The sequence below is a fragment of the Mixophyes fleayi genome, chromosome 1 (genome assembly GCF_038048845.1).
Source record: "Mixophyes fleayi isolate aMixFle1 chromosome 1, aMixFle1.hap1, whole genome shotgun sequence".
NCBI classification, from domain to species: domain Eukaryota; kingdom Metazoa; phylum Chordata; class Amphibia; order Anura; family Limnodynastidae; genus Mixophyes; species Mixophyes fleayi.
Genome location: NC_134402.1, coordinates 6,740,112 through 6,812,200, shown reverse-complemented (window position 1 = coordinate 6,812,200; position 72,089 = coordinate 6,740,112). Strand labels below are relative to the sequence as shown.

Genomic DNA, 72,089 nt, shown 5'->3' with positions numbered 1-72,089 from the left:
CTAATCTGTGTGCATCTTATGGGAGCTTGCAAAAATGTGTCTAAACACTAAGGTGTTTTGTATTTGAAACGTGCCTTTTAAATTAGGGATGAGCGCACTCGGATTTATGAAATCCGAGCCCACCCGAACGTTGCGGATCCGAGTCGGATCCGAGACAGATCCGGGTATTGGCGCCAAATTCAAAAGTGAAACTGAGGCTCTGACTCATAATCCCGTTGTCGGATCTCGCGATACTCGGATCCTATAAATTCCCCGCTAGTCGCCGCCATCTTCACTCGGGCATTGATCAGGGTAGAGGGAGGGTGTGTTAGGTGGTCCTCTGTCCTGCTATATCTCGTGCAGTTCAGTTAAGTTCTGTGCTGTTTAGTTCTGTGCTGTGCTGTGCTGTTTAGTGCTGTGCTGTGCTGTGCTGTGCTGTGTTCTGCAGTATCAGTCCAGTGGTGCTGTGTGCTGTGCTCTGTCCTTCTGAGGTCAGTGGTGCTGCTGGGTCCTGTGCTGTGTCCTGTTCAGTCCAGTGGTGCTGTGTCCTGTGCTCTGTGCTTCTAAGGGCATAGTTATTTCCCCAATATTCCCCTGTGTTTAAAAAAATAAAAAAAAGTTTTTTTAAAAAATACCAAAAACTACTTTAATATTTTTTAATTACCACAAAATTTTCACAACCAATCCTGCAGTATAAGCCCATTGGTACTGCAATATTACCAAGTTCACACATTCAGCAGTAAAAGTCCAGTGGTACTGCAATATTACAAAGTTTACACATTCTGCAGTATCAGTCCAGTGGTGCTGTGTCCTGTGCTCTGTCCTGCTGAGTTCCGTAGTGCTGCTGGGTCCTGTGCCGTGTCCTGTTCAGTCCAGTGGTGCTGTGTCCTGTGCTCTGTGCTTCTAAGGGCATAGTTATTTCCCCATTATTCCCAAGTTTTTAAAAAATAAAAAAAAAGTAAAAAAAAATTAAAAATTAAAAAAAAAAAAAAATATATAATAATTATAACCAAATTTGCAAAACCAATCCAGCATTATAAGTCCATTGGTACTGCAATATTACCAAGTTCACACATTCTGCAGTATCTTGTGCTACATATAATGGAGACCAAAAATTTGGAGGATAAAGTAGGGAAAGATCAAGACCCACTTCCTCCTAATGCTGAAGCTGCTGCCACTAGTCATGACATAGACGATGAAATGCCATCAACGTCGTCTTCCAAGCCCGATGCCCAATCTCGTAGTACCGGGCATGTAAAATCCAAAAAGCCCAAGTTAAGAAAAAGTAGCAAAAAGAGAAACTTTAAATCATCTGAGGAGAAACGTAAAGTTGCCAATATGCCATTTACGACACGGAGTGGCAAGGAACGGCTTAGGCCCTATCCCGTGTTCATGACTAGTGGTTCAGCTTCACCCACGGATCTTAGCCCTCCTCCTCCTCCCCCCCCCTACAAAAAATTGAAGAGAGTTATGCTGTCAGCAACAAAACAGCAAACAACTCTGCCTTCTAAAGAGAAATTATCACAAATCCCCAAGGCGAGTCCAAGGGTGTTGGTGGTTGTCAAGCCTGACCTTCCCATCACTGTACGGGAAGAGGTGGCTCGGGAGGAGGCTATTGATGATGTAGCTGGCGCTGTGGAGGAACTTGATGATGAGGATGGTGATGTGGTTATTGTAAATGAGGCACCAGGGGGGGAAACAGCTGATGTCCATGGGATGAAAAAGCCCATCGTCATGCCTGGTCAGAAGACCAAAAAATGCACCTCTTCGGTCTGGAGTTATTTTTATCCAAATCCAGACAACCAATGTATGGCAATATGTAGCTTATGTAAAGCTCAAATAAGCAGGGGTAAGGATCTTGCCCACCTAGGAACATCCTCCCTTATACGTCACCTGAATAACCTTCATAGTTCAGTGGTTAGTTCAGGAACTGGGGCTAGGACCCTCATCGGTACAGGGACACCTAAATCCCGTGGTCCAGTTGGATACACACCAGCAACACCCTCCTCGTCAACTTCCTCCACAATCTCCATCAGATTCAGTCCTGCAGCCCAAGTCAGCAGCCAGACTGAGTCCTCCTCAATACGGGATTCATCCGAGGAATCCTGCAGCGGTACGCCTACTACTGCCACTGCTGCTGTTGCTGCTGTTAGTCGGTCATCTTCCCAGAGGGGAAGTCGTAAGACCGCTAAGTCTTTCACCAAACAATTGACCGTCCAACAGTCGTTTGCCATGACCACCAAATACGATAGTAGTCACCCTATTGCAAAGCGTATAACTGCGGCTGTAACTGCAATGTTGGTGTTAGACGTGCGCCCGGTGTCCGCCATCAGTGGAGTGGGATTTAGAGGGTTGATGGAGGTATTGTGTCCCCGGTACCAAATTGGGTACCGGGGCCACCCCACTATGCAGTCCAGATACTTGTTTGGTGGAATTCTGACACATGGAGGGTTTTTAAATTATATTGTGGCCTCGGTACCAAATTGTGTACCGGGGCCACCACACTACGCAGTCAAGATAGATAGATGCGTATTGCGTATCATAGATAAAGTACATTCAGTGGTGTGGGGCAAATTGAAAAATATTCCAAATGCACTGACATTATCAAAAACAAGAGGTTGTCACACGCTAAAACTCCAACATGTATATGATGGAGAGGATGGAGGAGCAGCCGTATGTGTAGTGTAATGCAGATCTGTTGAAGGTTTTTTATATATTTTATTGTGGTGCCCAGTGCCCACTCCTCTACGCAGTCCAGATACATTTATTGGTGCGAATCATAAAAGTTCAGGGTTTTTAATATATATTGTGGTGACCCACTCCTCTACGCAGTCCAGGTACATTTATTGGTGCGAATCATAAAAGTTCAGGGTTTTTAATATATATTGTGGTGACCCACTCCTCTACGCAGTCCAGGTACATTTATTGGTGCGAATCATAAAAGTTCAGGGTTTTTAATAGATATTGTGGTGACCCACTCCTCTACGTAGTCCAGGTACATTTATTGGTGCGAATCATAAAAGTTCAGGGTTTTTAATATATATTGTGGTGACCCACTCCTCTACGCAGTCCAGGTACATTTATTGGTGCGATTCATAAAAGTTCAGGGTTTTTAATATATATTGTGGTGACCCACTCCTCTACGCAGTCCAGGTACATTTATTGGTGCGAATCATAAAAGTTCAGGGTTTTTAATAGATATTGTGGTGACCCACTCCTCTACGCAGTCCAGGTACAATTATTGGTGCGAATCATAAAAGTTCAGGGTTTTTAAGATATTGTGGTGACCCACTCCTCTACGCAGTCCAGGTACAATTATTGGTGCGAATCATAAAAGTTCAGGGTTTTTAAGATATTGTGGTGACCCACTCCTCTACGCAGTCCAGGTACAATTATTGGTGCGAATCATAAAAGTTCAGGGTTTTTAAGATATTGTGGTGACCCACTCCTCTACGCAGTCCAGGTACAATTATTGGTGCGAATCATAAAAGTTCAGGGTTTTTAAGATATTGTGGTGACCCACTCCTCTACGCAGTCCAGGTACAATTATTGGTGCGAATCATAAAAGTTCAGGGTTTTTAATATATATTGTGGTGACCCACTCCTCTACGCAGTCCAGAAAGATACCTTGTTGCAACGTTTTGGACTAATAACTATATTGTGAGGTGTTCACAATACACTGTAAATTAGTGGAAATGCTTGTTATTGAATGTTATTGAGGTTAATAATAGCCTAGGAGTGAAAATAAGCCCAAAAACTTGATTTTTAAACTTTTTATGTTTTTTTCAAAAAAAATCCGAATCCAATACCTTAAATCCGAACCGAGACCTTTCGTCAAGTGTTTTGCGAGACAAATCCGAACCTCAAAAATAACGAAAATCCGGATCCAAAACACAAAACACGAGACCTCAAAAGTCGCCGGTGCACATCCCTAATTAGATGTATGTAACATGATTTAGATATAGAGTCAATGTGGGGAACAAAGGATAGTTGTAAGTCAAGGATTACACCTAGGCAGCGAGCTTGCGGGATGGGATTTATGGTCATGTTATTAACAGATACTGAAATGTCAGGCAGGAAGCTTCTGTATTTGGGTGGGAATACTATTAATTCAGTTTTTGAAAGACTGAGTTTGAGTTGGCGAGAAGACATCCAAGATGAAATAGCAGAAAAACAGTGAGTAACGCGAGACAACACAGATGGTGAGAGATCCGGAGAGGATAGATAGATTTGTGTATCTTCCGCATAGAGATGATATTGAAATCAGAAGGAGCTTATTAGTTTTCAAAGAGAAGTGGTATAGATAGAGAATAGCATAAGAACTAGGACTGAACCTTGTGATACTCCAACTGATAAAGGAAGTGGAGCAGAGGTGGATCCAGAGAAATTAACACTGAAAAGACGATTAGATAGGTAGGATGAGAACCAGGATTGACAGTGCCTTCAAGACCTAGGGATTGTAGAGTTTGTATGAGGAGAGAGTAGTCAACAGTGTCAAATGCAGTAGAGAGGTCCAGGAGCATTAGAAGAGAGTAATGGCCTTCAGTTTTTGTTGTGATCAAATCATTGACAACCTTGGTCACAGTCTCTGTGGAGTGGTTAGAGTGAAAGCCTGACTCAAGGGAATCCAGTAGGTTGTTTGCTGTAAGAAAGTATGTGAGGTGAGTGTAGGCTATTCTCTAGGGAAGCTTGGAGGTGAATCAGAGCTGAGAGATTGGGTGGTAACTTGAGAGAGAGTTTTGATCAGGATTTTGTTTTTTCAAAATAGAAGTAATCATTGCATGCTTGAATAGTGATGGAAAAATACCAGTAGATAGAGAGATTGCAGGTTTTAGTTAGAGGTGGAATGAGCACAAGGGACAGGAACCTACCAATTTGTGAGGGTATGGGATCAAGAGAATAGGAGGTGAAGTAGGAAGATGAGAAGAGAGTAGAAACTTCCTCTTCATTTGTGCTATCAACTGAAGAGATGGTGTCAGAGGGTGCTACAAAGGAAATAAGCTGAATGCTTGTTGAGGGAGATGATACCATTTTAAGTCTTATTTATTTTGTCCTTGAAATAGGAAGCAAGATCCTCGGGACTGATGGTAGTCAGAGGGTTTGGGGTGGGAGGGTTTAGAAGAGATTTAAATGTGTTAAAAGTGTGTTTGTTGAGAGATTGGAAATATGTTTGTCTAGCAGTGTCCAGAGCATTTCTATAGGAGTGGTAGATAGCAGTATATGTGATGAAATCATTAAAGGTACAAGATTTACGCCAGTGACGTTCTGCTCTACGAGAACATTTTTGTAGAGTTCTTGTTACTAGAATGTACCACGGTTGTCAACGAAGTCTACGGGGAGTATGTAGACTCACTGGAGCCACTTGATCAAGGACAGATGCTAGGGTTTGGTGAAAATGAGGTACCGGCCGTGGAAGAGAATGTAGAATAATATGTGGTCCTGGAGTAAATGAGAAATGAACAATAAAGTTTGAAATATACTGAAGTGTTAAGGATCATGGACCAACACGAAATATAGAGAGAAATCTTTGGTGAAGCTTTTGCCAAGCCTGCAGGCTCTTCACTCCCTACATGTAATACAAATTAATTACACCTGATACAGATACTTCTGTAGTAATCTCTTTTACATTTAACACCCAAGTCATGATTCAAATTTATATTTATATAAATTAACATGTCTTCATTTAGCTTACTTTGTGCACTCATTATTTGCAAGATGTTAGGACCATTTAACCCCACCACCTTTTTGATGCTTTTCTGCTACCACAATAGTGTCTTCCAACACATTTTTTTTGCTGGTTATTGCTTTAAAACATCTGTGTTTACTTCTATTGATTCATAAAAAAATGTAAGTAAAAGAAAAGACTGCAGAGGTTCTTACCTTGCATGGCTCCATGAACTTAAATATGGCTCTCTTGGTGTTTCACCTATATTAGTTCTTGATGCAATCTAAACATTCATAATGACTTACTCTGTATTGCAGGTTACAGCATATATATATATATATATATATATATATATATATATATATATATATTAATATAATACTTTCATATCAGATCATAACTTTTATGTTTAAAACCACTTATTTATCCTGACATCCTCTCTGATTTTTAAAGCTAAGAAAGTTTGTCAATAAAATTAACTACAGAGGTCCATATAATGAAGAACTATTTTTTAATGAAAAAGGAGAATTGCCTGAAACACTAGAGATTGTGAATTGGGTATGTACAAGAAATGGCGATACAAGGAGTAAATTACAGGTTTATGTGGGTAAATTTGATCCCTCACTTCCAGAAGATCAGCAGTTGAACATTTTACCTTGGAAAATAACATGGAAACATGGAAAGGTGAATTACACAATTATATAATAAATATGAAAATAAGTATAGTATAACTACTAAAATAGTAGTTATAAAAAAAGTAAAAACAATGAAAATAAATCTTTATATATATATATATATATATATATATATATATATATATATATATATGTGTAAAAGAGGAGGTGTCCTCGTTTGTTTCTTTTCTTGTTTGTTTGTAGGTGAATATCTTTGACTGTCCTGCACCACTTCAGATGCAATCAATGCAAAATGGTTCAATTGGATCCTGGGCAGATTTGAAGTGGTCTAGGGACCCGGTCGGACCTTCCATTGGAGTACATCTGCCAGAACTTTGACCCACAGAGCCTAATCTGAGCCTTACACTGGATGGACTTGAACAAAAAATTCAAAAGACTTTTAACATTGGATCCCAGAAGACATACTATTATTATTATTAATATTATTATTATTCATTTTTATTTATAGGGTGCCACGAAGTGTCCGTAGCGCTGTGCAAGAACAAACAATAGTACAGTACAATGTGAAACAGCACGGTATAAATAACAATAAGCAGTATAACTCAGGAAGCTAAAAGAAAGAAAGGCTGAAAGAGTGAGGGAGAGGAATATTCAGCACAAGCTGGTAATCTGAGCCCAAGAGGTTGGGCACGAATGACAGGGTAAGAGTCACTGGCATAGAGAAAAGTTAGAGGAGTCAGAGGGCAGGAGGTCCAAGAGAAGGTGGACAATGAGTTCGGTTTTAGCAAGATTGAGTTTAAGAAATCTGGAGGACATCCAGGAGGAGATGACAGAGAGGCAGGCGGACAACCCAGATAGGAGTTAGGGAGAGAGATCAGGAGATGATAGGTAGTGTTGAGTGTTGTAAGCATAAAGGTGGTACTTGAGGCCGAAGGAGATAATGAGTTCACTCCGGGACGAGGTTTATAGCGAAAAGAATAACAGTCCAAGAACATAGCCCTATGGGACCCAAACTGAAGGGTGAAAGAGGAGGAGAGAGACAGAGAGATTGAAACAGAGAAGAAACGGTCGGCAAGGTAAGAGGTGAAACAGGAAAGGATGGAGAGGCCACTGGACCGGAGGGTATGAAGCAGGAGGATCAGAAGGAAGAAATGGCTCCTGGCTATAGCCAAGAGGAGATCGTTGGTAACTTTAGCCAGGGCAGTTTCAGTGGAGTTGAGGGGGCAGAAACCAGACTAATGAGGATCAAGGAGAGAGTGTTCAGAAAGGTAAGTGGTGAGACAGTGAAGATGAGCCTCTCAAGTATTTTGGAGGCATAGGGGAGAAGAGGAATGAGGCAGTAGTTAGAGAGTGAAGTGGGGTCAAGATTAGGTTTCTTTAGAATGGGTGAGACGAGAGCATGTTTAAAGGAAGAGGGGAAGATGCCAATGAAGAGGGACATATTAAAGAGGTGAACAAGGTCGGGTCGGGTGGACAGATTGTTGGGAGGGGCTGGGAATGACCCAGCGGTTTTGGTGCATGTTGGCACCAATGACCGAGTTAGAGGAAGAAGGGGTGTCCTAAATAAAGATTTCAGGGACATAGGTCGCACAGAGGTCGCAAACTTAAGGCAAGGACATCCAAGGTAGTATTTTCGGAAATACTACCTGTGCCACGCGCTAGTCCAGGGAGGCAGCGGGAGATTAGGGAGGTTAATGCGTGGCTAAAAGATTGGTGTAAGAAGGAGGGTTTTGGATTCTTAGAGCACTGGGCTGATTTCTCGGTCAGTTGCCATCTTTATTGTCGTGATGGATTGCACCTGAATGAGGAGGGGGCTGCAGTGCTAGGGGAGAGGATGGTTAGAAGGTTGGAGGAGATTTTAAACTAGGCTCCGGGGGGGAGGGGCAAGCAAGTATTTATGGGATAGACATTGAGAGTAGTAAGGAGGAATTTAACAAGAGTAAAGGGGGTGGAGAGGGAGGAAAGGGAAGCATAGCCGATAAGGAGCGGCCCTTTTTAAAGCAAAAAGAAATACCTAAGGGAGGCAATAGACTTAAGTGTATGCTTGCAAATGCAAGAAGCCTGACAGGTAAAATGGGGGAGTTAGAACTAGTAGCAATGAATGAGCAGTATGATATTATAGGTATTACTGAGACCTGGTGGGATGATACACATGACTGGGCAGTCAACTTGGAAGGCTATTCTCTCTTCAGGAAGGATAGGGTAAATAAAAGGGGAGGAGGAGTATGTCTTTATATTAAGCCAGAATTAAAACCAAGTATTCATGAAGTTATATATGAGAATATTGGTGATAATATAGAGGCATTGTGGGTGGAAATATCCAGCAGGGGGAAAAAGTTCAGAGAAGTTTCTGATAGGGATATGCTATAAACCGCCAGATATTAGTACGATTGAGGAAGCCCAACTTCTACAGCAAATTGAAAAGGCTACACAACTAGGTCAAATTTTAATTATGGGGGATTTTAATTATCCGGACATTGATTGGAGTACTGAGACCTGTGGTACAGCTAGGGGAAATAGGTTTCTGAGCACGCTAAAAGACCATTACATGTCCCAATTAGTAGAGGAACCAACAGGAACCGGAATATACTGGACCTAGTAATAACAAACAATGTAGACGTAATATCAAATATTCAAGTAAAGGAGCATTTGGGAAACAGTGATCATAATATGGTCTCATTTGAAATTAGTTTCCAGAAACAACAGTATAAGGGATCAACTAGGACTTTAAACTTTAAAAAGGCAAATTTTAATATGCTAAAGGAGTCTATAAAGAGCATAGACTGGGACAAAGCCTTTGAAGGAAAAAATACGGAAGAAATGTGGGCTGTCTTTAAAATGTTGTTGGAAACATATACGTATAAGTTCATTCCTATGGGAAATAAATGTAAAAGAATTAAGTCTAAACCAATGTGGCTAAATAAAAAGGTAAGGGAAGAAATGCAAAGCAAAAAGCGTGCATTTAAATTGTTTAAGTCTCAAGGGTCAGAGGAGTCCTTCCATAGGAATGTAATAAAACATGCAAAAAGGAAATTAGATTGGCTAAATTAGAAAATGAAAGGCACGTTGCAAAAGAAAGTAAGACAAACCCCAAAAAGTTTTTTAAGTATATAAATGGCAAAAGGATTAAAAAAGATAATACAGGACCCCTAAGAAGTGAGATGGGTGAATTGATAAATGATACTAAGGAAAAGAGATATGGGGGGGGGGGGGAGGGAAAGGAGGGAGAGAGAGAGAGAGAGAGAGAGAAAAAGAGAGGGGGGGGGGGAGAGAGAGGGGGGGGGGAGAGAGGGAGGATATGTGGGGGTGGTAGGGATGTGTTGTGGAGAACACAGATTCCTAGTACCTTACAGTTTGCTTATAGGGCTTCTATAAGTTTATAGCTCTTTTGGTGTTGTGAGTTAATTAGCCCTGTATGGCGGCCCTATTGGCACTGTATATTTTGGGGGTAAGGTACCTCTTGTGAGGGGTGTGGTGGAACGATGAGGGGTATTAAAGAGCTCTTATATGGCTAGAGCTGAGATAAAGAGGCAGTGTGTGGTGTGCTGGCCTCTGTTAATGTGTTGTGTTGCTGTGTGTATGGGATAGGCGCTATATATTATGTGTGGTGGTGAGTGGGGATGAGTGGTGTAAAGAGAGCTGTTAGGCTTTTGCTGAGGAGCTCTTATAAGAGCATTTGGTATCTTACAGCTGGTTTTGTTGAACTGTGGATTGAGCGCTGTGGAAAAAACGGGTCTTCTTGTTGTTTCAAGCGGCGATGTTGTGGCTGTGGATTAAACTGGGCTGTTTTTTTCTCTCTTTTCTTTTTCTGTGGTTTCCTGTGCAGGACTTCCGGTTTTGGTGGAGCGCAGACTGCGTTCCACTGTGGTTCCTGCTTATTTTCTTGTGAGTTTGTTTGCCCCGTTGTTCCTGGAGCTGAGTGGGGAAGTGATTTCCAGGGTGGAGGTAGCTTTCCACTGGTCGTTTTCTGTAGTGTGTGGGGTCCAACGCGTTTCGTCCTTAGACTTCGTCAGGGATGTGTCCTCTTTGTATGTTACTGCTTTTATAATGAGAGGTGTTCTGGAAAAAAGAGCGGGAGTGCGGGCGGGAGGGCGGGCGGGGGGGAGGGGGGGGGGGATCGTTGTATACTTTTATTGTGAATTATTGTGAAAATAAGCAGGAACCACAGTGGAACGCAGTCTGCGCTCCACCAAAACCGGAAGTCCAGCACAGGAAACCACAGAAAAAGAAAAGAGAGAAAAAAACAGCCCAGTTTAATCCACAGCCACAACATCGCCGCTTGAAACAACAAGAAGACCCGTTTTTTCCACAGCGCTCAATCCACAGTTCAACAAAACCAGCTGTAAGATACCAAATGCTCTTATAAGAGCTCCTCAGCAAAAGCCTAACAGCTCTCTTTACACCACTCATCCCCACTCACCACCACACATAATATATAGCGCCTATCCCATACACACAGCAACACAACACATTAACAGAGGCCAGCACACCACACACTGCCTCTTTATCTCAGCTCTAGCCATATAAGAGCTCTTTAATACCCCTCATCGTTCCACCACACCCCTCACAAGAGGTACCTTACCCCCAAAATATACAGTGCCAATAGGGCCGCCATACAGAGCTAATTAACTCACAACACCAAAAGAGCTATAAACTTATAGAAGCCCTATAAGCAAACTGTAAGGTACTAGGAATCTGTGTTCTCCACAACACATCCCTACCACCCCCACATATCCTCCCTCTCTCCCCCCCCCTCTCTCTCTCCCCCCCCCCTCTCTTTTTCTCTCTCTCTCTCTCTCTCTCTCTCCCTCCTTTCCCTCCCCCCCCCCATATCTCTTCTCTATCCACAGGCTGCGCCACGGCAAAACCAAGAACAGAAACAAACAGATCGGCAATCGGAACACCCGAAGTATCCGTAACGGCGGCACCAATCCCTACCAAACCCCTGACAAGCGCAGACGTCCAAGGTAAGCTCTCGAACGAGAGACCCCCCCACCCTACAATGATACTAAGGAAAAAGCAGAGGTATTAAACACGTTCTTTTCTTCAGTATTTACCAGAGAGGAACAAATGGCAGGAGTAATACATAAAAATGGAAATGAAACCATGCCATTAATTAATACTTGGTTGTCAGAGGAAGAAGTCCAAAGGCGACTGAAGAATATTAAGATAAATAAAGCTCCAGGTCCAGATGGCATACACCCAAGGGTCCTTATGGAGTTAAACTCGGAAATAGCTAGACCGCTATTCTTAATTTTCAGAGATTCAATCTCATCAGGCTCAGTACCAAGGGATTGGCGAATAGCAGATGTGGTGCCGTTGTTTAAAAAGGGGACGAGATCACAACCTGAGAATTATAGACATGTAAGCCTGACATCAATAGTGGGGAAACTACTGGAAGGTATTTTAAGGGACAGTATTCAGGATTACTTGGTACGCAATAAAATTATTAGTGGAAATCAACATGGATTTGTGAGGGATAGGTCATGTCAAACTAATCTAATTCGTTTCTACGAGGAAGTTAGTGGGAACTTAGACCAGGGCAGGACAGTAGATGTGGTCTACTTAGACTTTGCAAAGGCCTTTGATACAGTGCCACACAAGAGGTTGGTTTACAAAATAAGGGAACTGGGTCTAGGAATCAAAATTTGTGCTTGGATCAAAAACTGGTTAGAGAATAGGGAACAGAGAGTTGTGATAAATGGAACATTTTCTAATTGGTCAAAAGTCTTAAGTGGAGTACCTCAAGGTTCCATGCTGGGACCACTCCTTTTTAATATATTTATTAATGACCTTGATGATGGTTTAGAGAGTAAAGTTTCTATTTTTGCAGATGACACTAAACTGTGTAAGGTAATAAAATCAGAGCAAGATGTAGCTTCTCTACAGAGGGACTTAAATAAACTGAAGGATTGGGCGGCTAAATGGAATATGAGGTTTAACACAGATAAATGTAAGGTTATGCATTCAGGGATAAAAAACAAGAACGCAATCTATAAATTAAATGGAATTAATTTAGGAGAATCTATAATGGAAAAGGATTTGGGAGTGCTCGTAGACAGTAGACTTAGCAATAGTGCTCAATGTCAAGCAGCAGCTGCAAGGGCAAACAAAGTATTGGCATGCATAAAAAGGGGCATAGATGCAAGGGAAGACAGTGTAATTTTGCCACTGTATAAATCGTTGGTAAGACCTCATCTTGAATATGCAGTACAGTTCTGGGCACCACTCTATAAAAAAGATAATTTGGAACTAGAAAGGGTTCAGAGAAGGGCGACAAAATTGATAAAGGGTATGGAGTCATTAAGTTATGAGGAAAGGTTAGCCAGTTTAGGCATGTTTACTTTAAAAAAAAGGGCGTCTAAGGGGAGATATGATTACTATGTACAAATACATTAGGGGTCAATACGGAGAGCTTTCATGGGAACTTTTTACCCCAAGGACCATACACAGGACACGTGGTCATCCTCTAAGGTTAGAGGAGAGGAATTTTCACAACCAGCAAAGAAAGGGGTTCTTTACAGTAAGGGCAGTCAAGATATGGAATTCATTGCCAGGGAAGGTTGTGATGGCAGATTCAATAGATATGTTTAAGAAAGGGTTAGACAAATTTTTAGCGGAAAGGTGTATCCAGGGATACGACCGTTAATTTAAAATAAAGGATAGTAGTGGATATAGGGTAAAAATTGGATTGCAATATTGAGTCTGGGGGGATTTTCAAAATTGAAACAGATTGGCGGTTGCTTACTCTGGATTAATTTCAAATATAAGTGCAGGATCGCAGGAGTTCCAAAATAGGTTGAACTTGATGGACTGGTGTCATTTTTCAACCTCATCAACTATGTTACTATGTTACTATGTTACTAAGGTGAGAGTAGGTCGTGGGGGAAAGGGAGCAAAGCAGGTGAGAAGGGATAGGATCCAGGGGACAGGTAGAAGGGGGTAGGATGAAATGAGAGGACGGACTTCCTCACCCGTGGCAGGGTGTATATGTATACTAGGGGGTGTATGTCTCAGAGGGACCTCCTCTTGGGGTACACTGGCCAGAACTTTGACCTGGGAAGCCTGTTCTGGGCCTTCCACTGGATGGATTTGGTTTTTTTGCATTCGGACACCCCTGCAATAATTGGAATGAAACCAATGTGAGATGGTGCAGTTGGATCCTGGGCAGGTATTAAGGGGGTTAGGGTCAAGGTTGGACCTCCCGTTGGTTTACACTTGCCAGAACTTTGACAAAAAGAGCCTATTCTGAGCATTTCACTGGATGGATTTGGATGAAAACTTCACAGACTGGTAACATTGGATCTCTGAAGAGGGGCTTAGGTCCGAAGTCAAACTTCCCGCTAGCCAGAACTTTGACCCAGCGAGCCTGTTCTGGGCCTTCTACTGGATGGAATTGGTTTTTTTGTCTGTCCAGTTATGCATTTGGACACTTCTGCACCAATTGGCACGAAACCAGCACAAGGTGGTCCAGTTATTATTATTATTATCATTTATTTGTTAGGCGCCACAAGGTATCCGCAGTGCTGCACACAGTACGAACAGTAGACTATACAGGACAATGAACAAAAAGTACCAATACTTCAGAAACTCCGGCCAGTCATATGCAGTAAAGACGGAGCGGAAGAACAGGTATGGAGACAGGAGGGGAGGGGGCCGTGCTCATACAAGCTTACATCCTAAGGGAGGGTAAACAGACCAGGCACAAGAGGAGCCAGTTGAGGCAAGAGGAGAGAAGGGAGGACGAGCAAAAGGGAGGAGATGGGGGTTAAGTAGATGGTTGGTAGGCTTTGAGGAATAGGTGAGTTTTGGGTGCACGTTTGAAGGTGCACAGAGTATGAGAGAGACGGATAGAACGAGGGAGGTCGGATCCTGACCAGGTTTTAGGAAGTTTCTGGTCCAGATCAGACCTTCTGTTGTTGTACACCTGCCAAAACTTTCACCTGTGGACCCTGGACTGAGCCTTCAACTCGATGGAATTGGAAAAAACTTCCCAGACTGGTAACATTTGATCCCAGAAGACATATTAGGCGGTTGAGGTCATGGTCTGACAGCCGTTGGTGTACGCTGGCCAGAACTTTGACCAAGGGGAGCTTGTTCCTGGCCTTCCACTGGATGGATTTGGTTTGTTTGTCTCTCCGGTTATGCATTCGGACACACCTACACCAGTCATTATGGTAGCCCAGTGGGATTCTGGCTAGGTTTTAGGGGGGATTTGGGTTCTGGTCAGACATCTCTTTAGTGTATGCTGGGCAGAACTTTTACCCAGGGAGCTTGTTCTGGGCCTTCCACTGGATGGATTTGAAAACATCTATATAAATAAAAAAAGAAGTTTGTTTCTTTGTTTGTTACAGAATATCTTCAACACCGCTGCACCGTTTGGGATGAAACCAATGCGAGTTGGTCCAATTGGATCCTGGACAGTTTTTAAATGGGGATTTGGAGTCCATGTCGAAACTCCCATCGTTTTTTTGCTGCAGGTATTGTGCACAGGAGTCTTGAAGAGTAGAAGGGAGAATAATAGTTGCTCAAACCAGTTGATGAATAACTGAATTTAAGTTAATTAGGAGCAACTCCCTGTTTTAACCTCTTTCATGCTTTTGTGACTTGGAGAGAGCTTCAAAGCCTTCCAACTTCTAATTTTCACAGTAGGAGGGACTTGTTGGTCAGGAAACAGGAAGGATTGTACTTCAAAAGGGACACTTGCATTTGACCTAGCATTTAAGTACAAGGTGGATAACCCAGACCATGTCTCTTAACCCAAGCCACACAGATAACTTCAAGACTGTCCATGAGGTTGTGTCTCTATAAGCAGAATAAACAAAGTTCATCCAAACAATTTAAATAAGCATCTTCCAAAGCAATGGATGGGGAGGAATGGTGGTTATCAGATCCATGCAGTGTCATAATCTTTGATTATTAATATAATAGTTGATGTCACAGGGGATGTTGTGTGAAGTCAGTGGCCTGTTATGTAATATTTTTTCATTTCATTTGGCATGTGATTTTCTGAATTTTTCCATAATTAAATCTTTGAGGTTGGATCAATTTTAGGTTGGTCACAACCTGTTCATCCAAAGTTTTGTGATCTTTTTCTTTGCCAGAATTCATACATAACTGTATTTTATTAAATATTTCCTTTAAAGCAGCAATCCAATGAAAGATTGCATTTTAACATAAATCACTGTGGCTGGCTATAGGATGCAGATTGGCAATTATACTTTTCCCTTGGTTTGTTTTGTCAGACTGCTATTAATGTAAATAATTCATCCTTATTTTCACACTGTTACATGATTACCATGACAACAACAGTCACATAGTACATGATCTCGAGAGCAGAGATTCTTTGGCACACTTCTCTGATTTCTGTTTTCACTTTGACATTGTTCCCTTCCTTCTGCCCCCTCTACCATCACATGACATGCTGAGAGCTGTAATTCTGGTGCAACATTGTATAGCTCTATAGAGGTATAGAAAGAAAGTTATGTTCTGCAGGGAGATAGCTAAGTACAATAACTATCAGATGCATGCTTTAAAGGTTTTTAATTTTAACTGGGACAGAATAGAGGCATAGGGGTATATTTACTAAACTGCGAGTTTGAAAAAGTGGAGATGTTGCCTATAGCAACCAGTCAGATTCTAGTTATTATTTATTTAGTACACACTACAAAATGACAGATAGAATCTGATTGGTTGCTATAGGCAACATCTACACTGTGCTCACAGTGTCTGTGAAAGGAAAAAAATGCCAAATGTCAGTAATCTCTGTGTCTACGTCTGTAAGGTGTTTTTTACACATATTCAAAGAACGAACAATAAAGCTGGATCCCAAGTCAGGTGAACGTATAATACTTCATATTGCCAGGAGAGTAAAGGATACAGCCTTTGTGACATTACAAATAAATATCTCATAAAATCCAGAGATGTGGTGTTTCATAAACAGCACCACCGTGCGGGATGATGGAAGAAGAACCACAGAAACAATTTGTAATGCTAGGTTATACAGGTAGCAGAAAGTGTGTCTGAAGCTGAGGGTGTTAATGTTGTAATGTCAGTTTCCATCATCACCAATAAAGATTGTCCGATGCGATTAGCATGGTACCACATCACAAAGAGATTTAATGCAAAAGAAAAATATCACAAAGTATAACCGATACATACGGGTGCGCACTGATTCCAGTAACAGCTCATCAATTCTGAAGTCTGTAGTCAAATAGGCTGTTACTGTACAAGTTTCTAGTTTATATAAATTTTGGTTTGGAAAGAACAGTGATGAATTCACAACGTACACAAAGATAATACTAAGAAAGTTCTTAATTGGTTCAGGGTTTATAATGTTCCAGTAGAACGCTGGTCATCGGTCAGTTCAGTCGATTCTTCTCTAAAGGTGCAGGTAACTCACTTCAACAGCTGCATAGGTGTCTTGCCTCAGGGAACCGCCAAAAATATAGTTTAAACTTACCCATTAACAGAGTACTTATGCGACTTCTGGTGGCAGTGGTGGGAAGAAATCTGTGACAGGATGGACCGCCTGTGCCAGCCTTTCTGTTGTTGCTGAGAACTGGCTGGGCTTACTTTGCCACCTTTCCCTTTCGTTATCTCAATTGCGCCATTTTGCCACAGTAGGAAGGGCTTACAAAGGCTGCCAACACTGGATTCTTATACTGGCATCCAGAACCGAGTTTCTTCTGGGTAACTGACGCTGCTAGCATATCTCTTTGCTGGTGTACCTAGGCTGGTACCCCTGACCTCTTACTATGGTTCAGGGAAGCTGTAGATGGTACCCCCCTGGCCTATCACACTGACCAGGGCTGCATGGGTAGCACGCAGAGTGGTGGTACCAGAATGCTTGGATCCAAACCTAAGAAACAGTCGGCGAACAGATTAAATTTTGGGTCTAATCTGCAGGACACAGGAATACAGCAATATGGAAGATGTTTTCAAGCAGATCTTTGAAGCAAGGTGTTTATTTGCTCTCACCTGGTTAAAAGTACCAGGCGAGCAGGTTAGATGAAATCTGAAGAAGTTTTCAATACAAGCCATTAACTTTAATACAGTTTTAGACACAGGCACTTTTTAGAATCAGGATGGAATGTGTTTACACAAACATAGATATACTTGTATTGCAATCCTAACAATATTTACACTTATCTGTGAAAATCTTAATTGAACATTCCTGCCTTCAATGTTGGACCCTCACACATCAAAAGATCCAACCAGCATGAGTCCCTTCTCAGACAGTTCCGAATACACACTTCCACAGAACATCACAAACCCCAAACAAGCCACTCCCCCACATCACAATAGACAAAAGGCTTCCACAAAGGCTCATTGTATCAGATATATACATCAGAACTAAAGCATTTGCTTTAGAAAGGTAAAAACAGAAAAAACTAATTTTCTACCCTGGTCTCAGAAATAACGATTTCCTTTACCAAAATATACACAATATCAAAAATAAGTGCATGTGCAATTATATAAATAAGCGCCCTGCCCTGCGCTATTTTCTTTAAATAAATTTATACCATAAGTTCTTTATCAGTGATCCAGTCACACTCCTCACCCCCTTATCCATGCGGCAACCAGCGTGCCATGTCCAAACGATTTGGCTACTGGTCCGCCGTCTCCTAGGATTACCCGGAGGTTCTGGCTCTTCCTGCCGACAGTCCATCCGTATTGCTGTGAGCCTTTCCTTGCTTGTGAATTATGTTAAATTCATAAATTTGAAGTGCAAAGCTCCAGCGCAACAAATGGATTTTTTCCCCTGAGGTGTGTTGCAGCCACTTTAAAGGATTATGATCAGTCACCACAGTAATATGTTGTCCATACAAATAAGGTTGAAGTTTTATCACTGCTCACACAATGGAAAAACATACCCCTGCTCCCATTTTTGCAGTTTTTTACTCAAATAGGCCACAGGGTGCTTCTGCCCATCTGGCCCCACCTGGCTAAGTACTGTGACCAGTCTATACTGTGATGCGTCAGTTTGCACAATAAAGTCCTTGTAATAATTAGTACAACAGTACAGGAGCACGGACCAAGGCTTCCTTTTATTACAGAAATGCCAGCTCACAAGCGGATGTCAACTACTTTGGGGAGTTTATTCTTAGTAAGATCTGTCAGGGGCTTCGCTACAGTACTAAAGTCTGGGACAGAACATCTGTACTCCCCTGCAATCATTAAGAATGCCAGTACATGTAACTGGGTTGTGGGCAGGGGCTAGTCTCGGATTGTCTCTACCTCAGCTGAATCTTACCTAACCCTTCCTCCCCCTTCAAAATCACCCAGGTACTGTACCTCTGACATCCCCATCTAGCACTTCTCTGCCCTAACAGTCAAACATGCCCACCCAATCTTCCCTAACACCAGTCCTATGTGCACCAAATTATCTTCCCAAATCTTACTGGAAATGAAAATGCCTTCTAGGTAACCCTGAACTCTGTCCAACTCATCTACAAAAGTGTTAATACAGGGCACAGGCAGGGGACCTACTTTGTCCACAGCCACTCGCTGAAAAGGTTCCCCACTTATTGGCAAGGACCTGAGGGGAGCATGAACAAAGACGCTGACACACATCACAGGACTTACAGTAGGCCAGGACGTCATCAGACATTCCAGGCAAGAAAAAGTTCTGTGTCAGGCGCTTCAGTGTTCAGTCTCTGCCCTGGTGTCCCGCCATAGGGATTTCATGGGAAACTGACATTAGTTGCGGGCAAAAGCCCCGTGGTACCACCAGTTGAACTTGTTCCCAGACTGGTCTATCCCCATTTAACTTCCTAGCTACATGGTACAAAAACCCTTTATGCCAGGTCACACTCCCCACCTCCCACGCTGGAAGGCTGCCTTCAGCCTGGTGCCTCATATCTTCCAGTGAGGGATCAGAGAGCTGCGCTGCCCTGAACTCCTCCCTGCGTCCCTCACTATTGTCTAAGTTAGGATACGCTGCAGGGGGGTCTATGTAGGGTTGACTAGGGTCAGTCAAAGTGGGGTCAGTGAAAGGGGGTTCACTGTGGTCAGCTATACTCACTGCTGGAACTGGCATACTGCTAGGGACAGTAGATTCACCGGGCACCCTCACAAGATCAGGTTGGCACGAGACAACATCCTTTGCGTTGCTAGGGGACGTAGTCTTTCCATAGGCAATGGGCTGGTTGTTTCCTGAAGAGATAGTAGATGTGGTCTTTTCCTCTGGGCTGGCTGAAGCTGCAGTACTGGTGATGGCTGTTTTCTACCAGCTGTGGTCTTTTTCTCTGGACTGGGCTATGCAGGTGTAGATCCTGAAGACTGTAGTTTTGCAGCTTGGCTCCGGGTAATCGAGTTGAGAAAAGTGGTCACAATTCCAACCCCAAAATCGTTGCCCAAAATCAAATCAGTTGGGAGGCCATCCATAACTATCACATCTCTCAACTCCTGGCCATCTATCCAGTCCAGAAACACTCTTGCGACAGGCATTTCCTTCTCCAGTCCATCTGCCATAGTAACTTTGGCAGTGCGATCCCGTAATACTGCAGCAGGATCAATAAGATGGGGACTCACTACAGTGATTGAGGCCCCTGAGTCTCTCAGTCCTTCACCCTCCAGGGGTGGAATCCTCCCACTTGGACAAGCTAAAGGTTTCTCCACATGTTTTTAGGGGTCTTTGGAACACACAGGTGACTCTCCGCGGAGTCACTTTCAGACACGCCACCCTCCATTGGGCTGGCAGGGGTGCAAACAGTCTCTAATGGCTCACCTCCACTAGTTAGGCAAGTCAGTCAGGGCCCAGGACTCGAATTAGGGGCACGAGTCTGGGGTGCTGAGGCAGTCCATTCGTAAATGACCGGTTTTCCCGCAGCTGTAGCACTTCCTCACCATCCTGGGCTCCGATGTTCTCTGATCATTTCCAGGGACAGGGTGGGCGGTGGCTGGTGAGTGGTACCCAAAGGGTAAGGTACTTGCTTTTGGGGGTGAGTAAAAGAGGGGTGTCCCCCTGATTGTACAGTTCTTTGGGGTTGGCTGTTAATCTGGCGCTTCTGCCAGTGTGGCCACACTGCCACATACTGATCCGCCAGATGGGCCACTTTTTCCAGGGTTGCTGGGTTACGGTCTAATACCCACTCCTTCACCTTCGACATGCAGCGGCGGTGAAATTGCTCTCTACAAATTAAGTCCAGTAATTTTTCCCAGGACTTGGTGTCAGATCCATTAATCTATCTTATTGCCAACTGCTGCAACTGGTTGGCAAATTCTTCAAAGCTGATATGGGTGCTTTTAGCCAAGTCCCGAAACTTCTGCCAGTAGGTCTCCGGGGTAATAACATAGCGCTTAAGGAGGGGCCATTTTACCATGTCATAGTCTGCACAGTCCTCTGGGGCCACTCTGCGATAAGCTTCCACTGCACGACCTTGTAGACACTTCACTCACTCCTGTTTGGGCAAGTCACGAAGGCTACAAGATATTTCAAACACATGCAAGTCTCCATCAATATCTCCAACAGTGTCATCAAATTTGGTAAAGTGAAGCGATCCCAATCTGGGCGCAGCAGATGACAGTTCACTGGCTGCTGCAGGAGGTGGTGCCCACCGATTGCCCCACAACTTGATGATAAGCAACCGCTCCGCCTCAGTTTTTTTGTCTCCCAGGGACTCCAGATCCTGCATTAGTACAGAAAAGTTACCCTCATCACGCTGTTGAACTTGCATCACTGGTTCACTCTGTGAGAGGGGAATGTTACTGAAAATAAGTGCTGTGTTCTGGGATGTTACTGCAGGTACTTCTAGGTGTGAAGGTAATGTCTCCTCCAGGTCACTGTCAGTTTCCTCATCTGCTGACCCGTACTGCGCATCCCAGGTTCTCAGTGCCTTTTTCATTTCGCTCCTTGTCGCTATGTAAGAAATTTCCAACTTCTTTGTTCGGCACAGTATCTCAAGGTCTGCCTTGGACATTACACTGTACTTCAACATCCTGTGCGTTCTCCTGGCTTCAGTTATTCCTCTCCTGAATAACTCGGCTCTCCTGACTGCTGCAGGAAAAGCTGCCTGGGGTTATATTGCCGCTTGCCACTAGAATTCTATGACAGGATGGACAGGATGGACCGCCTGTGTTACCCTGTCTGTTGCTGCTGGGAACCGGCTGGGCTTACTTTGCCACCATTCTCTTTTGTTATCTAAAATGCGCCCTCTTGCCACAGTAGGAGGGTCTTACAACACTGGACTCCTATACCGGCATCTAGAACCAGGTTTCTTCTGGGTAACTGGCTAACGTATCTTGTTGCTGGTGTACCTGGGCTGGTACTCCTGACCTCTTAATATAGATTAGGGAAGCTGTGGATGGATCCCCCCTGGCCTATCACACTGACCAGGGCTGCATGGGTAGAAGGCAGAGTGGTGGTACCGGAAAGCTTGGGTCCAAACCTCAGAAACAGCCGGCAAATGGATTTGATTTTGGGTCTAATCTACAGGTCACAGGAATACAGCAGAATTGAATATGTTTTTAAGCAGGTCTTTTATATTCCTGTTGAAATCTAGACTGGAACCTGCTTGATTGATTAATGTTGATATGTTTCACTGTTTGATTGTTTTGTTCATTAACCCCATGTTTTCTGGTTACAGGAAAAACTTTATTTTGATAAAGTGTTATGTTTTACACATGTAACCATGTGCTGTCTCCTCTCTTACATTCTCTCTGTTGGTCCTCTACTGAAATACTGGTGCAGGGGCGGTGATTACTGACATTAGCATCCTGCTGCTGTATTACCCTATGACCCTAATGTATGACCTTATGACCCAAACTGCATTCTACAACTGTTACAACTGCTGCAGCCTTTAACCCTGTGTGTACCTGCATCACAGCTGTTACTGTTCTCAAATAAACCAATAACTCAGTTAAGTTTAACGCTGTGCAGACTAATATTCCTATCTAGCACTGCTGATACCTTGCAGACACCAAAAGGTTCTGCCAATATCAGTTTGTAGCAGTCTGCATCTGGATTTTATTACGACATTGATTGGCGGACAAAAATCACACTAATGGGTCCTCAACATATAACTATAATCTCAAACTACAGTTTAGTACACTTGTGTTGAAGGATAATCATGTTTGTGGGTATACTTTTTGCAAGTCAGATTCTTTGCCTGGGTAAAATGTCTATTTTGTCCATTTATTAAAAATGCTCTCTATTATATTGTGACAGCACAGTTAAAAGTGCACTGCATTTTTCTGTTCTCTCTGTCAGACACAACTATCAGCGGAAAAAGTAAAAAATTCCTTGATATTTTTCAGCTAAATAGGTTTAAGTGACGCTTTTTAATGTACAGCTAGTCTAGATGTTGCTTTGCAATGTTTTTCTTTCACTAGGCAGGGATAGCATTTGTTGTATCTCTCATATTATTGTTACAGGAAGTAGCTATACTATTGTGTTTACTGCTTATAATGCACCCTTTATAATGTCACATTTACCAAATAATATCTACACAAAATGTCATCAAAATGTATCAGTGCTGTTATAAATTACCCTTTATATAACACCATGCTCAGTAATGCACCAGTTCTCTCCTGTGCTCTAATCTTTAATTATAAAGAAGGATCACGTTATGAAACTGCTACAATAACACGATAATTTGATTATAGTTAAAATAATTTATGTATAAGGCTCGAACAGAGTACACATTTAAATTACAAGTAAAACAATAACATACTTGGAAAGCAGGATTGCAATCACAATTTAATGTTTGTAATTCCTAGGCTCCACAAGGTTTGTGTTCTGCAATCTGTCTTCCGGGAACCAGACGAGCAATAAGGAAAGGATCTCCCATATGCTGCTATGACTGTATTCCGTGTTCAGAAGGAGAAATATCGAATACATCTGGTAAATATCTTATATTTTATTGGAAAATGTAAGTTACCTGCCTACTGTACTGTGTCCATTGTAGAGAGAAGTAGAGAAGATCGATTTATTTAATTTGGCAATTCACAGTTCTGTAATATTCTGTAATATTCAATGTTAAATACATGATCAATATGCCAAACATACTGAATCTGAATCTGACAATTAAATGACATTGAACTGAATGAAGTGAATCACCTAAGTGCACATTTCTGTTCAGCTTATGATATATCACTAGAATATTACAGTGTGATCTACTCAAGTGTAATGTTATGTTATGTTATGTGTATGATACATTTTCCATACCTCTTATATACTTACTGAGTACAGAGTTATCTATCAAAACTATATCCATGCTCTATAAATATTTATACATTTTTGCTATATTACATTTTTCCAAATAAGGTAACATATTACTGTGATACAGTGTCAGACATACATTAAAGGTTATTATAGCAAATAACAACAGTAAAATTATGGACAAAACAGGGGGAAACCCCCACATTGCCAGTTACATTATACAATAACAAGCAGTGATCGTGTCTGTGGTAACTTGGGAATGGAAATGGTCACTGATACTTCCTCAAGCAATTATTGTAAACTTCAAGAACAATCCAATTAGTTGCAAATATGCATCAGTTGTATACAGTACAAAGTAATGTGTGTTTTTATTGCTGACAATTCCTGACTAAATGAAATTGCATAAGATAATCAATTTTCAGAAAGTGCTTCTGAAATTGTTTCAAGTGGTGATGATGAGGACATGTATCTTGATGCAGCTCCCCTATAGCAGAGACGTAAATGTAAAATAACCTAACTCATAGATAAAAAGATACACACTAGAATAGATGTAAAATAAGCTAAGCTGCAACTGTTACAAACGTAACTAAAATAGTTCTGCAACCAACAACATCAAGGGAATGGATTGTAACTTACTGTCTATAATAGATAATAGAGCATGAATAAGATCTGAATCCTATAAATGCAGTTCAGTGTCCCAATCTAGCAGAGCAAACTCCGCCCATAGGAGACCATGGAGCCAGTCTTGAATTTTCCACCCAAAAAAGAAAGTTCTCCAAAGAAACAGAAGGCAGTGCAGTTCAGCCTGGTCTCCCATTATTATGTTTACTTCTTCCCGAGATTATGATCAGATACCTGGTCACAGCTGTAATGGATGTTATTGTCACAAACACGCTCCCAGCTGCCGTGACTTTGGGGTGTTCGCTGTATGAGGTCACACACGATTTCTGCCCGCAGTCTCTCTCACCTATCACACAGGTTCTAGACCTACGGAATCGCCCCAAACACAGTGCTCTCACACCCCCAGACACTTCAAGGTTCAGCCACCACCTATTGGGTACAGGCAATAGGACCCCAATATACTGTCCCACACTGGCACACAGGCTTCTCTTTCCACAAACTAGCAAGACCCATACCAGCACACACAGGGTTAACTCTTCACACCTCCAGACTGTTACACAAATGTAAATACAAGCACACACAGCTTGTTAATCAAATGTATCAACAAATCACACACAGGGTAACCTGGACAAGCAATCTCTTCTAAACAGGCTATGGATTCTTTAGAGTATCAAGGACGCAACTTATTAAATTATAGATTTAATATACAAAAAGTACAGGGCATACAGATAACAAAAATAATGAATAACAATTAATAAATTTGACATAACAAGCAAAAGCAGGTTAAAATAAAAAGGATTCCATTCAGATTTGCACTTACATGAATTGCATCTGGCCAAGGGGAATTTGGCTAAGAAGATGGACAGCTTATCAATGCAACTTGATTTCCCCAGAAGTCTGACACTTTGTCCCTCCAGACACAGGTTTTTAAGCAAACTCAAATGGGACGGCATTTCCCCTGGCAGTGTGAATGCTAACGTTGGGGGCGGAAATGTCCCCTGGGTGTCACCTCAGGTTTGTTCAAACTATTCCTAAGTTTTCACCTGCTTGTAATTCTTCACAGCTATATCACAGTGAAATAACACCCCTCTCAATAAATCGGTCATAATCTCCCGCACATTTAAATACTGTTATGAGCCGCGGCGGTGCCCAGCCGCCACGACTCACTCACTTGCGTTCCGGCCGTCGCTATGATGACCGGGACGTCACTTCCGGCCAGGGCAACGGTCGGACGCTTTCTGTCTGGCGCCGCGTCCCGGCAGTGAGGCAGTGTCTAGTGCGTGCGCACATCAGCGCTACCAGCCTGTGGGCTAATTAATACATTAATGTGATTATTCAAGGGGCTGTGTATTCTCAGAGCCAGTTTCTGATTGGCTGCTGACAGTATTTAAGGCCTGTTGCCTTATTGCCGGTTATAGCTTCTGTCTTCCAGTCTGCTGACCTGCTAGTTCCTGTTACTGTGTATTGTATTCTGCTATACTCTCATGTATGACCCTTGGCTTGGATTTCGACTTCGCTTGTGTATCCCGTGACCCTGACCTTTCGCCTGTGACCCTTGACCCCGGCTTGTTAATTGGAATTGTAACCTGCTGTTCAAAATGACCCAAGGGACGCTTTTACTCTCTCTCCGGTCCAGAGACCAAATCCATGCAAGAATATATTGACGAAAAGTCCCCAGTAGGAGCAGGGGGCTTCTTTGTATCCAAGAAGGACGGTGGACTCAGACCCTGTATCGATTCCCGAGGGCTGAATCTTATTACGGTTAAAAACACCTATCCCCTTCCTCTCATATCCGTACTTTTTGACCAATTAAGAGGGGCAACTATCTTCACAAAAATTGATCTTCGTGGTGGTTATAACCTCATACGTATTAGAGCAGGTGATGAGTGGAAGACGGCATTCAACACGCTCTCGGGCCACTACGAATATCTGGTCATGCCATTTGGCCTTAGTAATGCCCCTGCAGTATTCCAGGATTTGATTAATGAGGTGTTACGTGAGTTTCTGGGATTCTTTGTTGTTGTCTACTTGGACGACATCCTCATTTATTCAGAATCGTTGTTAGTGCACCAGGGTCATGTTAGACAAGTCCTACAGAAATTGCAGGAACATCATCTCTACGCTAAAATCAAGAAATGCGAGTTCGAGGTCCAGAAGGTATCCTTCCTAGGTTACATAATCTCCTCAGAAGGTTTCTCCATGGATCCAACCAAGGTCCAAGCAATCCTGGATTGGGTACAACCGAATAACCCCAAGGCGGTCCAGAGATTCCTGGGATTCGCCAATTATTACAGGAGATTTATTGGCGGTTTTGCTGATAACGTGGCTCCTATCGTCTCCTTGACCCGCAAGGGAAGTGATCCAGCTGTTTGGTCACCACAGGCAATAACTGCATTTGAAACTCTGAAGAAAGCTTTTGTGTCTGCTCAGGTCCTCAGACACCCGGATCCTAAGGTACCATTTATTCTTGAAGTAGATGCCTCTGACGTCGGTGCTGGGGCAATCTTGTCATAAAAATATACCCAGACCCACCACTTACATCCGTGTGCCTTTTTTTCCTGCCAGTTCTCTTCAGCAGAAACCAACTAGGACGTGAGAAACCGAGAACTGTTGGCAATTAAATGGGCCTTTGAGGAATGGCGACATTGGTTGGAAGGCGCTGCACACCAGATCTCCGTTATAACGGATCATAAGAACCTACAGTATATACAGTCAGCCAAACGACTGAACCCCCGACAGGCTCGTTGGTCACTGTTCTTCACTCGGTTTAACTTTATAATCACCTACCGTCCTGGTTCTAAAAATGTCCAAGCAGACGCAATGTCCAGAAGTTTCCTGGCACATCATACTCCGGTCACTAGCCCAGAGCCTATTGTTCCCATGTCCGTGATTCATGCTGGGTTAACCCAAGACCTAAGTTGCACCCAACGAAGATTTCAGAAATTGGCTCCTGATAATACTCCAGTAGGATGCTTGTTTGTCCCAGTACATTTTAGGAAGGCAGTCCTTGCGGAAGCACACAATAATCAGACCGCTGGACAGCCTGGAGTCTTCAAAACATTGGAAATTCTTTCACGTACGGTATGGTGGCCATCTTTGTCTGCTGACGTCAAGGATCACGTCCTGTCTTGTGAGGTTTGTGCCAGAAACAAAATTCCCAGGACTCGTCAGGTAGGCCAGTTGGTTCCTTTGGCCATTCCTGCAAAACCATGGACGCACTTGTCCATGGACTTTATAGTGGATCTGCCTTACTCTACAGGACACAATACCATTTGGGTCGTGGTAGACCGGTTTAGTAAAATGTCTCATTTCATTTCATTAACCAGACTCCCTTCTGCTCTAGATTTGGTCGTCTTATTTATTCAGCACATTTTCCGGCTCTATGGAGTTACTACTGACATCGTTTCGGGGGTCTCAGTTCATAGCACTGTTTTGGAAATCCTTCTGTACCCTTCTGGGAATCAAGGTCAGTTTGTCATCCGCATATCACCCTCAATCAAATGGGCAAACTGAGAGGGTTAACCAGTCCTTGGAGAAGTTTTTACGTTGCTACACATCAGAGTCCCATGACAACTGGTCCTCCTTGTTACCCTGGGCGGAATTTGCCTACAATAGGTCCTGTCACTCATCCACCAAAACCTCTCAGTTTTTTTGCAATTATGGTTTTCACCCCAGGTCTAACTCTTTATACTCACTCAAGTCCGTTGGTACCCAGGAGATCCGCTCCACTGCCAGGGATCTCAGAGTTATCTGGAAGAAGGTCCAGTCATCATTAAGACAAGCCTCATTTGTGGCAAAAAAAAATTCGGACCGCCATCGTACCATCTGCTCCCTCACAGTGGGCCATAAACTTTGGTTGTCTACAAAAAATATCAGGCTTAGATAGCCTTGCAAGAAGCTGGGCCCTAAGTTCATCGGGCCATTTTCTATCGTTAAGCAGGTTAATTCTGTTGTGTTTAGGCTAAAAATTCCGAGCTCCTTAAGAATCCCCAACACATTTCATTGTTCGCTGTTGAAACCAGTACTGTATTCTAGCCAAACCCAGTCGTCAAGTGAGCTTAGGGGAGATTCAAGCAAACCACCAAGATATGTGGTTCAAAGCATCCTGGATTCTAAAAGAGTGCAAGGACAGGTACACTTCCTGGTGCAGTGGAGGAACCGCGGGTTAGAAGAACGGTCTTGGGTTCCGCGGAGACAACTCCATGCCCCCAAACAGTTAAAAGAGTTCTTTAAGAGGTTCCCAAGAAAACTTGGATGTCGGGGTCCCTCGACCCCTCCTCAAGGGGGGGGTACTGTTACGAGCCTGCGTCCCGGCCGTCGCCAGGGCAACGGTTGGACGCTTTCTGTCTGGCGCTGCGTCCCAGCGGTGAGGCTGTGACGGGCGCATGCACACATCAGCGCTACCAGCCTGTGGGCTAATTAATACATTAATGTGATTATTCAAGGGGCTGTGTATTCTCAGAGCCAGTCTCTGATTGGCTGCTGACAGTATTTAACTGCCTCATTGCCGGTTATAGCTTCTGTCTTCCAGTCTGCTGACCTGCTAGTTCCTGTTCCTGTGTATTGTATTCTGCTGAACTCTCGTGTATGACCCTTGGCTTGGATTTGCACTTCGCTTGTGTATCCCGTGACCCTGACCTTTCGCCTGTTTACCGTTTCTCCTGTTTGCCTGTGACCCTTGACCCCGGCTTGTTAACTGGAATTGTAACCTGCTGCTGGCCCTTGACCTCTGCGTGGACCTCACTCCGCTTGCCTGGGTTCTCCCCAGCCGGTACACACTTCATGACCCTCTGTCAGTCTGCAGCCCAGTGTGTCCCCACCATCAGGGGCTCCAGTGAACACCTGATTGGCAGAGTAGAATCCGGGTTGTGTTGTGCCGGCTGGAGGGGTTCCTAACAAATACCAAACCAGATGAGATTACAACAATATCCAATCTCATCCTGAAATACATGTGCCTATGGCTGTTCCCTGTGTATTTGGTATCTATGCTTCAAGACCCTTGTGTGGTTTTTGCCCCTCAGTACAGAGTAACATCCAGATTCCCAAAATATGAAAAATGAATTAATTTCCTTTCAAGTTCACATTTCTATATACCTGTATAGGCTTTCACATGCTGTCTACCAGGATCTCCTCTAGGCATATGGTTCTCCAATTTACACCTAGGAGTTAGTTTGTGTTTACACTACCTATTGAAAGGAAGTCAATTAGCTAGGGAAATACATGATCAAATACAATGGATGTCTGTGATCTGCATATCTAAAGCTGGTCTCTTCACACAGGGTTTACCTAACTCAATTATCTCCTCCTGGGCTCATTTGGTCACACCTTTATCTGAATTGAAGATCAGGTTAATTTAGGTATTCATGCAAAGATTTATTATGGGTCCTGATATCCAATATTCTATTTCAGCATATCAGATTTATGCTCTCATCCTGACAGTTATAACTACTGTATTTAGGGTCAAACTGACAGGTCTTTGCCGGTGGTTAGGTAAGGTATACTCTGTCTCAATAACACGAAATAATGGAGGATAATTTCCAGGTATTTTTTCTAAAATTATAGGAACCATAACATATTAGAAATATAGCAAGCAGCATCAGCTTACAAATTTCCCCATATAATATGGATTCATCAGAGGTAACTAGAGTAGGAGACGGTGGAGTATTTATTTCTGTGACAGCCAATCAGACTACTATTCAAATTAATCTACCATTAACCCCAGCTATCACAAGAGAACTAGCAGATTGATTAGACTTAATTTTTAACAGTAATATCTATTTACATTTGAACAAGCTATAGATATTTTGTATATTTTGTAGCTTCCACAAAAATATAAATAGGCAAATCCAGAAATAACAGGGCATATGTACATTAATTTACCCAATATAAACAGGTAAAAAAACAATATTAAAAGTGTAAGCACATAGCAAAATCTAAATATTTGTGCATCAACACCAATTGGAGATTTTTTAAGCTTATTTATATTAAGAACTTCATTTAATTCCACGGGCGTCAGTGTTCCCAAAGTATATATCCAAAAGGATTCTCTCATTCATACTTTTTTATGCCTATCACCCCCTGATTTGTTTACATTGAACTGTTCAACTCTGCTATTGACAGACCAATGGGGTAGCTTTCATGACCTATCATAAAGTGATTTGATTTAGAATGCAAATGGAATTATTATTTAATTACAGTTACATTTCTTCCCTTTGTTATACAGGTTACTCTATTTTTACCATTGCCATGTTATGTCACTGCCCTATTTGGAACCTATAATTTTGTTGCTCTTTCACTTGTAATATTTTGATATGCAATAATTAAAACCTGACTATCCCTTGTCCTTCTCCTGTACACACTGACCTCTCTTTCTCCTCCTTCAAGGTACATTTCATCCTCCTCTTCCACCCAGCCCACCTTCATGTGACAGTTATCTACAATCCTCTTTCCCTCCCTTATCTTGGGGAACTTTAATACCCTTATAGAAAATATTACTGACCCTGCTGCATTCAAAATGATCTCCTTCTCCTATTTCCTTTATTTTTCTCAATGGACCTTCTCGCCCTCCCACCACAGTGGCCACTCATCATCATCATCATTTATTTATAAAACGCCAACATATTCTGTAGCGATTTCCAATTGGGACAAACACAGTAATCAGCAAACTTGGTAAAACAGACAAAGAGGTGAGACAGCTCTGCTCTCAGGCTTATAATCTATGGGACAATGGGTGTTGAATACATAGGGATAAATCTACATATTGTATTTCAGTCCAATCAGATTGCAAAGCTAAAATCAAAAAACGAAAAAAAAAAAAAGGATTAGTATGCTTTATGAACCGGTCAAACAGCAATGTTTGTCAGAGGGCTATTGTCCTGTTCGGATTGTTTAATGGGTGGTAATAGGTATGCGTAGACCCGAAATAAAGATGGTGGTGGCCGGGACGGAGGGAGCTGTTGGCAGTACCAGGTAAGAACCCTGGGGATTGGGTGTGCAGCCCGATCACCCGATGTGTGACAGTACCCCCCTCTTTTAAAGGTGGGCACAGCGCGCCTACTGCTAGCCTTAATGGGAAACTTCTCATGAAGCTTTTCCAAAAATAAAGTTGCATGAATGTCGAAAGCACTCACCCAGGAGCGTTCCTCAGGGTTGAAGCCCTTCCAGTCCACCAGATATTTTATTCCACCCTTATAGTACTTGGAGTCCAAGATTTGCTTGAGTTCAAACTCCTCTTTATGATGATTTGTTGGAATGGTGCAGGATGATACAGATGAAAAAAGATTTATAATCAAAGGTTTCAGCAGAGAACCATGGAAGGATTTAGAAATAAGAAGAGAGGCAGGTAACTGCAATTTAAAACAGACAGGGAAATACTACATGGACCAATTAACCGCAGAGCCAGTTTCATACATGGAACCTTGAGACATATATTTTGGGTGGATAGCCACACCCTATCTGCGATTTTAAAGACAGGAAATACCTGTCGTTTCTTATTTGCCAACAGTTTGTAGCAAATGGAGGATTTCTTAAGACAGGACCTTACTTGAGTCCAGATGGAGAGAAAATACCAGTCTAACATATCAGCAGCAGGAACGTGGGAGGGAGGGATGAAAATTTGGGAAGAGAAGAATGATGTACATAGACCACAAAAAAAGGCTGAAGTAGTGATAGATTCATGAAAAGCATTATATTGGGCGAATTCGGCCCAGGGTAGGAGGTCAACCCAGGGTAGGAGGTCAACCAAGACAACCCAGTTGTCTTGGTTGGCTGAAGAAAACATCCTGAGGTCTCTAAATCCTGGTTCACCCGTTCGGTCTGCCTGTAGGATTTGGGGTGGTATGAAGAGGAAAAATTCAATTTAATTTCCAACAGTTTCCAGAAAACAGACACAAACTGGATGCCATGGTCTGAGACTTTATCGGCGGAACAGCCATGCAGACAAAATATCTCCTTAACAAAATGAGATGCCAAAACAGGAGAGGAGGGATGACCAGACAGTGGGATGTAATGGGCCATTTTAGAAAACCGATCCACTACAACCCATATAGTGGTACATTTCTTGTTGGGTGGAAGGTCTGAAATAAAGTCCATACTGATATGGGTCCAAGGTTCCTGTGGAATGAGTAACAGAAGTAAATGGCAGGAGGGAGCCTGGTGGGCAGACTTTGTGATGGGTGCAATTAACACAGGAGAAACAAAATTCTTAACATTGGAGTGTAGGCTTGGCCAACAAAAGCCTCTAGACACCAATTTGATGGTTTTATAGACCCCCGTGTGACCAGAAAAATGAGTAGAATGGAAATGACTCAGGAGTTTTTTGCGGAGACCAGAGGAAAACAAAAGTCTTCTCAGGTGGAGGGGTTGGAGATGTGAGCACTGTGGAGGATATGAGATATTTGGGGTCCAGGATGGGACAAAAAGGAGTTTCCTCTGAAAGAATTGTCCAAAGAAAATGCACAAGATCAGCCCTCTTGTTATTATACCCTGGTTTGAAGGTTATGCGAAGGTCAAAACAGGAAAAGAAGAGTGACCACTGTACTTGTCTGAGATTCAGACATTGTGCTGATTGGAGATATAGAAGGTTCTTATGGTCAGTAAAAATGATAACTGGGTGTTGAGCACCCTCCAGAAGATAACGCCATTTGATAAAAGCTGCCTTGCTGGCAAGTAATTCCTTGTCTCCAATGGCATAGTTCTTCTGCGCAGGAAGACATTTACTACAGAAAAAAACACAGGGATGAAACTGCCCTCAAGGTGACTTCTGCGATAAGACTGCTCCTATGCCCACATTAAAGACATCAATCTCCAGGAAGAACGGTAAGGAGGTGTCAGGTTTTCTGAGGACAGGTGCAGACACTAAGGTGTTCTTAAAGAACTCTAAGGCCTCCATGGCGGCTGTAGACCAAGATTCGGGATTAGAACCTTTCCAGGTAAGAGCCATGATAGGAGCTACAATGGTGGAATAATCTTTGATGAAATGCCTTTGATAATTGGCGAACCCAAAGAACCGTTGAATAGGCTTGAAGACTAATGGAAGCGGCCACTCCAGAATGCTCTAATGTTATCAGGATCCATTCACAATTCAGATCCAGACACAATGTAACCCTGAAAGGCATTTGATGAAATTTGAAAGAACACTAATCAAGTTTACAAAAGAGTTGGTTTAGGAGTAACCTGGAATGAACTTCTGCCACATGGAGGCGATGAAAGGAAATATCTTTGGAGAAGATCAAAATGTCATCAAAGTACACGACCACACATACATAGAGAAGGACTCTGAATATTTCATTGACAAAACTTTGAAAACTTGCCGGTGCATTGCACAGACTGAACGACATTATAAGGTATTAGTTATGACCATTGCATGTATTAATCACCATCTTCCATTCATCTCCTGCTTTTATCCTAATGAGTTTATAATCTCCACGAAGATCTAATTTGGTGAAGACATTGGCTCTTTTGATATGGTCAAAGAGCTCCGTAGTGAGAGGAATGGGGTAGCGGTTTATGATGGTTAAGGCATTGAGACCCCGGTAGTCAATACACGGCCTCAAGGAGCCATCTTTCTTCTTCACGAAGAAGAACCCCGTTCCAGCGGGCAAGGAAGAAGGTCTGGTGAAGCCCCATTGAAGATTTTTTTTAATGTATTCAGACATGGACCGAGACTCAGGTAAACACAGGGAGTATACCAGGCCTCTGGAAGGAGTCTTCCATGCCTGAACTTCAATGGGACATTCCTATGATCGATGAGGGGGCAAATGCTTTGAACGGGTTTTATCAAAGATGTCCAAGAATGAATGATATTGCTCGGGCAACCAATCGATGGTCGCAATAGAAACAGGAACCTCCAGGGGTGAAGTAAAGTAAGTGAAATAAAATTCCCAACTGCTCCTGAATCTAAGAGAGCAGAGATATAAATGAAACCCTGAAGGCCAAGGAGAATGCCAGAAAAGGAGCAGATTTTAGGAATTTCAAGTGTCAAGGGCACTAGGCGTCTTTGCCCAGGATATCACCAGATTTAGTCTTACCAGAGTAGTGTATGCACACAGTGATCTTCTGGTAGCAGGGTGACTAGCGGAACAAGAGAATCAGCAGATGGTGAGAGGATGCTAGAGGAAAGTCTATGACTAGCAGCAACGGGTTATGGGTTAAACAATATGAACACGAGGATCTTGATAGACGTGAAGACGTGAGGAAAGTCAGTGGTCTGCGTACAGCAAGTTGTACCACTGCTATAGTGAGAGGAATGTCCAGGGATAGATAGGAGGTAGTGAAGTCAGTGGTCTGCGTACAGCAAGTTGTACCACTGCTTGTAATGATGGGACTGGTTCCAGGTGCAAGTAGGTAACGGGGAAGTCAGTGGTCTGCGTATAGCAAGTTGTACCACTGCTTATAGTGAGGAAACTTGTAACTGGTGCCAATAGGAAACAGGGAGTCAGTGGTCTGCGTTCAGCAAGTTGTACAACTGCATATATATGTGAGGATAGGCACTAAGGTAGATGAGTGGAGCATCAAAGGTAACACGGAGAGCACAAGGAACTTGATTCCAATGGTATATATAATACAATAGCAAATGACTAGTGCTGCTTGGAGATACAAAGTCACTACTGAGATCCAGGACATATGAGACAAAGTCAATAGCATCTATAACTTCGTGAAATAGAGGACTCCGTAGATAAGCAGAACACAGTCCAAGCGGATATGCAATAAACTGGTAAAGTCAATAAAAGATAAGCATACCGCGGTTCAGTTGAGCAGGCTGTCACGAGAGAAACACAGGGATAGCTGAGCGGCTGAACGCCGACACGAGTAGAGACCACAGGAGAGTGGTAGCGGTAATCCGTATCTGTGAAGCACACAGACAGAGAACATAACACGAGTGGAGCAATGATGATTCTTGCGGAGGTCAGCAGGAATAGTAGACACGATGAAACACAGGAGAGTTGAAGCGGTCTGGCAACCGGCACCGCAGTAGTCAGGAATCAGCTAGGACTGAAGACATGATGAACACAGGAGAGTTGAAGCGGTCTGGAACCTGCAGAGCAGTAGCGAGGAATCAGCTGGGACTGAAGACACGATGAAACACAGGAGAGTTGAAGCGGTCTGGAAACCGGCAGTGCAGTAGCGAGGAATCAGCTGGGACTGAAGACCCGATGAAAAACAGGAGAGTTGAAGCGGTCTGGAAACCGGTAATGCAGTAGCGAGGAATCAGCTGGGACTGAAGACACAATGAAACACAGGAGAGTTGAAGCGGTCTGGAAACCGGTAATGCAGTAGCGAGGAATCAGCTGGGACTGAAGACACGATGAAACACAGGAGAGTTGAAGCGGTCTGGAAACCGGTAATGCAGTAGCGAGGAATCAGCTGGAGCTGAAGACACGAGAAACACAGGAACACCTTCAGAGACTCACAGGGAATGAGACTCCAAGATCAGGCAACCAGGTAATGACCACAGGTGCTTTAAATAGGGAGTGTTGCCTGATCAGCCAATTAACTAAAAGCAACAGGTCTGAAGAGTTCATAGAGCCTGCGCATGCGCAGACCATCAGGATGGTGGGCGGCCACGGTTCCTAACAACGGGAGAAGAAGCACTCACAGTCAGGTGAGTGACATCAAGAGAGGTAGAGGTTTTAGAGAGCCCTCATCTGACCTCTCCGGAGCAGGTTAGGGCCTGGCATTTCCTAATCTTTGGGACAGACATTCAGCAGATGACCAGGATCCGCGCAGTACAAGCACAATTTATTCTTGATTCTCCTGTCACATTCTTCCGGAGTCAGACGAGAATGTCCTATTTGCATGGGCTCATGCTCCAACACTGGATGAAGAAAGCGAAGAACTAACTTGACCGCAGGGCACCGTGTACTATCCCTCTCGGAAGATCTTTCATAAAAGCGGAGGTGCACACGATTACATAGCAAAATCATAGCATCTAGGGTTGTTGGAATTTCCTGCAAGGCAAGGGGCGTCTTTAATTTTGTCTGAGAGGCCTTTCCAGAAGGTAAACACCAAAGCATCATTATTCCAGTGAAATTCAGATTATAAGATTTGAATGGAATAACGTATTCAACCACAAAACAGGTTCCTTGGCGGAAACGAAGAATACTGGATGCTGCAGTATTTACTTGTCCGTGCTCGTTAAAAATTTTACAAAATGCAGCAATGAAGGCAGCACGGTCTACCAGGAGTGGATCATCTTGCTCCCAGACGGGGAAAGACCAAGCTAAAGCTTGACCCGACAACAAAGAAATTAAATATGCCAGCTTGAATTTCTGAGTTGGGAAATTTTGTGGTTGCAACTCGAACTGTATGGAGCATTGGTTCAGGAAACCACGACAAGATTTGGGATCCCCATCAAACTTGGAAGGAGCTGGAATATGTAGGGTAGAGGTAGAAGCTGATGCTGCCACTAGCGCAGGAGGATTCTCAGCCGGTGAAGCTAGAAACACTTGCAAAGTCTCAATGCAAGCCGCAAGCGTCTGAAAACACTGTAGGAGTTTATGTTGGACTGTCTTGTTGTTCCACTGAGTTAAGCAAATGCTGAAGCATGTCTTTGGCTGATAATTACCCAGTCGGATCCGACATGGCCTGTTCTTGCTGTCACGGTTGGGTAATGGATTCTTTGATTTGCCAAGATTAGCACTACTTAAGTAAGACACAGGGTTAGATTTACTAAGCTGCGGGTTTGAAAAAGTGGGGATGTTGCCTATAGCAACCAATCAGATTCTAGCTTTTATTTATTTTGTACTATCTACAAAATGACAGTTAGAATCTGATTGGTTGCTATAGGCAACATCCTCACTTTTTCAAACCCGCAGCTTAGTAAATCTAGCCCACAGAGTCTGACGGGGAGGCGGTTTTCACCAGGGCCCGCAGCAAGGCGGTCTGGTCTTTGCTGTGTCTGTCCCGCAGGTCACAGCCCCTACTAAGAATATCAGGCGCAATCTTTAGGAGAATGTGCAAGGATGGTTTGCAATGGCGGACAACACGATGAGATTAGAAATAAAGGTAGCAGTTTACCACTGGAGGAATGGCAATGAAATACTCTGTAGAGCGTCATTTCTGCGGACAACAGGTTACCACTTGAATGGTGGCAAAATGCTCTCTATAGTGTCAGCTTTGCTAACAGTAGGTTACCACTGGAAAGGCGGCAAGTACACTGTGGAATGTTAGCTCTTCAGTCAGCAGGTTACCACTGGAATGGCGATGAACTCTGTAGAATGTCAGCTCTGCAGACAACATGTTGCCACTGGAATTGCAGAAAAGTACTCTGTAGAGTGTCAGCTCTGTGGCCAACAGGTAGAAATGGAATGTAGTCCAGCAGAAGGGAGAAAACACAGCAGGTGAAAATGGAGCCACGTCTAGCACCTCAGAGGTAACTAAAAGAACAGTTACCAAACATCTGAAGGAGGTGCCTTTTAAATTTGGAGCCAAAATACATCATCCAATAGGAAGGGAGCAGAGGGAATAAATAGATTGGGTCAATGAAGATGGTGGCGGCCGGGATGGAAGGAGTGGCCGGCGGTACCAGTTAAGAGTGCCGGGGATCGGGTGTGGAGCCTGATCACCCGGCACGTGACACCTGAGAATAGATGAGAAATTGGAAATATGTTTGTTTTGCAGTGTCCAGAGCATTTAGATAGGAGTGATTTACAGAAGTATATGTGAAGAAATCATTAGAGGTACAAAATTTACACCAGTGATGTTCTGCTTTATGGGAAAGTTTTTGAAGATTTTGTTTACTTTAGTGTGCCGCAGCTGACATTGGAGTCGACATGTAGTATGAAGAGTCGCTGAAGTTAATATGATACTCGATCAAAGGCTGTTGATCTGGACTTTTTCACCTCTGTACAGTCTCTGATTTAACAATTCACCATTCCCTATCTTTGACCACCATCTCCAATCTTTTAAAATCTCCCCACCCTTCTCATCTTCCCCATTCCCTAAAGTTACTCTCACCAAGTGTAACCTGGACATCATTGATTCTACCAAGATTACCTCCTTTTTTGTCTTATCCCCTCCCCCACTCACCATCACCTTACCACTGCACTTCACTCTGTCAGCCAGACTGTCAATAACTTTGCCAGTACCCTCCTCAATATTGGCACTCCAAACTTACCCAATCTCTTCATAAATACTCCTGTGTCGTGGAACAGCTCTGGAGAAAATCACACATTTATGTTATCTTCCTTCACTTCCAGTTCATTCTCTCCTGTTACATTACTGCCCTATCATTCACTAAACAGTCACAGGCCTTCAAACCTCACATTTCCCTCCAACTACCAATGCTTCTTTGCCACCTTCAACTCCCTGCTTTCCCCTCTCCCACTCTCACTCCTCACTCTCTGTCATTAACACACTACACCTCCAAAATTGAGTACATATGTCACAACATGAGTCCCCTCTCACTCCACTTACCCCTTATCTACCCACGTTGTCCCCCCTCCCAGCCTCCTCTTTGGATTATCTCTACCCCTGCTCTAGACTGTCACCCTGCTGGCAAAGCAGCCCACCTTCTTTTCCTTCACTCTGATATCTGATTAAGTCTACACCCTTCTATCACCCATTCCCTCCTCCACTTGCCCACTTGACCACATCAACTCTCACCTCCACTCCTCCCTCTCTCTTGATGCCTGCTCTAACCTTTCCCACCTCCTCAACCTATTTCTCCCTTCTGGTGCCATCCTCTCCTCCTTTAAACATGCTCTTTTCTCAACTTTCTCAAAATACATCACTTGAGCCTTCCTCCTTCGAAAATGACCACCCTATATTCGACCTTCATTTTGTATCCAAACTTCTTGAATGGGATATGTACAACCATCTCACCTCCTTTCTCTCATCTCATCATTTCACTCCCTTCTTGACCCACTCCAATCAAAATTCCGCTCCCTCCACTCTACCAAAAATTCCATCACTACCTTCTCCTTGCTAAGTGTAAGGGAGAACTCTTCTTGACCTCTTTGTTGCCTTTGATACTGTTTACTACTCCATCCTTTTGCAAACACTCCAATCGATATTTCCCTGTAATGCAGTCCTCTACTGGTTTTCTTCTTACCTCACCAACTGTTCCCTATCAATCTCTACACATGACTCCACCTACCCCACTCTTTCTTTAACTGTTGAAATTCACCACAGTTCCATTATTGGCTCCCAGCTCTTCTCCCTCTACATCTCCTCCCTTGATGAACTTACATAACATATCTTTTTTCTTCCCTACCTAGATGTAATCCTCTCCTTCAAATCTCACATATAGTCCCTCTCCAAATCCTAACACCTCCACCCCTGGAATATATCCAAGATTCAAACCTTTGTCACCATAGATTCCATCAAAACTCTTTTTCACTCTCTTGTAATCTCTCACCTTGATCAATGTAACCTCTTTCTTGTGTTACTCTCCTAAATGTGCAACTCACTCCCACACCAATAAGACTATCCACTAGTATCCAAGACTTTAAACACACCTTTAAAACTCATCTTTTCATCAAAGCCTGCCAGCCCTCATCTTAACTTATCCCCTGCTGCCCTCTCACACTTACTCACCCACTCTTTATCACCCATTTTGTGTCTGCCCCTTCTATCTAGATTGTAAGCGATCATGATCAGGGCCCTCTTACCTTGTGTTTTCCTCGCTTCCCTATCATAGCTATTGTTGCACCTATGTTAATCACTTCCTGCCTTGTCTTATTCATCATCTCTTGCCCTGATTGTTGCACCCATGGTTGCTTCATATTAGTATGATAACTGCTCAGTCCCCATGTACTATGAAACTTATTTCTGTTTGCTCATCATGTAATTGCTAATTGTTGTGCCCTATTATGTCACTCATTGCTGTAGTGCTGTAGTGGCTTGAGTTTTGTATACATCCATTCATCAATATGGTCACAGTGTACATATATGTTCAGCTTTAACTAAGACTAAAAGTGTAATAGTTCTTTTTGTTTGAGGTTTCCATGGTAGCGTTATTATAGCAGTATAGAACCCTTAGTATTAGGAGAAATACAGAATCATCATCATCATCACCATTTATTTCAGTAGCGCCACTGATTCTGCAGTGCTTTACAGAGAACTCACTCACATCAGTCCCTGCCACATTGGGGCTTACAGTCTAGGGGCCCGATTCATCAAAATTCGCAAACGCATACGCATCTGCGTTGCATACTTTGAGCGACGTAAACCGAAATAAGCACCTCAAACAGCAAAAACACACCCCCATGTGGTCTAAGGGACGGAAATAAGCAGCGCAAACGTTAGAAAACACACCCACCTGCGGATCTTTAAACATGCTACACGCATAAGCGACGGCTCTCAACTGATTGACGACAAGCCAAGCAATGCAAACCTCACGCCCACTGTGGGAGGGACCCAACAGTTTGTTTACACACAACACAACATAAATGCCTGGGGCTTATTTTTACGACATAGCTCTCTACTCATTAATCACTGACAAATAACAATGATGTGCAACACTCTGGACGGTTGTTTTTCCTTTGCTACTAATTAACCTAATACACACTTGTCCAAAACACATTGCTCACGATCTGTGTTTAGGATTTCTTCGATTTCAAGTCGCCGTATAGTATGCAAAATGCATGCACACGGCTACATTAAAAACACATGAATAACGAATGTATTAAAATGTATGTGGTGTGAATACATCTTTGCCTTTTCAGCAAAATGAATGCATAGCATACTCTTCCATAAAGGATACACACAAGAGTGTATATACAACCTCCACACAGAGGAAGGGTCTCTGTCTGGATTACAACTCAGGAATGACTGTATGCAAATGGGGACAGCTACCCGCTACCCCAACCTGAGACATGAAAATACACAGACAACACCAACAATACAGCATGCGTGCTACACAGACACCTCACACTTAATACTACTCTTCATTATTCACACAAATTTCTCACAAAATACCTATCTCACAGGTAGCTCACTGGTTAGCACTTTGGACTCACAACACAGCAGACATGAGTTCAAATACTGAGCATACCCATAACTAATGTGTGGACTGGAATCATTATCCTAACAAGAAATGGGACACAATGTTTTTTTTTTTATTTTGCATTTGTTATACACGCTCAACCATATTGTAAAATATGCCCTCTGATTTATACTGTATTGAAAGTAAATATTTATTTGGAGGGAAAATCCAAGAAGCCTCACGGCCTATACTTCACATGCACAGTATTAGCTGCATGCTGACATTGAGTATTCTAAATGGACTAAGGGGGGGGGGGGGTGTTGTAGGTGACAGCTTCCTTGGAGGTAAATGCAACATTGTCAGCAAATAGACTTTCATCTGGATCCATGGCGTACACGTTATGTCATGTACTCAGCTGTATCCAAACAGGCCGCTCTCCACACTCCAGTACGATGGTCCTTTGCCTCGCTTGCACTTCTGCCTTACACCACTGACGCCACTTCTGGGTACACTTTCGAGGCTCTCTTCAATGTGTCACTGTTACTTGAATGTAACCTTGGACTATCACTACAATGACATATGTATTTGGGGGAATTGGTAACTAGCTAGAGCGTTTGACATTTTTGGATTTTATCTTGCACACAGGGCCTACAGATGCAATACCTCTTATAGGGGTGGCTTGTTCGTGGAGGGCACATGTTACTTTTGGATTACATGCAAATAGCTAAAGAAATCCTTTTGTGTTTTACAAATGATGTTATAAGCAAAACATCTTTCTTCATTACTCTTTTCGGACTATTATATATACCCACATGTTGTGTAATGAGATGAATAAAGACACACACACCAAGGTTTGTTTTTTTATAAAGTTATATATTTTTAAAACACAACAATCTTTGCAAACTATTTACATATACATCAATAAATAAAATATCATCGAAATGAGGCCCAGTAGGCCAATTTAAAACGCAGGTTGCCTACAATGTTCCCAATATGTACGTGGAGGCCTTCCAGGTCCTCCACAATTTGACCCATGTGGGCCATCAGTTCTGCTGCGGTGGGTGGTGGTGGAGGCCAATTGCCAGCTTCCTCAGTGGGTGCTAAAAGAAATCAGAAATTAAACATTACATACATGGATACATATTTCATCAAACAGACAGGATTTACTAGAGATGTTTACTGTTACATTACTTTCAAAACTTAGGCCTCTGGCCACAAAACCATTTGCACGCACATTAGACATCGAGAAGGCATTCGAATCAATGTACTAAATTCTGGTGAGCCACGGGGAGAGGGCCATGTACAGGGTTGTCTTATCCAGCATTATTGGCCCCAGGTCCTATGCACTACATGGGCCACTACCTATACAATCACTCACAGGAATTCAAACGATTTTGGTGTATATTAGATTTTATAAACAAGTCATTAATATACTGACGATTTGACCAGGCTAGCGGCCACATTGTTTTGCCCAATGCCCTGCGTGCCCATGTGTTAAGATGGCTATGGCTGTGGTTTGAGTGTTTAATGCGCCTAAAATGTATAGGCAGATATTATAAGTGTTCGACCTGTGGCATTTAAGGCACCATTTAATCAACATATGTCACAGCAGGGATTATGTACAAGTATAATGCACATGTCAATCTTGTATAACTATGTCCATCACTTATCGCAAATACTTACAATCTTCCAACTCCACTGCCTCTTGGCTGCCTGATGTGGAGTCCGCTAAATCCTGGGGCTCCCGGTCAGCCTGCTCCTCGTCCTCCTCCACCGCTGCTGCCACTGGCACCGGCACTGGCACCGCCTCCTCCTCCTCCTGCTCCTCCACTGCCATTGCCACTGGCACCGCCTCCTCCTCCTCCTCCGACACTGCCACTGCCACTGGCACCGCCTCCTCCTCCTCCTGCGACACTGCCACTGGCACCGCCTCCTCCTCCTGCGACACTGCCACTGGCACCGCCGCCTCCTCCTCCTCCGATGACAGTGGCACTGCCACCGCCACTGGCTGCTGCTCCTCCTCCTCCTCCTCCTCAGCTGCCTGCGCCTCGACTAATGCCCGGCGGCGTTGGCGGCGTTCCCAGCGTGCTCGGTCTGTTTGAAAAAAGGAAATATAAACAAAAGGACATGTTAACACAATCACCATTTGAAAAAAACTATTGTATTTTGACAATCAGGTGATTATACATATTTAATCAACTTTACATTGTCAGCAGGCATAAATATTTGCTACTAACAATGCAAGGAGGTAAACATGATGAACACAAAGCATTTCACATGACTTGTCAGCCCAGCACAGTGGTCTAGTGGTTAGCACGTCTGCCTCACAGCACTGGGGTCAGGAGTTCAACTCCCTGATGATAGTTACATATGTGTGGAGTTTGGAGGCTTGCTCCATATTTGCATGTGTTGTCTACCACACTCCCCAAACATACTACTGGCCGCCTAATTAGGTTTTGTTCACATTTGGCCGTAGTATGTTTTTTTCATGTAGGTGCTTTTAAGTCATCAAACTCCCTTGGCCCTGGTCAATTAGTTCTCTACAGGACCACCGAATTAGTGGATGGAGGTCAAAAAGCTTTGAATGTTGAGTATACTTTGGAAATCACCCTTTGTTGGGACTACCTTACAGTCTAAAAGAGTCTAAATAGGCAGTTAAGTAATAATTGATTAGCTATATCTAGCACACTATCTAATCTGTTTGCATCTTATGGGAGCTTGCAAAAATCAGTCTAAACACTAAGGTGTTTTGTATTTGAAACGTGCCTTTTAAATCTTGGCCCAATAATGACAACACATCTTCCACTCCCAAATGTTTTTAAGGTTAGACTAGCAAGTTACAGCACTCGGGTCAAGACTTAGAATGCCTGATTTCCTAAACCACACTTAATGGTGAGAATTGTCACACAAAAACATTTAGGTCAGTAAATGGTTAGCAGACACATTTAGGACACAGGAGCCAAAGCTTTTTGGGTGGACTGGAAGGGGCATGACCTTTATAGTGTGCTTGCACATTGTTATGTAGGCCATGTCAGGTGTTTAGGGTGAACATATTTACAAACATAGGGCCTGATTCAGTAAGGATCCTTAACTTGAGAAACTTCTTATTTCAGTCTCCTGGACAAAACCATGTTACAATGCAAGGGGTGCAAATTAGTAATCTGTTTTGACCATAAATTAAATACTGACTGCTTTTTCATGTAGCACACAAATATCAACTTTAAACTTCCGTGTACAAATAATCTATCAAGTATCTGTGTGCTAAATGAAAAAACAGTCAGTATTTAACTTATGTGCAAAACTGAACACTAATTTGCACCCCTTGCATTGTAACATGGTTTGGTCCAGGAGACTGAAATAAGAAGTTTCTCAAGTTAAGGAACCTTCATGAATCAGGGCCATAGAGCAAATATATATATATGTTGACTTTTTTTTGGCGATTAGTAGAGAACTCACTTATTCTGATCTCCCTACGGAGCTCCTCCAGAAGCTGGGGCTGGCGGCGCCGGAGATCGCTCCACCGCCGTTGGAGCTGAACGGTGCTCCGCCGAATGTTGTATCGGAGGCGGAGGCGTCTGCGGACCCTTTGATAGGCCTGCACCTTCACCTCGTTGGACACATACCGTCCAGAGGGTACATTGTCCATACCCTCTGCAAGGACTCTCAGCTCACGCCTGCTGAAAATTGCAGCCCTCATTTTGGTATAATGTCTATAACACAAAATGGGGGCCTCTGCGTTCCGATTGGTTCGCTGAGCACGTATGGGCGTGCTCACGTCACACGCGGAGCTTTCACACACCTGTGTTTTGACTCTGATTGTCTCTCCCACCAAGAACATGGCGGGCGCCTGCACTGAGACGAGTACAGTGTGCTCCGCAATTAGGAAGAAGAGTGTACACCTGGTTTATTAATTCAACACTCCATTTAAACCCACCTGTGCTTTGGTCTAGTGCCTGTTCATTCGCTTTTTAGCCTGGATAGAGCACAGTCAAGATTTAATTACATTACATTTGGATGATTGTTCTAAAAAGCCAACAACAAACAGTAAGTACCAAACTAAATCAGAGATTGAAAGATTTAATTTTTTTTTGTGTTCTCCTAAAGTTTTCTGCCTACAGTATGCTAAGTTCTTTTGAACCTTATCCATATTCAAATTAGGAGGTTAGCTTTGTTTACCACATTACCTTTTCTTGCTTATAAAAATTAATTTGTTTTTTTTTTCGCAGCCCATACCACGCATTACCCAGTTGACTATCAAAATAATTTTTGTCTTTTGTGCCAAACTTTGGAGAAAAGTATAAGAATTTATCTGAAATTTCTGGATAGTTCCAAAATATTTTTATCTCCTAATGTAGTAAACTGTTTGCTCTGCAATATGTGTGGGCGGAATGTTAAAAAAACTGCTAAGCAAAGGGCCCCTGGCCTCACATTTAACATGTAAAGTTTTCAATAGTAGCCTACAGTATGCTAAGTTCTTTTGAAACTTATCCTTGTTCAACGGCATAATAACTAGCTCATTGCATTGATGGACACATGGGTCCAAATGTTGGCCGATTTGTAACCAAATATTAATAATAATTACACAATATAGGGTTTGCAACTGAGTGATATCCTTCATTTTGGTGTGTTGCTAACCTGTAAACCAATGTTATGGTTTGAAAAGTGAAGAGTAGTAGTAGTAGTAGGAGAATGTTGCTATAGTATTTGACTAATATGTCAGTCAAAATGCAGTGGTCAAACTAAATGGCCGTTAAATAGACAAACCACAATGTTTATTATAATAAGGGGCATGTGTTTTAGACCTAGTTAGAAGTTTGTGAAATTGTACCTTATGTAGGGGGGGGATGTGCTTAGATTCTGTATCACCACCTGACTGTGTGCATTGCCTATAAAGACACAACTTATCTTTGAAATAGGAATATGTCTGATGCTGGCCCAAGTAATGTGGAGGCACCAGGGCTGCCAACTAGGCGTAAAAACAACTTCATAGAGGAGGAGCTGGAGGTGCTGGTAGAAGAGGTTCTGGCGAGGTTCCACAGTGGGAACCGCCAAATAACCGGACGTGAGCGCCAAACCCATTGGCAGGAAATCACAAGGCTCATAAATGAAATATCTCCGTATGAGCGTACAAAGGTTGAAGTACAGAAAAGGTACGAATTAAATTTAAAAATAATAGCCCTATTTAACTTTACTGACTGTGTGTATTTGTCAAATAATATATATAGATATCGCTAGAGATAAATATGGATTTTGTGACATAGTAGCATTAGTCACCTGTGAGGTGAAACCACCTTGTGACTCCAATGCATTTGTTGATCAGGCCCTTTGTTTTCAGAAACGAACACCATGGCCCTTGGTCACATTGACATAATATGTTTACCACATTATACGCGCTTCAAAATAGCAAAATCTGTATTACTGTATGTGAAGGTTAAATTGTTGTGATTAGCAAACGTGCAATGTATTTGATTGAAAAATGTGTCATTTTGAGTTGAAGGTACTATGTGAGGCAATAATGTTTGTCTATTCCACAGATGGGCAGACTATAAAGGACGCCTGAAAGCGAAGCTTGTTGAGCTTCACAGGCATGCTCAAGGCACTGGTGGGGGGCCTCGACTACGTACTACTTTAACACCCCTCGAGGAGCGGGCGAGGGCTGCAATAGCCCTGGTGGAGATAGTTGGGGTGGGCGACATAGACACTGGCTCTAGCCCACCCCGAACAGGAGAGGCCGCTCCACTAGGTACATGATGAGTTTGCTTTCTTAATGTCTGTAAAGCTTTGTATCTGTCTGAGTAAAAGTGTCAACTCTCAGGATGTGTGTGTGAAGGTAAACTTCAATTGCACAATGTGTTTGCCTATCACATAGTAGGAAATGACATTTACACACTGAAGACAAATGGTCTCAATATGAAGGGCTCATCCTAAAATGTCAGACCATAAGTGGCAATGTTTGTATTTGGGGAGCGGAAAGGGCTGCTAGCACATTCAAGGGAAGCTGACACTTTACCAATGCTACATCACGCGTTGTAAGATGTTTTTGCCAATATAATATCGCACCTTACTCATTGATTCTAATTACTTTATTTTACTTATTATCTCTCTACAGCATGTGAGCAGCAGGCGCCTGCTTCACCGGTGGATGAAGAAGTTGCCCGTGATGTGGAGGAGCCTCAGCTGGCTCCAGCTGAATATGTAAGGCAGCGGACACTCGCACGCGCAGCCGAAAATCTTAAAGACGTCACTCTTGCACAGAATGTTTACCTGTCACACATATCAAGCACTGTCCAACACACGGATCAGCAAATCGACCGTCTCACTAACACATTCTCCGATTTCATGAGCACACACACCTCTTTACTGACGACACTCGCCACCAAAATTGATAATTTAAATACTTCAGTGACAAATATTGCAACACTCCTGGGTGATATCTTGCATGTCCACTCCCAACGCACCTCCGGCACAATCCCTTCACCCAGCTCAGATTATTTGTTCGGCAGCCCCCATACCCAGTTGTCTGTCGCCTCCGCCCTCCCTGATGTGTCTGTCGCCTCCGCCCTCCCTGATGTGTCTGTCGCCTCCGCCCTCCCTGATGTGTCTGTCGCCTCCGCCCTCCCTGATGTGTCTGTCGCCTCCGCCCTCCCTGATGTTTCTGTCGCCTCCGCCCTCCCTGATGTTTCTGTCGCCTCCGCCCTCCCTGATGTTTCTGTCGCCTCCGCCCTCCCTGATGTGTCTGTCGCCTCCGCCCTCCCTGATCCCGAACTATGTCGTCTTATGTGTTTTGCCTTTGCTCGTGGCTATGGCCAATCCCCCGTTGTGCCCACTTCCCCCTCGCCTGTCGTGGCCCCATCCCCATCCCCTGACCCTGCACCTTCACCTCGTCGGACACAACCCGCTTGCCTTGCCCCATTGCCTGGTTCCTCTGACTCCTCTACATCACGGGTGACAAGAAGTCGGAGTAGGGGAGCCTCCCGTCCAACCGGCTTTAAAAAAACACGGAAAAAGTAATTTGTATTGTTTTAACCTAACAAATATAGTTTAATATATGACGAAAATATGTATTTTTATTTTTTTTTATAATAAAAAAAAATTCCTACTACTGAAATGTCTATTTCTTTTTTACGGCAGATTCCATAATGTTTTTTGTAATAACAATGCTTGTTATCAAGTCTAACCATAGTATAATCTCCAAACAAACTGGCTGATTCATTAACGTATTCAAACAAATATGTATCGAATATCAGTGTGCTGACCAAAACCATGCCATGGCCCTGATTGAGTAATGAACCTAGATGTCAAGGATACATATTTCTGAATGCTGCTCAAAAGCCTTTTAAAATGCAAGTGGTGCAAAATAGCAATAGGTTTAGAGCACGAAAAAAAAAAAATTTTCTGTATCCTAATGTACCGCACAAATACTTGATAGCTTATTTGTACACTGAAATGTTCATGTCAGGTAGGACCTCTCCTACCCCAAAATTACATCTCCAATGACATTTTTGGTTTACATCCCCCTCCAAACTGACATGCTTTGCCCTTGCTTAGTTACTTTGCCTTACCTTTCCAGAATGAATCTGGCCCATGGTTTGCTGAAGAAGACTTAAACAAGAGGTGTATCAAGGTAAGCTTCTTAATGCTTTTGCCACAGTGTTTCTTTATTTGCCTTACTAAATAATTGCAAACACAACCTGCAACTACAGTGCCCCTTTAGAGGTAGGGCAAATCATTCGGTCAAGAAAGTATTGCATTTGCAAACTGTAACCTAACACAAAGGAGCCACAAAAGACAGGTGTTAAGGGAACCCAAATAATTTTAAAAACATTTTTTCCCATGATGGCACAGGACAAATATTGTTAACTACTATTTTGTACAGGTAAGAATCTGTGCTAATTCTAAAAATCTAATAAGGGATTTGTATTTAAGATTAGTGCTAATGCACAGTGTGTGGTACACTCGACGTCATTTAGCATAACAGTTATTTACATGTAACCTCATGACCTTATTGCACTAAGCACATATAGGTTGGGTCTCACATTTGGATCTTAGGTGCACTTACCCCATCAGCCGCTGTCATATCACGGCTACCTGGGTGCCTTCTGGTCGTCAGCAACATTCCCGTCCTCCACAGCTCCGTTTGTAATCAAACACACACTGTTTGTTCTGCTGCATGTGCACAGGCATCTTGGATGCAGTCAGGTGATCATTCCAGATCAACCAGATTCAGCACCTGTGATCCCATTAAGTGCTCAGCCAATAGTTGCCTGGGACAAACCATTTAAAGCTGCTGCTGTGATCTGTTCATTGCCTGAACAACACACTTCTCTCCAGTGGATAGTTATTGGCCCCAGTGTTTCTGGCTGCATTACAAAATCAGTGTTTGTGTCCACATTCTCAGACTGCTCATTCCCCTGCTAGATTGGACAATCAGCAAGAACATGAGCAGGAAGATCATCCAGGCTGCTCTGTTCAGATTCACACCTGCTGCAGGTAATCCCAAGGGTCCCTGATTCGGATCAAGAAATACAGACTAACGTGACAGTTTGACACACTATAAGGGTGTATGTAGTGCTGTGTGTCTGACTAATCATGTAAGACGCAAATGAAAAAGCTTGGAGTATAGATATGGTTTGGTCAGGCAAAGAAGCACACTCTGTAATACAAGTAGACTCCAAGAGGTAGTTTGTCCACCAAACTCCTCTATCCTGCAAAGACTTTTCCAAACTCTATGATCTGATCCCCCCAATCCATGATAGTTTAAACCAATCTGGAACCTTGAATACATTATTATAACAAACAGACCCTAGAGTTTCTTACGTAATGTACACTGATACATTCATTGTTAAAGTGGGCACGTCACTTGGATTTGGCTCCCTTCCAGTTTTGGAAAACATTTATGCAAGGCCAAGCAATTTTCTATAACGGGCAACATATTATCGTGTGAAGCTTGGTATGTTGTGATTTCTTGCCAATACAGACACAGGTACCCATTGCACACGTTCACCCTCTATAAGCCAAAAAAACTGGATGCCTCACCTAACAATGTAAACATCAACAATATCTACCAGACATTAATCCCTCAAAATACTGTGTGCTCGGCCCAACACTCTTGGATTAGATCAGGGGTGGGCAAACCTGTCCTCAAGGGCCATATCCAGTTCATGTTTTTAGGATTTCTGTCTGTAGAAACAGGTGGGATAATTACTGACCCAGCCAAATAGATTAACTCAGCTGTACATGATTAAAGAAATCCTAAAAACATGAACTGGATATGGCCCTTGAGGACAGGTTTGCCCACCCCTGGATTAGATGGTGGTAAAGGAATTTGAACATGGAGCCATAATCCTAAAGGGCGGATATCTGTACATTAAGGCTTTGTACTTCCCTTGCCCAAGGCATGGACAAATGCTGCAAATTATTGTTAACATTGACTAGCATGTTTAAACAGACATAGGTGGTATTACAACACACACTTTGAAGAGAAACAAAGGTGGAATGTTAATTTGTCACTACTTTCCACTTTAAGAGGACAAGCTACATGAAAATGTTATTGAGAATACATTTCACATTTCTACACCACAATAACATTGGAGACCTGCATTATCAGGTTCAGCAAACATATCAAGTGACTGCTGCCTAACAATGGGTAATCAGACTAATGTAACTAGTTCTCATGTGGAGTATCTATGGTGGCTGTAAGTTTACATATAGCTGCCTTGACCAATTAGCAAACTAGGGGCCTGATTCATTAAGGATCTTATCTGTCATTTTTTGCTTATCTTAAGCTAATCCACTCTGTTCATGCTCAGAAAAGGGAGATAAGAAGCAAAAGCCACTGCATAAGTGACGAATTTCTTACGCTAGGATGAAAATCCATCTTTGCTTCACTCTTATCTCCCCGTTTCTTCATAACAATAAGCATCTTACCTTTTGCACAAGATAAGAAGATTACTAATGATTCAGGCCCTAGGTGATGGTATTATGGCCTTGTAGCAAGACTCCACTAGCTTAGTGCCCTAATGCATTCCCCATAATTGTTAGTGTGTGGTTTGTGTCTGGCATGTGGGTGTTGGAACACTTTGAAACAAAGTGCCACTAGCACAAGCGAAAAATATTGTTATCCCATTTGGCCCAGGGCCAAAAGTTGGTAGTGTGTGACCTGACACTGCTAACATTTTTGCTTTCTTTATATACATTTACCTGTAATGTGATGCCTATATTCCTACGCACATCACATGTTCGCTCTAAAAGCTGAAAGTGTCCAAACAATTTACTACTAAGCACCAAACACACATACAAACCTCCACACTATAGCCATTTTCTAAAACTATACATTTACCCCATTGAGCGTGTTTGTAGGCTATGGTGAATCTGTGGCAAAGGAGAAAATAACCACACCTAGATTTCATATATTCATTTAAAATAAAACCTGTTCCACAATAGTTTTGAAAGCACTACACATGGATTTATGGGTATTAAAATATTAATCAGTGCACTGTAGTAATGGTACAAAATGGCATGACAACTGATTGCTGACACATTTGCAGCATAGGCTAGATTTATTACATATATGAATTCAAATGTGCTGACAAAAACAAAGCAAACAAGGTAATGGTCTGTGTGTGTAAAAATTCCTTGAATTAAGAGATGACAATCTGGCCAGACTGAAGAGAGACATAAGCAGGCTTGGAGCTCTGGGGAAATTCAACAACATGTAGTGAGACACGAATTGCACAAATCCAAAATCCACGCCAACACACCCTGTTGAACGAAAGGCAACAAATTAATATGGCAATATTAGGTCAGACAACTTGCATTTTGATATCAAGAGATTGAGCAATGTATTGGCATGTGTAAAAAAGCCAGTAATATTATAGTGTATAATAATGGCTTGTGTGTTTGGACTATACCTAGGATTCTGAATGCACTATTTGACTTAATTTGAAACACCAAACCCATATGTTACATAGCTAGCATCTGCCCATATGTTTTGTTTGTGCAACCACACATTGCAGGCTTAGTAACGACGACATTATTGTATGGAGCACACTCACTGGCCAATCACATTTTAGTGCAGATAGCACTATACTACTTACATTTGAAAACACCCTTCACCATGGCAACATCCAACTCCAAAGGGAAGTGCAATGGCAGAAAAGCCAGCACTGCAGGCCAAGTGTAATCTAAAGGCTGTAGATATAAGAAAAACAAATAAAGTGTCAATAATGTGCACTTCAACACTATATGTGCAGATCAATAAACTAAAAAACCTCACATGGCTAAATGAGCAGAGTTAGGGTACATTTTTGCTAGAACTATTTTTTCACACCATTTTCACACTAGGGGACATATACATACTAGACCATTAGCACCTTTGGTGCCTCAGCTAATACAAGCATCAAGTGTGCAAAGTCTGGACTGTTTAAACTGTAGAAAACCAAACGTCAATTATGTTGCCACATTAGACTGTAGATTAAATCTACCCCATTAACGTGCATTTAGCAAAAGACATTGAGGCTAAACTTAGATTCATGAAGCTATACTTTCTACGCACATTGTAAAGGTAAAATACAGTTTGCCATGGTTTTTCCCCTATTATTACACATAATAAACATTTCACTATCACACCAGGCCATGTCTATTCATATTCCCATTTTGAATTACCATACCTTAGATAATCTACGCTTGACTAAGCTTGCACATGATTTGACCACAGATCTTTGAAATGTGAAGATATAAAATGTCACAACCCCAAAGAATTACCTCAAAAATATGTCTCCACAACATAGCTCCTGAAGTTGGAGCCACGCACTGCTTCATGAGGGGGGTCTCCAAGATCTTCCTCCTCCACCTCCGCCTCCTCGTCCACCCCCGCCTCGTCCACCCCAGCAACCTCGTCCAGGACCCCTGGTGCCCCACTCCTGATGGCAATATTATGAAACACCACACACAGAGCAATGATCTTACACACCTTCCTGGGATCATACATGAGGGCGCCACCAGACCGGTCAAGACATCTAAAACGAGCCTTCAAAACGCCAAAGGCTCTTTCAATGACCGATCTGGTGGCCCTATGAGCGGAGTTATAGGCCTCCTCCCGCTCTGTGTGTGGGTTCAATATAGGAGTGAGGAGCCAAGGGCAGGAGGGATACGCATTGTCTCCTATGTAGGAAGAGAGGAAAGACAAATAAAGCAAGATTAACACCATTTAAGAGTACAACTATACCTGCAAGAAATTAAATGGTAACATTCAAATATATGACCTGAAACTACATTCTAGGCTAAATAGTAAGGTTACAAAGTCATAATACTGTATAATTAGCATCCAATGAAAACTACCCATGTCTATTAATGGCTGCTAAACAAAGCACAATCCACATTGGACATTGACAATGTACACCGAACTAATAATTACACACCTGGCGGCGTCCACTATTCACAGGACACATACCCTTTGCTACTAGGCGAGTTTCAAAAATAGGCCTACATTACCATTATATAGCTCACTATTGTAAACATTGATTCTATCACTCTATAGTAGCGGAAACTAAACATACAAGGCACATGCACTATATAACACATTTGGTAACAGTAACATCTCAAGTCCAATATTATATTTTACAACTCTAGGTTTCTCAAACAATATTATTAATAACTTAGAGTTGGCAGAACCATTTTTTTTGCACATAATTACCAAGAAGCCACGCATCTCCGTGTGGCCTGACACCCCCTTGCCTCTGTTGCAATCTAGGCCACAACTCTGAATTACGAAACGCATAGGAGTCATGGGTACTCCCACCCCATTTCGCAACCAGGTTTCGAAACAGGAGAGACGGGTCACATATGGCCTGGACATTGATTGAGTGGAAATGCTTCCGGTTCATTAAAACCGAAGCATTTCCACTCACCGGTACCAGGGCCACATGCGTCCCATCTACAGCCCCTATGACGTGCGGAAAGCCAGCTATGGTGGAAAACTGCTGCTTGATCCTCACAAGAGACTCCTCATCGAGTGGCAGATGGATAAATTGCCGGAGCCGCAACATAAACGCCCTCAGGACAACCTCCAGCACACGGCTGAAGGTCGCCTGGGACATACCTGCCGCGACCCCGACTGTGCACTGGAATGAACCAGTGGCACAGAAGTGCAGTACCGCCACAAGTTTGGTCAAAGGCGGTACTGCTGTCGGGATGATGCGCCTTGGCTCAAGGTCAAGCTCCACAATGCGCAGGGTGTCCAAGATCAGATGTGGAGGAAGCCGATAGCGACGGACAACCTCCGCATCTGGCATCCCAAAGAGGCTGACACGTGGCCTGAAGATGCGCTCCCTCGGACGGCGATGTTGTTGTAGTTGCTGGTTCGGACGGGGCAGAGGAGCAGGCCCCTCGTGAAACAGAATGTGGTCCAACTCCAGGAGTGCCTGTATGTGTTTCAAAAGGAAAAGATTACAAACCAGCACTTAGGTGAAACATGGACACTTGGCATTGTCTGACTTTGCCACAAATGACACAACCAATACTTACAAAGTAGTCGTAATTCATCGTCACGCTTTTTGGTGTAAAAGGACAGTCCATAAGTAGATGGAAGTAATGTGTAAGGTGGGATATAAAGAGAAAAAAAGCAAAAAAAACCAAAACATTAAAAACTACAACTAGGAAAAATAAACCTCTTCTTTGTCCAACCACCATCTATTCATATAGAACCACCAAAGTGCTTGCAAACGTGATACTTACCATCGCCATATACCCTTTCAAAATTCACATTACTTATATTACAATTGTTGTGGCGTAAGACTGTCAAGGTAGTGGAACACTAAATACAGACGGCCTGAGTCATTAGCGAGAGCAAAGAATAAAGAAGGAGTAACTCTGCACCTGGGCAAAACCATGTTGCATTGGAGGGGGAGGTAAATGTTAAATGTGGGGACAGATTTATAGTTGGGGTAGGACATGCTCTAGATCATCTTTAAATGTCAGGGTAAAGCTAAAGCTAACAAGTAAGTGTGTGCTACATGAAGCAGGCAGTATTTATCTTATGTGCAAAAAAACAACAACAAATGTGCACCCCTTACATTGTAACATGGTTTGACCACTAGAACATTTACTTATTTTTGATGCTTTGCTCTCCTTAATGACTCAGTCCAAAAAACAACAACACTTCAAACAAAGTGATTAGAAAAAAAAAAAAATTAACAGCATGGACATTCTTACTGCAAAGTGTTTTAACAAGGGGTATGTAATAAACAATATCTGGTTTCTACTTACCACACACACAGACAAATGTGGAATGTCAAAAAGCAATCTGTAGACACCCAAAAAACACTATCCAGGACCAATATCTGTGGGGGAAGGGTAAACAGGTAACAAATAAATAAATAAATATAGATGGATAATATTTATTTCTGTCACTACATTCGAGAGGTCTCTATGCAAAGGCACATCCCAAGTCTACACAGTTGCCTCAATATTCAAACTCTGCAGCTAATGAAAGACTTTCCCACTAACCTTCAACATAAAATCCACTAGCATTAAGACCGTTCAACATCATTTTCTATCTCTAGCTCACCAATACCTTGACAATAAATAAACATGAGTGTTGAGCAAGGTACAGCAATAAACTGCAGAGATTATGAAACATTTCACCATTAAGGGCTACTTACCCAGAATTGTGAATCTCCCAACAACACAGAAAGCCAAGCAAGGTCTTTTTAAGTAACACTGTAATTAGTGAATTAAATGCAGGTGAGTAGGCCGGAGAGTATGCCGGACACGTCATTAGGAGCACGCAGGTGCGTTCTAATTAGCCAAGTGTGGTTTTGTGTAAAAGTGACCTGACATGTGAGCAACGTTTATTTTCTGTAGGTAAGTAGAGATTATAACGATTATTACAGATGTCATTAATGAGCTAAGCTGTTAGTGTTGTGGCAATAGTATGGGTAAAATAGTTTTAAGTACAATTCTATGAGGTATTATTCATTTGCATGTGCTACATTTAGATGTGCCACGATAGTGTAGTGGTTATGTATTTCACCCCCCAATACTAAGTGCAGAAGTTGGAGGCCCCAGGTCAACCCTAAGCACCAAGTGAGTTAATAAAACACATTATTAAGCATACTCCTAAAAGTAAAAAAATATATGCAACTGCTTGTATTTAGCGTAAGATTCGCAAACGCGCTTAATTCGCATTTGTTTGGTGACGTTTTTGCAGCTCCTGCTGCTTTAGTAAAACAGTGTTTTTATTAATGTGTGTGTTTATCTAGGGTTATTATTTGAATACCACGTTATCCATCATGCTGTACATATTATTTGCAACATGGCCAATTTATCAGGTCTAAGACAGTCATTCAGCTGTGCTAACTAGTTAATGTGCAGTTTGGTGTTGGTGTTTCAATGTGAAGTATAACTCAGTGAATAAAGAAATGAGCTTGCAACAACAAGGTAATGAGTTTGAACCCTGAATGATGCGTGTATGTGGCTAACCTTGGTATATTTACAAGTTTGAGGGTATTTATTCCACTCTGTGACTTAGTATATGTTTTGGTGTGTAAGGTGGCTATATGTAATGTTCAACAGTGTTATCAGCTACAACACAGCAAAGCAGTTGTTGGCAAAGACTTTGGATTTCAAAGATATGTGAATTCTGTACTGGCAACAGTGGAAAAAGCTAAGTGCTCCACCAAATCAAATTGTAGAAATGGGAGCAATAAATGTTCTATTTTTGATTTGTATTTATCAACATGGATATATTTCGATATGCATAAATTGTGACTCTGCATGCACCAAATCTTTCCGGGTATCATATTTCCAAGTATTGGCATTTTTCCCCATGTTTTAAGGGAAACAACTTATGCTAGAAGTTGCTGGTCATCTTTAATTTGTATTCTATTCCCTTGACATCACCACTTGTACAGTGGTGTAGCAGTTAGCCAATCCACCTTGCCAGCTTGCTACGTGGGTTCGAGTCCTCACCAGCCCTCGGCTCTTAGGGATCATTAATATCCTTAGACAATTTGTGTTGCTGTTAAAAGTGTCCCTGTGGTAATAGTACACTTGTTTTAAATTTGCATAAATCTTGTGTGTAAAACCCTGAAATATATTTTCGAGTTATTATATGTCTATTAATATTATTTGTTCTTGCAAACGCACCATCACCAACTGTCAAATCAGGCATGTAACATATTGAGACTAATGATATTGGTAATTGTTCAGAATGGTTGGAGATTTATCATAAATATTTATGACCAAGTCTATTGTTTGGGAGACATTTTACATAAAATGAAATAATTACCCATGCAGTGTGCACAGCAATTCCGGCAGCCGGAATGAATGTGGAATGCACTGAGGCAACCATTCCGGCAGCCGGAATGAATGTGGAATGCATTGAGGCAACCATTCCGGCATTGGAATGAATGTGGAATGCACTGAGGCAACCATTCCGGCAGTGGAATGAATGTGGAATGCACTGAGGCAACCATTCCGGCAGCCGGAATGCACTGTGACCTGGATTCTCCCCATAATGCTGAGGAGATATGTGGCTAGCAGTGTACAGGCCTATAAAAGGCAGTCCTCTTTACTGAAGAGGCAGTAAGCAGCAGAGGGCGCTATTTCCAGCTAACTAATTCCGGCATTCCGGCAGTCCCGGATTGAGGCCAAAGGGCCAAAATAACATCAAACATGTTGCACTTGCAAATTGCATTGATTAGAAAGGGGTATTTAAAGCAAAACAAGCTTAATTTACACAAACATACTAATGGAACATTTGTAAGATATGTAAAAGCTCAATAAAAAAAAAAAAAATTTAAAATTTTTTTTTTCCCACAGGCAGTCTGTATTGATATGTATGTATGTTGTGCATATTTCGTTTTGCGTTTTAAACGCAAAAGATGCTCCTAAAGGCGTTTAATAGTGGTTTTAGCTAGCTGTATTGGAGTTAAACATGACCCTGGCCTTCCTTAACTTTTGTGAAAGATTTGAGACAGAAGTGACGTCAGTTTCACTCATCTGGGCAGAGGGAACGCCTACTATTCTCAAGTGAAAAAGCATAACGCCTACTTTACTCAAGTACTATCTCATCTCCGCCCAGTCCGCGCCTACTCTCCGCCCATTCCCACCCATATGTTCTCAAGTGGTCAGCAGTCATCTCAAATCTATTTGCGTTGGAGTTTGAGATTGAGTCGCTTTTTGAGAGCTGTATCTGCCGTGCTTGAGTAGCGTATGTAGTGTTTTGCGCTGCGTAAGCGTCGTTTCGCGCATGCGCAGAGCCATTTAGCAGATGCGTATGCGTTTGCGAATTTTGATGAATCGGGCCCTAAATTTCTTAACACACACACATACACACAGAGACAGACAGACAGACAAACAAACACACTGGGGTCAATTTGTTAGCAGCCAATTAACCTACCAGTATGCTTTTGGAGTGTGGGAGGAAACCGGTGCACCTGAAGGAAACTCAGGCAAACACAGGGAGAACATACAAACTCCTTAGAGATAAGGTCATGGTTGGGAATTGAACTCATGACCCCAGTGCTAACCACTATGACACCGTGCTGCCCCAGAATAAAGATGCCTTGGTGTTTGCAGTTTTCCAGAGAAGCAAATTTAGATACAATAGGAAACTTACATTTAGGATCCCTCATTTAGTGTCTGTGGAGCTGTGTTCCTATGTGCATGTGCTGGCTGTATTTAGCTTTTTCCTTCCACATCAGGGGTAGGAGGCACTTGCAAATCAATAATAGAAATAAATGAGACAACGTGGGAGTATTATGTTTTAACATAACACATTTTTGCTTTATTCATTTTTTAGATAGTGAAAGCTGCAAGAAATGTCCTGATGATGAATGGCCCAATGAGAAGAAAGCCGCATGTGTTCCCAGGATAACAGAATTTCTATCATACAAGACGGACACAATTGCAATAGTTTTTTCTGCAATATCTGTGCTATTTTTTATCTTGACTGTCTATATAATCAGAATATTTGTTTCATTTCGGGACACTCCCATAGTAAAAGCCAATAATAGAAACCTTAGTTTCATTCTTCTCATCTCCCTCAAGCTGAGTTTACTCTGTGTCTATCTGTTCATCGGTCGCCCAGTGGATATCACCTGCATATTACGGGAAATTTCAATTGGAATAATTTTCACTGTTGCTTTATCTTCAGTCCTGGCCAAGACTATCATGGTTTACATCGCTTTTAAAGCCACCAGACCTGGAAGCTATTGGAGAAAATGGCTTGGTGTTAAACTGCCAAATTCTGTTGTGTTGATCTGTTCATCTGTTCAAGTTCTCATCAGTGCTATTTGGTTGTCAGTTTCTCCTCCTTTTCAAGAGTGTGATTCTTACCCTGGGATAATCATCATTCAGTGTAATGAGGGTTCTGTCCTTGCCTTTTATTTCATGTTGGGTTACATGGGGTTCCTGGCAGCTCTGAGTTTTGGTTTAGCTTTCATGGTGAGGACATTACCTGACATCTTTAATGATGCCAAATACATCACGTTCAGCATGTTGGTGTTCTGCAGTGTTTGGGTCTGTGCCATACCTGCCTATCTGAGCAGTAAGGGGAAACACATGGTCACTGTAGAGATTTTTGCCATTTTGGCTTCTGGTATTGGAATATTATGCTGTATATTCTTTCCTAAATGCTACAATATTCTACTGAGACCTGAAATGAACAGTAAAAGACGTTTGTTAGAGAAACATTAATCATAAAATTATTTGTTACTTTGCAATGGAAAGTAATGTATTGTTCTATTGTGTTGTGCTGCAAATCAATTATTGTTTTAAGCAATATATATTTTAAACAAACAATTAACATTAGTGTTTTCTATATGCATGTTATTAAAATAAAATTTTAAATGAAGTATAAAATGTAATAATGTGTCCTAAGTATTCAATAAGGGTTATAACTGATGAATATTTCCTGTGATCTCACAACAAATGTTCCACAGATGAAGTATTTTACAGTGAGTCTACCAAAAAGGAAAAACACCAAGGGGTATATTTACTAAACTGCGGGTTTTAAAAAGTGGAGATGTTGCCTATAGCACCCAATCAGATTCAGTCTGTCATTTTGTAGAATGTATTAAATAAATGATAACTACAATCTGATTGGTTGCTATAGGCAACATCTCCACTTTTTCAAACCCGCAGCTTAGTAAATCTAGCCCTAAGAATCATATGCTGAAATAATTGCTCCTATAACGTAATGAAGGTCTCACTCCATGGAGAAGAGAACTGCACAAGTTACAGATAAAAGAAGCAGCTGCCACTATTGTCCTCTCCCTCCCTCCAGAAAAACCACAAAAACCTAACCAGAATACAGCGCTATATCAAGATTGCTAAAATATATATTGATAGAAACACATTAAAATATCCTGTTTGGCAGAATTCAAAGAATCAATTAATTTCCTTGTTTGAACCCTTCACTGTTTAGGAAAAGTTGGACTCTTTCTCAGAATAAACCTCAAATGTGCTCAGAATGAGTCCTACACCTCCTTGGCAGGAGTTCCAATGGGTAAAACACATGAAAGGCCCTTAAAGTTAGTAACTGCTGGTGGGAGCCAGGGAAGAGTGAGGCTTGATGACATCTTCACTCCTGGCATATTCTCTGGTAATCATGTGGGATTTACAGCAGAAATCATTAAGTATTAATAAATGCAGGGATCCCTTCATTTGAAAGAGAAAAGTCCCCTCTTTCAAATGATATGTCCCCTTACTAGTTATTCTTTATGAACAAGTTTTGATTCTCATGGGATCAATCTATTGTATGAATTCTTTCTCTCTCTCTCTCTCTCTCTCTCTCTGAATATATATATATATATATATATATATATATATATATATATATATATAGTAATAAAGGGAGGCATTTTGTTGGCAATATGCAGATAAAGCATGCAAGTAGAGTAAAATATCTGTGCAGTAATGCACCTAAATTGGAGAAAGATTGCTATTATGAATGGCGCTATGATAAAGATAAACCGTTCAGAGCACAAATGGCTGCAGCCTGAGGAGAATTTGTCTTCTCGGATTATTGAAGTTCTGGTGATAGATCACTGCGTCCGGGGGCTGAACCGTGGTCTTCAAATGTGGGTGCTGCAATTAGATCTACAAACTTATGAATAAGTACATATCCGTACATACAGGAAGTAGCAAAGGAGATCGCGCGGTCCATCTGCGTTCCACTGCGGACGGCAATCCGGATTTGTAGCTGGATAGTGTCGGCATCAACTTCTTCTACCCCTTTTGGAAACATCGTTTATTAAAGAACCATCGCTACACTGAGGGAACCATCGCCATTATACCAGAGTGGGAAGGACATTCACCCTCGTAGGGAAAGAGCAGGGTAAGATCGCTAACTTTTTCTGCCAACATCTCTCAAAAGAGCTGTAACATTTTTCTATGTGTCATATTGTTTGTTTTGAGTCCTCCGTGCGCTGAATCACCTTTTGAAACTTATGAAGAGCTTGCCACAGTGGTAGAGAGGTGCACTACAGCAAATGAATAAAGACCTGCATTCGTGCCAAAGCCGATGCCACTTCAAAATCCAGGTTTGCTGCAGGGCCCAATGGCAAAACTGCTACAGACAGAGGGCCAGTTACAAAGGTGTCTAATCTGAAGTGCTTTAAATGTGGTGAGCCAGGCCCAGTTAAGGCAGAGTGTCCTCAACTACCGGAACCCATTAACTGTTCTGTGGCACATATTGGCCTGCTTTCCCAAAGTGTTTTACCATGAGTCCCACATCAGGAAGTCCTTGTTTGTTCCGGGTGATAGTGCTAATCAACCAAAACCTTGCTGGCCTTGGTTGACTCTGGAAGTGAACTTTTGTTAGTTTCCAGCTCTGCCTTACCCAAAAACATAACTACTCGGTTGCCCAAGGTGAAGGTCCTTTGCGTACATGAGATGACTGAGATGACTGAGGAGTATAAGAGAAAACTTCTTCCTATCACACTCAAAAACCAAACAGTTATGGTGGTAGCTGCCATAGCACCTAAACTCCCATATCCACTCATTATGGGGCAAGACTTCCCACTGTTTAATAATGTCCTCTGTGAGCGGGTTCGGCCGGACATGCTGGCAACTGATGCAACGGACAGAAGCCTGGTCTTAAAGGAGCCGCCTAAGATTCCACAACATCTGGACCTTAATCTTTGGTAACTGCCAAACCAGAATGTCCTCCTGGCAGTCACAGACGGAGTTCCACAAAAGCATCTACCTGCAGGGAAATATGGACAGTCCAAACTAGCATTGGTTGGTGATGTCACGGTTGAGCCCACCCCGCCTGTCAGTGAGGATACGGACTGGTCCACAATACCAATTTTGTTTCCTCTACAGGACTGTGCACGGGACCAACTTAATGATGCCACTTTGGAGCAGCAGCGGGCTCTTGCCACAAGTGGTGCCACAATATCTATAAAAGAAGAAGCTTGTTTGGTCTTTTGTTTATTTGTTTTAGGCAAATATCTTCGACAATTCATGCCTCAAATTGAATGATATCAATGCAAGGTGGTCCAGTTGGATCCCGGCCAGATGTTGAGCGGTTTAGGGACCTGGTCAGACCTCCCCTTGGTGTACAGTGGAAAGAACTTTGACGTGCGAAGCCTGTTATGAGCTTTCCACTGGATGGATTTGGATGAAATTTTTTTAAAAATCTTTTAACATTGGATCCCAGAAGACATACTAGGGGTGTAGGTTTCATTTGGACCTCCTGTTGGTGTAACACGGCCTGAACTTTGACCTCGGGAGCCTGTTCTAGGCCCTCCATTGGATTGATTTAGTTTGTTTGCATTTGGACACCCCTGCACCGATTGGGATGAAGCCAACATGAGGTGGTCCAGTTGGATCCTGGGCTTGTTTTAAAGGGGATAGGGTCTCGGTCGAACCTCCCGTTGGTGTACGCTGTGCAAAACTTTGACTGGGGAAACCTATTCTGAGCCTTCTACTGAATGGATTTGGATGAAAACTTCACAGATTGCTAACATTGGATCCCAGAAGATATACTAAGGGGTTGAGGTCAAAGTCAGACCTCCCATTGGTGTACACTGGCCTAGAGCTTTGACCCGGGAAGCCTGTTCTTGGACTTTTGCTGGATGGATTTGGATTGTTTGTCTGTCCAGATATGCATTCAGACTCCCCGGCACCGATTGGGATGAAACCAATTCGAGGGGGTCCAGTTGGTTCATGGCCATGATTTAATGGGTTTACTGTCCCAGTCATACCTCCCGTTAGTTTGCGCTTTGCAGAACTTTGACCAGGGGAGCCTGTTCTGAGCCTTTCACAGAATGGATTTGGACAAAAGTTCCTCAGACTGGTAAAATTGTATCCTAGAAGACATGCTAGTGTGTTAAGGTCCTGATTGAACATCCCGTTGGTGTACATGGGCCATAACTGGGGAGCCTGTTGTAGGCCTTCCACTGGATAGATTTGGTTTGCTTCTCTGTCTGGTTATATATTCAAACACTCCTGCAATGATTGGCATGAAACTAATGTGAGGTGACCCAATTGGATCTTTATCAGGTTTTAGGGGGGTTGGTTCCCGGTCGGACCTCCCTTTAGTTTACGCCAGCCAGAATATTAATTTTGAGTGCCTGTTCTGGGCCTTCCACTGTATGGGTTTGGTTTGTATGTGTGTCCGGGTATGAATTTGGATACCCCTGCAGCGATTGGGATGAAGTCAATGCGAATTGTTCCAGCTAGATCCTAGCCAGGTTTTATGCGTTTTCGGGTCCTGATTGGACACTGCCGTTGGTGTACACTGGGCAGAGCTTTGACCCGGGGAGCCTGTTCTGTTCCTTCCATTGGAAGCATTTGGACGATAGCTTCACAGACTGGTAACATTGGATCATAGAAGACATACTAGGGGCTTGAGGTTCCGGTCAGACTTCCATTGGTGTACCCTGGCCAGAACTTCCACCCAGGGAACCTGTTCTTTGCCTTCCACTGAATGGATTTGGAAAACATTTATATATATATATATATATATATATATATATATATATATATATATATGAAAAAGTTTGCTTCTTTGCTTGTTTTAAGGCGAATATCTTTGACACCCCTGAACCGATTGGGATGAAACCAATGTGAGGTGGTTCAGTTGGACCTTGGCCAGGTTTTAAGCCAGTTTTAATTTATGTCAGACATCCTGTTGGTGTACAGTGGGCAACACTTTGACCTGGGGAGCCTGTTCTAAGACTTCCCAGAAGACATACACGGGGGTTCAGTTCCCAGTCAGACCTCCCATTAGTGTATGCTGGCCAGAATTTTAATATGTGAAGCCTGGTTATGCATACGTAAATGCATTCCGATCTGCACTGATTGGGATGAAGCCAATGTGAAGTGGACCGGTTTGATCCTGACCAGGTTTTAGGGGGCTAAGGGTCCTGATCAGACCTCCCGTTGTTGTACGCTGGGAAGAACTTTGACCCAGAGAGCCTGTCTGGGCCTTCCACTGGATGGATTTGGTTTGTTTATCTGTCTGGTTATGCATTCGGACACCCCTGTACCGAATGGTATGAAACCAATGCAAATTGGTACAGTTGATAAACTAATGCGATGTGATCCAGTTTGATTCTGGACATGTTTTAGGATGTTTCAGGTACCAGTCGGACCTCCTGTTGGTGTACGTTGGGAAGAACTTAAACCCGAGGAGCCTGTTCTGTGCTTTTAATTGCATTGATTTGAACGAAAACTTTATAGCATTATATATATACTATATAACATTAACCCGGGGACCAAGTTTGGTCTTTCCATTGGATGGAAGAGATCATTTGGAGAACATTTGCAAATTTGAAAATTGGAGAACATTTAATATAAAAACAAAAACAATACTGGGCAGCCACCTAATTGGTGTGTTGGAAGAGCTTCTAAGCTGCTAATTAATTTTAAACTGTTAACAGTTACATTCAACTCCATGTTAACTTATTAACTTGAAGATTTGAACCCAGGCAACGCCAGGTACTTCAGATAGCATATATATATATATATATATATATATATATATATATATATATATATATATATATACACATATATAGGCAATTATATGTTTATTTACAGGAGATTTTAATGTGTTTCTAAACTGTCAGCACTTTAATGTATTTGATATAGTGCTGTCTTCTGTTGTGTGTTTGTAGTATAAAATTATGACCCAAATGTTTTTTGATTGGGGTGATGAAGGGATTCATTGAGCTTGTTATTTCCACTGCTGTTTGATTTCAAGTGCTGTTTGTTTAAAGTGTAGAGTTAGATCCAGTAAGGCGTTGAATCCAGGAAGGGGCTTAATCTGGTAAGTAGCTAGCAAAGGTTAGTACTCTCGAGTTCACTGTAGGCTATAAGAAGTAAGGTTAGCCATAATAAGATGAGTGGTAGCAGGCTTGATGATCTCACTCAATGCATATCTTGTCATATGTATGCACACTTGGAGCAATTGTTCCAAGGTTTATACCTCTGTGAGAAATGTGAGTAATTGGTCTCTTTGGAAGCCTAGGTAACTGATCTAAAGCAGACCATTGCAAAATTGAGAGAAAGTGTGAACCTGGAGCAGAGTTTACAGCTCACCGTTGATGCGTTAGCTGAGCAGGGTGGAGTAGAGGCAGAGGAGGGTGCACAGGTAGGCAGTTGGGTAACAGTTAATAGGGGTAGCAGAGGGAGGAAGAGGCAAGCCAGTTCTGAGCTAAGCAATCCCAGCAGAATTGCCAGATTGGATGAAGATATTGTGGAAGGCAGTTCAGAATTGGTAGAGTTGGATGAGACTGCTTCCTCTAGCAACCAGGGGAATGGTCTCTCCAGCATAGAGGAGACAAAGTTACTCAGGGACCCAGACAGATTGTGGTGGTAGGGAATTCAATTATTAGGAAGGTAGATAGGGCAATCTGTTACCGGGACCATGCATGCCGAACAGTGTGTTGTCTCCCGGGTGCTCTGGCTCAGCATATTGCGGATCGGGTGGACAGATTGTTGAGAAGGGTGGGAATGACCCAGTGGTTTTGGTGCATGATGGAACCAATGACCGAGTTAGAGGAAGAAGGGGTGTCCTAAAGAATGATTTCAGGGACATAGGTCGCAAACTTAAGGCAAGGACATCCAAAGTAGTATTTTCGGAAATACTACCTGTGCCACGCTCTAGTCCAGGGGGGCAGCGGGATATTAGGGAGGTTAATGCGTGGCTAAAGGATTGGTGTAGGAAGGAGGGTTTTGGATTCTTAGAGCACTGGGCTGATTTCTCGGTCAGTTGCCATCTTTATTGTCGAGATGGATTGCACCTGAAGGAGGAGGGGGCTGCAGTGCTAGGGGAGAGAATGGTTAGAAGGTTGCAGGGGATTTTAAACTAGGCTACGGGGGGTGGGGCAAGCAAGTTTTTATGGGATAGACATTGAGAGTAGTAAGGAGGAATTTAACAAGAGTCAAGGGGGTGGAGAGGGGGGAAAGGGAAACATAGAGAATAAGGAGAGGTCCTTTTTAAAGCAAAAGAAATACCTAAGGGAGGCAATAGAACTAGTAGCAATGAATGAGCAGTATGATATTATAGGTATTACGGAGACCTGGTGGGATGATACACATGACTGGGCAGTCAACTTGGAAGGCTATTCTCTCTTCAGGAGGGATAGGGTAAATAAAAGGGGAGGCGGAATATGTCTTTATATTAAGCCAGATTTAAAACCAAGTATTCAGGAAGTTATTTACGAGAATATTGGTGATAATATAGGCATTGTGGGTGGAAATACCCAGCAGAGGAAAAATGTTCAGAGAAGTTTCTGTTAAGGATATGCTATAAACCTCCAGATATTATTACAATTGAGGAAACCCAACTTCTATAGCAAATTGAAAAGGCTACACAACTAGGTCAAATTTTAATTATGGGGGATTTTAATTATTCGGACATTGATTGGAGTACTGAGACCTGCGGTACAGCTAGGAGAAATAGGTTTCTGAGCAACTTAAAAGACCATTACATGTCCCAATTAGTAGATGAACCTGCTAGGAACCGGAATATACTGGACCTAGTAATAACAAACAATGTAGATGTAATATCAAATATTCAAGTAAGGGAGCACTTGGGAAACAATGATCATAATATGGTCTCATTTGAAATTAGTTTCCAGAAGCAACGGTATAAGGCAGGGGTCAGGGAACTTTTTTACCTTTTACCCCCAAATATATTTAGATATGCCGACGTTACCCCCTTGATTTTGAAGGAAGGAAATCATAATTATTAATTTTTGGAATTCAAAATTTCTTTGAAAGCTTCAACTTCAAAAAAATCAGGTTTTGGGGCAATGATGTTGCTTCATTTTTGATACGAGAGTATCAATATTGGGGCATTTGGATGTCAGAGCAATTTGGATACAGTCTTCAGCGTCCAATCGATTTCTCTGCTTTGTTTTTATGTTCGTTAAAGTGGAAAATCCTTGTTCGCAAAGGTAGGTTGTTGCAAAAGGCAGCAACTTTTTGACTGCTTCCTCATGTGCAATTTTGATGCCTTTGCAGCTGTTGACATCCAAAAATATGACAGATCTGCTTTTTTTTCAAATGCAATATGTGCTTCATTATTGAAATGAAGCTCAAGAATTGCCTCTGCCAACCCTTGAGGCTCTTCTGGTACAACAGCAATTTCACATTTAAAGGAGTCTACAATGCAACTGACAGCATGTGAATCGGCGGCATTACCCCCAGGAATTTCATTTTTACCCCATTTGGTGTAATTTACCCCTGTTCCCTGACCACTGGTATAAGGGATCAACTAATACTTTAAAATTTGGAAAGGCAAATTTTAATATGCTAAAGGAGTCTATAAAGAGCATAGACTGGGACAAAGCCTTTGAATGAAAAAATACGGAAGAAAAGTGGGCTATCTTTAAAGTGTAAAAAAACATACACATATAAGTGCGTTCCTATGGGAAATAAATGTAAAAGAATTAAGTCTAAACCAATGTGACTAAATTAAAAGGTAAGGGAAGAAATGCAAAGCAAAAAGCGTGCATTTAATTTTTTTAAGTCTGAAGGGTCAGAGGAGTCCTTCCATATGTATAAGGAATGTAATAAAACATGCAAAAAGGAAATTAGTTTGGCTAAATTAGAAAATGAAAGGCAAGTTGCAAAAGAAATTAAGACAAACCCCAAATAGCTTTTTAAGTATATAAATGGCACTAGGATTAAAAAAGATTATATAGGACCCCTAAGAATTTAGATGGGTGAATTGATAAATGATACTAATGAAAAAGCAGAGGTATTAAACACTTTCTTTTCTTCAGTATTTACTAGAGAGGAACAAATGGTAGGAGTAATACATAAAAATGGAAATGAAACCATACCATTAATTAATACTGGGTTGTCAGAGGAAGAAGTCCAAAGGCGACTGAAGAATATTAAGATAAATGAAGCTCCAAGTCCAGATGGCATACACCCAAGGGTCCTTATGGAGCTAAACTCGGAAATAGCTAGACCGCTATTCTTAATTTTCAGAGATTCAATCTCATCATACTCAATACCAAGGGATTGGTGAATAGCAGATGTGGTGCAGCTGTTTAAAAAGGGGACGAGATCACAACCAGGGAATTATAGACCTGTAAGCCTGACATCAATAGTGGGGAAACTACTGGCAGGTATTTTAAGTGATAATATTCAGGATTACTTGGTGCGCAATAAAATTATTAGTGGGAATCAACATGGATTTGTGAGGGATAGGTCATTTCAAACTAATCTAATTAGTTTCTACGAGGAAGTTAGTGGGAATTTAGACCACGGCAGCACAGTAGATGGGGTCTACTTAAATTTTGCAAAGGTCTTTGATACAGTGCCACACAAGAGGTTGGTTTACAAAATAAGGGAACTGGGTCTAGGAATCAACATTTGTACTTTGATCGAAAAGTGGTTAGAGAATAGGGAACAGAGAGTTGTTGTAAATGGATTATTTTCAAATTGGTCAAAAGTTTTAAGTGGAGTACCTCAAGGTTCCGTGCTGGGGCCACTACTTTTTAATATATTTATTAATGACCTTGTTGATGGTTTAGAGAGTAAAGTTTCTATTTTTGCAGATGACACTAAACTCTGTAAGGTAATAAAATCAGAGCAAGATGTAGCTTCTCTACAGAGGGACTTAAATAAACTGGAATATTGGGCGACCAAATGGAATATGAGGTTTAACATAGATAGATGTAAGGTTATGCATTTAGGAATCAAAAACAAAAACGCAATCTATAAATTAAATGGAAATAATTTTGGAGAATCTATAATGAAAAATGATTTGGGAGTACTCATAGACAGTAGACTTAAGCTGGGTACACACTACAGAATTTTCCACCAACTTTTTATGCCAATCAATTTTACATGCAATCGATGGTCCGATTGCTCGGTCCATGGACTGCATACACACTAGCCTCGTTTTAGACGATAAAGGGAAGAGCAGCTTTCACATTAGCGACTTTTTACAGCTATGTTGTCGTGAGCAATGACTGAAATTTCGTACTCCCTGTTGTGGTTCGGTCGGAAGTTTATACACACTACACAACAGAAACGAGATTGGAACGAAAATAAATATTTAACGGTACTACCAGCCAAATGAGGCGACAATCGACCATTTGGGCAGACTTTCGACCATCGTGTCACTACACACACTGACCCGACTTTTGAATGAGCGGTCGTATGCCGGCTGATTGAGCCGATTATTGGACGAAAACCGTGTGGTGTGTACCTAAATTTAGCAATAGTGCTCAATGTCAAGCAGCAACTGCAAGGGCAAATAAAGTATTGGCATGCATAAAAGGGGAATAGATGCAAGGGAAGTGTAATTTTGCCACTGTATAAATCGTTGGTAAGACCTCATCTTGAATACGCAGTACAGTTCTGGGCACCACTCTACAAAAAAGATAATTGGGAACTAGAAAAGTTTCAGAGAAGGGCGACAAAATTGATAAAGGGTATGAAGTCTAAGTTATGAGAAAAGGTAAGCCAGTTTAGGCATGTTTACTTTAGAAAACAGGCGTCTAAGAGGAGATATGTTTGCTATGTAATGTAATGTATGTAATGTAATGTCAATGTCTCATCTCGCTCCCTTTCGATCTGTTCTTAATGCTACCGCTAGGCTTATTTTCCTTTCTCGCCGCTCCTCTTCTGTCTCCCCCCTCTACCTAGCCCTTCACTGGCTCCCATTCCCCTTCAGAATCCTCCTTAAGCTCCTCACACTCACCTACAAGGCCCTCGCCAATTCCACTGCGCCGTACATCTCCACCCTCCTCTCTATTCATGCTCCATCCCGCCCTCTCCGTTCTGCCTCTGACTGTCGCCTCTCTTCCCCCCTTATAACCTCCTCCTATGCACGTATCCAAGACTTCGCCCGCGCTGCCCCCCTCCACTGGAACAAGCTCCCTCCCTCCATCAGAACTTCCCCTAATCTGTCCAGTTTCAAACGGGCCCTAAAAACTCACCTTTTTCTGAAAGCCTTTCTGTCTCCCACTTAACTTCCTACCTTATCTTCTGCCCCAGTCCTCCTACTCTCCCTCTCTTCCTGCGTCTCTCTGTCTGTCCACCCCTCCCCTTAGGTTGTACGCTCCTCTGAGCAGGGTCATCTCTCCTCCTGTTTCCACCACTTCTAACTCTGCTCTCCAGCTACTTAGCCCTCCTCCTCGAGGGTCCTCCACCCCACGTTCACTCTTGCTCCCGCGTCCCCCCTGGGGGTCTCCCTGTCTTCCACGCCCTCCTTCTTGAACCCCGACTATGGTATACTGAAGTAAAATTACAAGCATTCAATAAGTGTTAAAGGCTTTTATTGACAACTACATTAAGTTTATGCAAAGAGTCAATATTTGCAGTGTTGACCTCCACAATTCGCCCTGGAATGCTGTCAATCACCTTCTGGGCCACATACTGACTGCGGGCTGCCCATGCTTGCCTATTCAATGCTTGGAGTTTGTCAGAATTTGTGGGCTTTTTTCTCCACCCACCTCTTGAGGATTGATCACAAGTTCTCAATGGGGTTAAAGTCTGGGGAGTTTCCTGGTCAAGGACCCAATATTTAGATGTTTTGATCCCCGAGCCACTTAGTTATCACTTTTTCCTTATGGCAGGGTGCTTCATCATGCTTTAAAAGGCATTGTTCTTCACCAAACTGTTCTTGGATGGTTGGGAGAAGTTGCTCTAGGAGGATATTTTGGTTTTATTCTTTATTGGCTGTTTATATGGCTGTGTTCTTAGGCAAAATTGGGAATAAGCTCACCCCCTTGGTTGAAAAGCAATCCCACACATGAATGGTCTCAGGATGCTTTACTGTTGGCATGACACAAGACTGATTGTAGAGCTCACCTTTCCCTCAGACAAGCATTTTTCCAGACGCCCCAAATAATCTGAAAGGGGATTCATCAGACAAAACAACTTTACCCCAGTCCAAAGAGGTTTGTATTCTGGCTTTTAGATTCTCCCTAACACCCTCCGTTAGTACTGTAACAGCTAACTCCCTGTGATGCACATCATCCTTTATGGTTGATATCCCAGTGTAGTTGGTCATAGCTGTCAGGGCTCTGAAAAATAATCTGATGTAGTTTCACCATCTTTTTGTCTATAGTGAAAATTTTGCTACTACTGTAAAGTATATACCCAATTGGGAGGTTATATAATTTATATTGGTTTGGTTATCTTTATCTGTTAAGGACTTATCTTCTTCCAACATACAGTCCTTAATAAACTTTTATATGTCAGTTTTGGGAGGAAGACAGTCCCTCAACACCACTCACCAATCTTTACTTGTTGGCTCATGAGCATTACCCAAATCTTTAACAAATTTCTGACATTTGGCCAAATCTTTTCCTTGAATCAGACATAATTGAAAGAAGCTCAGACCTAGTGCAGGGACAATTCATTGTCACATGCTTTATAGTAACTACACTATCCTTGTCCGCCTTCCTATTAGGAACTGCTATTGTACGGACTGGATGTAAGCAAACTAAATCACTTCATTCAGGACTAATAGCTGTAATCACTGTTTCAGTACACTGAATGTTCCCCTGCCTATTGGTTTCTACACCAATCTCACTGATTTCAGCCGCTGCCCCTGCTGGTGGGACCGTTCCCTTTCCTTGTCTAAGTGGCAATTCTTGCATATTAATTGCA

General features: G+C 42.4%; 2 protein-coding genes and 1 long non-coding RNA gene across 4 annotated transcripts; 1 reads left to right on the top strand and 2 right to left on the bottom strand.

The window, feature by feature from the left end:
• Window positions 1-41,909: 41,909 nt before the first annotated feature.
• LOC142103803 (uncharacterized) lies at window positions 41,910-43,186 on the bottom strand. Its single transcript, XM_075188019.1, has 2 exons — window positions 42,675-43,186; window positions 41,910-42,091 (listed from the first exon to the last, which is right to left on the bottom strand). The coding sequence occupies exons 1-2, from the start codon at window positions 43,135-43,137 to the stop codon at window positions 41,925-41,927; spliced, it is 630 nt and encodes a 209-aa protein (XP_075044120.1). The 5' UTR covers window positions 43,138-43,186; the 3' UTR covers window positions 41,910-41,924.
• A 1,906-nt stretch (window positions 43,187-45,092) lies between these two features.
• LOC142103789 (uncharacterized) lies at window positions 45,093-48,202 on the top strand. 2 transcript variants are annotated; one of them, XM_075188007.1, is made up of 4 exons: window positions 45,093-45,286; window positions 45,908-46,141; window positions 46,526-46,734; window positions 47,101-48,202. In XM_075188007.1, the coding sequence occupies exons 2-4, from the start codon at window positions 45,912-45,914 to the stop codon at window positions 48,000-48,002; spliced, it is 1,341 nt and encodes a 446-aa protein (XP_075044108.1). In that variant the 5' UTR covers window positions 45,093-45,286; window positions 45,908-45,911; the 3' UTR covers window positions 48,003-48,202. The 2 variants fall into 2 exon arrangements, with proteins under 2 accessions (XP_075044108.1, XP_075044098.1); XM_075187997.1 differs by lacking the exon at window positions 45,093-45,286 and having other exon boundaries at window positions 45,556-46,141.
• A 3,318-nt stretch (window positions 48,203-51,520) lies between these two features.
• On the bottom strand, window positions 51,521-52,283 carry LOC142103784 (uncharacterized). Its single transcript, XR_012679434.1, has 2 exons — window positions 52,088-52,283; window positions 51,521-51,752 (listed from the first exon to the last, which is right to left on the bottom strand). It is a non-coding gene; the product is annotated as an uncharacterized LOC142103784 (long non-coding RNA).
• Window positions 52,284-72,089: the final 19,806 nt, after the last annotated feature.

Excerpts from the sequence above, each read along its gene's own strand:
- LOC142103803 (XM_075188019.1), bottom strand. The coding sequence starts at position 43,137 with ATGGTGATTGTGTTAACATGTCCTTTTGTTTATATTTCCTTTTTTCAA. Across the intron at positions 42,092-42,674 it reads GGCAGTGGAGTTGGAAGATT|CACCCACTGAGGAAGCTGGC; the intron begins GTAAGTATTTGC and ends GATTTCTTTTAG.
- LOC142103789 (XM_075188007.1), top strand. The coding sequence starts at position 45,912 with ATGTCTGATGCTGGCCCAAGTAATGTGGAGGCACCAGGGCTGCCAACT. Across the intron at positions 46,142-46,525 it reads AAGGTTGAAGTACAGAAAAG|ATGGGCAGACTATAAAGGAC; the intron begins GTACGAATTAAA and ends TCTATTCCACAG. Across the intron at positions 46,735-47,100 it reads AGGAGAGGCCGCTCCACTAG|CATGTGAGCAGCAGGCGCCT; the intron begins GTACATGATGAG and ends ATCTCTCTACAG.